The sequence below is a fragment of the Lissotriton vulgaris genome, chromosome 2_1 (assembly GCF_964263255.1).
Source record: "Lissotriton vulgaris chromosome 2_1, aLisVul1.2, whole genome shotgun sequence".
In the NCBI taxonomy this organism is placed as follows: Eukaryota; Metazoa; Chordata; class Amphibia; order Caudata; family Salamandridae; genus Lissotriton; species Lissotriton vulgaris.
The window spans coordinates 1,653,997,508-1,654,069,596 of record NC_141687.1 but is presented as its reverse complement, the minus strand read 5'-3'; positions in this window follow the sequence as shown (position 1 = coordinate 1,654,069,596).

Genomic DNA, 72,089 nt, shown 5'->3' with positions numbered 1-72,089 from the left:
TAGGAAAATGTGAAAATAAGCCACACCTGTGAGGTAATTTCGCACCAATTGTAATCTGAATTCCAGTTTAAACTCTGGTTTTTAATACGAGTGGGATTGTAGGCGTAATCAGAAGGAGATCCCTACTACGCCTCTCTGCCTCGCTATTGTCCGCCACATCTATCTATATGCATTGGGCATTAACCGAGGTATAATGCCCTGATTGACTGAAGACATACTTCCCTGTTCATACCCTTATATATTATCAGTGCGTTGAAGCAAAGGTCGCGCGTGATTAGCGCTTAAGTGACCCATAACTACAGGCTGAGCAACATTCATTATGTAACCAAATTATACAATTGAATGCATTTTCAGCACCTCCCTTGGGTGATTGTGAACGATTTGGCGTGATGGAGCAAACAGAAGCCATGGGGCAGCGCAGGGAGCAGTCTTACCCGGAGCTCCTGTGCACACGCGGCAGGCCCTTCTCCACACCGCTAGCCACAACCCTGATTTATGCGGCCTAAAAACATCTAAGTGCTGAAGAAGCACGTCACAAGTAATCATTCAGAGCTGCAGCGGCCGGAGGGGGAGGGTGGATAGTGTAGGGGCAACGTCCTCAGAAAAGCAAGCAGGGCACGTGCCAAGGAAGTGGAGCAATGAGGATAGGAAGCGTGCGTGAGTAGAGTCACGTGGGGATATGGAGGGGTGGAACAGGAGGTGGGGGAAGCATAACTAAGATAGCAGAAAGTGAGTGAGAGGTTATAAGGAGGAATTAAAAGGTTCTGTGTTTATCGGGTGGTTTCATGACACTGGGTAGAGGGTATCCCAGTCAGTAGGTTTCATCCATTATTCTAGTGTGTTCTGGGAGACCATGCCTCGGTTTATAGAACTAGGACTTGGAGAACCGAATTCTACTGGTCTATAAAAGGAAAGGCCTAGGCTGGAAGCGGAAGTTGGCCGGGGTGACATGGCATCTCGTTATCAAAGACAAGTGCACATGGGATGGGGTGAGAGAGGGACAGAACCATGGAGTCTGGAAAGCATGGAGATAGCAATTAAAGGATTGGGGGATAAAAAAAAGCAGGGCCAGAGGAGAGTGAACAAATTACTAAATAAATAGAGCAACTTTGTTTCCCAGTGGCCCCATGCCGTGGGTCAGATAAATTCCAACAAAAAAGAATGAAACAAAAACATTCTGTTGGCCTAAACAACGAGGCTCTCCAAGACTCCAAAATGACGCGGTGTCACCCAAGATACTGTGTACCATTCACTGGGTTTTCATTTAGCAAGCCTAAGTATTCTGGGCGTTGTAGTCCTGGTTCACCTCAATCGAGTCTGTTTACCTACATTTGCAGATTACAGTGGTTTGTAGAATGGAAAACTGGACTGGGAAAGGGTGCAGCAGAAGACTTAGAGCACAGGGTGTAAGGAAGGCCCCAGTAGCACCTGCAGCGTAGAGGGTGACCCAGAACCATTCAACGAGCCCCCATTCACCCAAAGGCCAAAATAATATGTGTGTTTTCTGGGAGCCACAGTGGCCCTTTTATCACATTCTGCAGGAGGACACTTTCATTTTCCCCTCACCTCTGATTGGAGCCATCAGGTAACCTAAGACATAAGACATAGAGGAACATATTGAGGGTACAGGAAGATAATATGGGGAACAAGTGAGTGTAGAATTGAGGGAAATAGAATCAATATTTCTTCTTTCAGTGCCACTACCTCTAGTTTGTCTCCCTTTAAGCAACCTCCATTCCTTTTATTCGCCCTCTGCTTTTTTCCCCTCCCTCAGCTGTTCTTTTTTTCTTCCCTGAGCTGAGGTCTTCATTCTTCATCACTCCCACTGTGCTGTGCTAACATCCAGTTTAGCCAGGAGTAACAGTCTCCTCCGACCAGATCACTCACACGTTCCTTGTATGTCGCTGTCCTGTGTTTGCCTCTTCAGGCATGACTGATAAGCAGGTCTGGGGTTAGCTTGCTACCCCGTAGCAGCTATTATCACAGCAGGTTTTAGGAGGGGCTTGCACAGCCATGTAAGAGAGGGATCCAGTGTGGATCCCAGATCTAGCAGCTATCATTGACCCGGATCTGGGACCCAGGTTGGTGCAGTGAATCGTACTGACTCAGTTGATTACTGATATAATCTCTTCACTACTCTGAGTTCTAAAATTTCTCATCATAGTCTTTACCAATTTTACCTACTCCAGTCATTCTCATAAACGTTAAAAAAAACGTATATTTAACAATCATGCTTCGAATTAGCTCTGTCCCAACACCGGAAGTAAAAGCATTGCACATCCAAACTTCTTCCTGACTTTTCCAAACTCCAATCACGAATCCTATGGCTCCTAAAGTAGGAGGCGGGGCAGGACAGAACTTGGCAGTGTGTTAGAGAGAGTAGGACTTGCAATAATTAGAAGCTTAGAGCACAAAGAACATTTGGTGCAGTCTATCACAAGGACTCCCTCCACCTGTGAGTGATAATGTGGCAAATGAATGTGCAGGCATATGACCCCATCGCTAATGTCTTTGATAAATGCCCCTTTAAAGATGCCCAAGTAGAAGAAATGCATTTGATGGGCCTTTTGTGAACTATCCACTCGACAAGATTCCACCCATAAATGCCTATAGGCCTTTATTGAAGATTCCAATGCCACTACAGCGGACGATAAGAGTCAACAATGAAGTCAGAGATAAATCTGACCTGCTGTTCCACAATGGATATGTAAAAGGTGGTCCCCACGGGGAAGTGTAAACCTTAACTTCCACGGCAATAGTATCAAAACAGAGATAGAGACAACCTCCTACAAGGGTAGATTTTCAATTATGCATTTATTATTATGTATCTACTCAGTCATGAATCTATATATCAATTTTTAGTGATTATTATGCTTTAGTTATATCTTTAAAAAGATAAGGTGCTCCTATAAAGTGATGGCACTGTGAGACTGACCAATAGTGAAAAAAGTGCATGCAAGCTATTTGCAAAAATATATACATGTGGCTGATAGGGATAATAGAGTGTTTGAAGTCCATACTCGTCAAGCGAGTATTGACATCCACCATCAAATTCTTAAAAACACAGTCCAAGTATGTTGTTTTGTTGACTTTCGACCCCAGGGCATAAGTTATTCAAAGAAGGGTCATCATCAGGGTGTCAAATATACAAGAAGCACCAATAATTGTGGCAGACATTTGCACACATGGAAATTGAAAATCCGGTCTGTGAAATAACTTCAGGAAGGGTATTTATCACAAAATCAAGAGGAAAAACGGGTGCATTGCTTGATGCCTAACTCATCTGTTATGTTATGTTATGTTAGTGCTATTTGTATTGCGCACGGCCGCTCCAGCGAAGGAGCGTCCCGGCGCACCGACAAGGTGGCGAACACAACACAACAGGAAAACAGAAAATATTATTAAAAAAGGGGGAGTTGATATTTTAACATAGCTCAGCAAATAGATGAGTTTTAGCGGCCTGGCGGAAAGAAAGCAAGTCGCCAAGGGTCCGGAGTTTCAAGGGGAGAGCGTTCCAAAGTGCGGCTGCCCGCACCCTAAAAGAGCGGCCCCCCGCAGGACTGAGTTTGAACCGAGGGGCTACCGCTAATTCTTGGTCCAGCGAGCGCAAAGTGCGGCCCGGGATATAAGGGCACAGAAGTTGGCGCAGTAAGGGAGGCGATAGGCCCTTCAGAATCTTGAAAGAAATGCACAGTACTTTAAAGTGGATCCGCTGAAAATAAGCTCCTTCTTTAAATGGTTTCTGTACATCGTGCTTAAATAAACACCTTCCAATGAACACAGTTGAATAACGGGTGCAATGCTAGATGCTTAATTAATCTAAATTCATGTTCATTTCTTTTAAAATATATTCAGTACATCGTGCTTGACTGAGCATTTTCCATTGTCTCCTTCAGCCAGCTTGCATTACAGAACATATAACTATGGCATAATAATCGCTTAAAATCGATGTACATATTCATGACTGAGAAGATACATAAAAATAAATGCACTAAACGCATAATTGAAAACCTACTCTTGAGAGAGGTCATCTCTATCTCAGTTTGGTACTACTGCCATGGACGTCAAGGGCTACACTTCCCCCATGGGGACCACATTTTACATATTTACTGTCAAGCCCAAGTCCCCTCGTTACTGGGTTGCCCCTTTTGTTCTAGAGAACTGTTCCATGATAGAGGCCATCAGAGTGCAGTCGGCAGGTTGATACACACCATTCACTACTGATTGGGAATCTTTCAGTAAAGACTGAACCACCCAGGTAGTGTAAACATTGAAGCAGATAGAGAAACTCAGTGGTAAATGGGCCTGTTCACAGCTACCTCTGCCTTTCTAAGCACCAGGTCTGAAGGAGAACCCTACTCTGACTTTATAGAGCCCCTGAGAGGACAATCCTTCATAAGGGAATCCTTTTTCACCACTGGCACAACTCCTCATGGAATCCCTTTTTTTTCTTACAGAGTTTTATATTGCGCGAACTTGACCTGCAGGTATCAGGTATTGAGTTTCAGAGCGCTTTACATTAGCACCAGTTGTGTTACACAAGGGCACATTAAATTTTGTTAGGCACGGGGAGATTAAGTGACTTGCCCAGAGTCACAAAATGCTGAGCATCGTTGCCGGGACTCGAATCCGGTTCCCCAGATTTGAGGTTGACTGCCCTAGCCCTTAGACCACATCCTCTCCTCAAATCCTTGAAAGGGATATCTCTTGAAAAGAAATCTGGAAACAGTCCAGCTTTTCCCCATCCTTTCCCTCTCTGGACAACAACTTTTGTGTGCCCTGGGAACAGGAAGATTCCCTGGTTCTTCACCAGGACTCCTAACACATATAAGAACCATTTTGGCATTTTCAGGGGACTACATCTAAGGATGTCTCCTATCCATACTGTCTCCTGGCTTCCTCCTCCGCTGGTTCATTAACATCCGGGTCTGGCAGTTCAATGGACTGTTCAATGGACATCTTTGGAGTGTAGGGCAGCACCCACTGCTTTGAGCCATTGGGGGGATTTCAGCAGGATTTTTATCAAGATTTCCTCCATCCTTCTGCTAAGGAGAGCTTAGGAAAGTGCTTCCTGTTAACATGTACCTATAGCAACTAAACTGCATGTTCTCCGAGACCACCACAGTCAGTGCTTAATTTGTACATGAGTGAACGCCGGTGCCCGCAGCTCCTTTCAGAAGTCAGTGGCCGGTGCAATTAAACATCAGCCTCTTTAATAAACTACCAGACACTCTGGGGCAGATTTACAAGCCCCTTGCGCTGCTTTTTCACCACAGTTGAGTCACTTTTGTGATGCAGCGGCGGCGCAAAAGATGTGCCATGGTTCGGGGTACTTACAACGTGATGCATCTGGGAGATGCGTCACGAAAACCCTGCGCCTGCTTGAAGCAGGCATAAGGATTGACGCAGCATTCTCACAATAGGGCCCCCCAGAGCATTGCTGAAGTGCGTCGCGCTTGTGACGCAACTCCAGCAATGCGCCGCTTTTACAGCACAGATGCGTGACGCATCTGTGCCGTTTTTGCCCCATGGTGAGCCGCATTGTAAATGCGGCACATCCATGGTGGTGGAGGCATAGCGCACAATAACTGGCGCATCCCTGCTGATATGCAGGGATGCGCCGGTTTTTGTAAATCTGCCCATCACTGCATCTTCATCTGACGCTTCCAATTCCCTGCTTTCTCCTCCGGTTGTGACAGTTTTTTTCTTTCTTTGTCGTCCTGCGTCTTTTCGATTAGTGTGTTTTTCTCTTTTTTACTCTCCGGGAATATCTCACGCAGAAAAATAAATGCCGGTCCCCAAACTGGTCGCGCCCAACGGTCAAATTAAGTACCGCCACCACTCTAGAAACATCAGAAATTCTGCGGAGACGCGTGCAGGTCAAGAACTTTGTTTGACCCGCAAAGCGAGAAAACGGGCAAAACGGCCATAAAGGCAGTGGTAGAAGTGGGCGGGAACGGCAGGGCATGGCGTGCCTCTACTTTGAAATATTTTAACAGTCCTTTCCCCTACTTCTTTATTTTTAAAAAGCGTCCCAGGACGGCAGGAATGTTCCGAATTAAAAATGATAACTTTAGCATTCAGCTGTGTCCTCTGTGTGGTGCACATCGAGCAAAGCCTCTGCAGTGCCCAAAGCCTCCTCCCCCTTCCCCTCTGTATCTGGGGGCAGGGACCTGCAAAGCAAGCTGAAAGGGCCATTAGTCTTGGGTTAGCACGCAAACACGGCTACCTCTGATGGCCCGGCTGTGCAGTGATTTACAGCTCATTACTACCGAGGCTACCTGCCTTCCCCTCACTCTGACCAATACAATGGTCACATCAGGATGCTTTGGTGGCCCCCCGCCCTTGAACACCTCTGCCCTTTATTTTCGGGCTCACGCAGACTGAGGGACGCCTACTGGAAAAGAAGACAAGCATTGAAAATGCAATAGTTCACGCCTTTGATTAAGTTAAAGCCATTTACCTTGCTAATGGTAATGTATAAGAAAGTAAATGGCTTTAACTTCATAAAAGGCGAACCTATTGCATTTTTAATGCTTGTTCAAGGATGCTGTGTAACCTTTTTTTTTTTTACAGGCAGCATATTGGTCTTGTGTAGTGCATAATTCGAACTGAGTTGCATCCAAGTGTTTATAACAGGCAAAATTGAATTATGGCTGAAGGTAGTGTGCATTTCTCTGAATTCCTATCAGGGGCAAAACAGTGTTCAGAAATTGTGGTTGTTCAATCTTCAGCGCTGCTGCAAGGCACACAGAGAAATGTTCTGGTATGCCGGTTGCCGTTGTGATTCAATGGAAATGTGTGGGATAGTGGTTCTGAGTACTGTAGAGGAATTTTAGTGCACATGTTTAAGCAAACCCCTTAATTAATTCAGGCTGTGACATTTCAGGGATCCCCCCCTAATTTTTTCATCCCACTTAAAGCCCTAGGTGAAGGTGTGTAGCAGACAGACTGCAGAGTAAAGTAATGTGACTGGAAGAAAGGGAATGTTTGAGACACTCTGAAGACTACCACCCCGTCCGCAGATCTTCAAAGGTTTAATTAACTCATATTTTCAAACCTGAACAATTTTTCAGTTCAATTATTCACAACAAAATATAATATCCAATACTGGTTACAAGCACTGGCAAAGCCAATAGGTTTGACTTGGTTTAGGGGCATGTCTGTTACTGCGTGATAGGCCCTTGACAAAAGCTTAAAGAGAAGCACCAAAAAACTGGTGTGGTGGTAGTATGCCGATCACAGGATTTTACTTTACTTGTTTTAGTACTGAGTACAGTAAAACCCAGACAGCTCCACTTGCCAAAAGACACAGATCCCCTTGCCAAAAGCAGGCATTTGACCAAGTAATGGTGGGAAAACAGCAGCAAGGGGTGCTGTATTTTCGCACTCAGTATGTTATTCCCCATTGTGAGCCAAAAACCGGTATCCGCACAGAAGTCACAGGTGATACAAGCTGTAACTGTAATTTCAGGAGGGGTTGCCCCCCCACCATAACAGTGAAAGTCATGATTAGGCCCCTATTTTTCTATATCTGTGCGCACAATAGCACTCACCCCATTATATACACATACTAACACCCATCAGAACACACCATAGACAACCCCCCACCCCGTCTTTGCAGCAGCAAACAGCAAAACACCCACAACAACCATAATACTGTTCAATAATATTGTCGGACTATTTATCCTCCAAATCATGTATCTTGTCTCAATCAATCTCATTTTGATAAAGTGACCTCACATCATCCCGAGCTCCGTATGAATGAACTAAAATAGCAAAAAAAGGAAAGAAAGCTTTGCGAAACAAGCCATGAATGCATACACAATCACTTTGGATCTGGTCAGATAGCTCAGCGAGTTAAACACTCGCCAACTAATACAAATGTATTTTCTATTAAGTTCTGTTTTTTCCTGCAGCGGAAAATTGAACAAACATTAAATTGCATAAAAAATGACACCTGTTATTTACAGTGCTTAGAAATGCGGAAGTGCGGTTTGAAGTGCTACCTAAAGACAAGTTATCTTTACTATAGGTCTTATCTGGATGTCCAGCAGTAATTACCTGTTCTGCATCAGTGTAATGCTAACATGAGAACTTTTCTGTAAATGCTTCCATAAGCTCCGATCCCTCCTAAGAGAGGCAACGCTTTCATTTGCATCAATAAACAAACCCTTGGATCCTGGCAGCAAACTGATGGCTGCCAATGGCTTCCATGCCACATTTCCCTCCGGTCCGCAGTGAATTTTGTTAACGAGAGAGAGCTCTGCTAATTGCCATTAGCTGTAAAAACTCTGGCTAAATGAAGGAGGTGGGGTGCAAAAGCTTAAAACATTGGTTCTCTTAAAGAGATGTACTTGAAACGTGGTCTGGTGGCTCAGTTGGTTAATGCATCCTCTCCATGGACCCTTATGGGGCCTCACAGTCACAAGTTCAAATCTCTGACACAGCCACTCACCCTTTCATCCTTGCTAGGATGATAAAACGAGCACCACAGAGTTGAGTAAAAAGTGTATTATATTTACAGGACTAGGTAAGGCATAATCTGACGGAAGAGCGCTCTGGAGGAATGCACCCCCCACCATGCTCTCTCCACGCTCTGTCCCCCTCCTCTGTTGGAGACAGGGGCCCGGAGGAGTGTAATGAATGATGTGCTCACATCACTGTAGAACAGAATATCAATCAATCATCTGTCTTCTATAATGTTCATAACATTGTGGGGCCTCCTGTCATAGAATTTAAACCCAAATTTTTTGTTCAGAAATTGTTAGAAGAAGGGAGTAGAAGTGCTGAAGAAAAAAACTGCATGGCTCAGAGACAAATGGCTTATGATTCCACTTATAAATGTAGTCTGCGATTGGAAACAAGTCCCACATTGCAAATGTATTTCAATGTAAATACCTTCTACATTAAACCTCAAATAAACATGTCTATCCATTGTTTGAAGTAAATAACGTTATAAGCTGTAACCTGTCAGTGAAATGCCAAACGTACAAAAAATTGGTATGTTTTGCTCTTTCTGGCCACACCTCTGACTCCGCCACTGATCCAATCCTCAGGTTATTCCCACCCCCTGATTCTCTGCCCACAGTTCTCCTACTTTATTTTTCCCCACTTCGACCACTGCATAAAGTTAATATCTTGATCGAAGAGACCTTCTTTGTAGCAAGAAAGTGGAGCGCGTTTACGCATAGAGCGCCTGCTGAGGCCTAATCTCATTAGCAGGCGCTTTGACTGTATTAAGAAAATGACCGCTAAAGTACACCAAAAGGTGTAAAAGTATAAAACACACCGCTGAGAATGTGTAATTACCTGCGTAGGCAAATTAACCTACAACAGAAGACAGCAGTGCACACGGTTCCCTTCCGATGTGGAGAGAGCAGCTAATTTTTGATATTGTTAAATATCAGACATTTGACATGTACTAGAGTAACCGAGGTAGGTATCAACACAACACGGCTTTAAGGGACAAGAAGGGCCGCGAGGAGGATGGACGAGGAGGCAATGGCTGTGTCCTGGGGCCGGTTGCAGACACCTGGAGCGGAGGGCCTGCCATATCTTCTTTGATCCCCTCCTGCACATGATCGGGTCTGCCAGACGAGGCATCCTTACTAACGGCTCCCGACACATGTCTCTTTCACCCCGGAAGCGATCCTGTCATCGCCATGACAGGCGCGGCAGGATCACGGCAGACATCTTTCACATCTGAGCCCACCACCGACAAGAAAGCCACGATTAAAGTGACAGGATAGTTTTGAGTTGGGGAGGTGGCGGGGGTCCCTAGAGGCGGACAGCCCACCAACATAGCCTCGTGGTACTGAACGATGCTGATCACGGAGACAGCGGGAGTGGGCAGGCACTGGTGGGGGCGCCTACCCTACCCGAGTGCTCAAAGTAGCGGGACATGAGCATGAACATATAGACAGCAGAAATAAACATTGCATTAAAAATACATCAACCGTGAAGACTGCAAACAAACATAAGGGATATACACCCAGGAGCATATCAGCATGGCACCAAATGCGACCATCAAATATTAATCTCCAACGTTGTCATATTTGACATGTTACTAGAGCGTTAGTTGTATTATAGCAAAAGATGGCAAGAGAGTGTTTGTGGATTTCGAGATTTTTTTACATGCACATTTTTTCTACTCAGATGTTCATGTACACTATTGTTGCGGGCTGCATCTTTTAGTTTATGTGTTTTTGCTTTTTTCAGTCTATATTTTCTCATTGAACCAAGGGCGAGAGAATTACTGACAAAATGGCCCCATATCAGGAAGGCACCTTGAGACAGCGGTGTCGGACTCGTTGTAAGTATGGGCATATAACTCCCCATGCACAGACTGTGCATAAAATACCCGTTTGGATCGCAGGTGAACTTGGTGACATTGGGCCAGTGGACCACTGTGAGACAGTGACAGAGAAGGTTTTGTCTAAGACCTTTGGACTGTGGGAGTTTGATAGGAGTCAGGGAGGGGTGGGAGTAGGGAAAGAAAAGCGAGATAAAAATGCATTATTACCAAGCCTATAATCAAAATTCGCTCCGGGACCACAGAGATGTCAGCTCCATTGAAAAGCGTCGGACTGCGGTCGCGTGGCAAAGTTGATAAATTAGTCCCACGGTGCCGGTAATTAATACTACATGATTCAGTGTGGCCTTTAACCTTACTGCCTTATTGAGATGCTTAGCAAACGCAACCAACTGTGATGGATGGCTTAAGAGGATGGGGCGTGATTAATATCGGCCCGATCCCACTTCTCTCCCAATTACAACATTATTGACTTTGCAAACTCAGGCTCAATCTATAACAGACACGATTAACGCCCTGTCTACAAGGAACATGGATGCCCGACCGCTCACAATGCACCTATCATCATGCGTCTCCTTTGAGGAAAGCGTAGTAATTACGCCATCGGAGTTAAAGAGGAAGTCTTACTGGTATTAGTCTGCTGGGCTACTGCCAGTACACTGGCACATGACAGACTGGGGAAAAGTATTGCCACTGGCAAATGAAATACCAGTGGCTTTCCCAATACAAACCAGACAAGAAACAGAAGCAGGACAAACACCTCTCTACGAAGATTCTTGAAACATCAACACATATGTCATTTGTGGGCAGGAGATCCATTGCCCCTGCCATAGGATACTATCATAAGTGAACCAGAACAGGTGGAGGGACGCAAGACCAAAACCACCCCTCCAGAGCACCCCTCAAGAATAACCCACAACTCTCACACTTGTAAGGTTGGAGGGTCTCATGATTCGCCCCTTGCATAACACTATTGTAAGATAAACACCCACTCTGCAAATCACATAACCCACACGTAATCGGCGAAGGTGGACTGTGACACCCCCAGGCATATATTCCAGGGCTGAAATTCAGAGGGAGACTTTAACCTGCCTATTACTAACTAAAGCACAAAGAAACAAAGGAACTTTCAAAGAATGGGTTACTCAAAACCATATAACATAAAATAACAAAATAAGATCAGTTGTGAACGTTCTAAAATAGTACTAAGGCCATAATCAGCTGCCACTACCTGAAACAAATGCTGCATACACTCAGGTGATGACAGAGCAATGATTTTTGCTGCCATTGCATCCTAACTGTACATTTTTAGGTCTCACCTAGGCAGCGCAAGCGCTGTCTCTCCAAGACATTGTGTGGCATATTTACAAGAGAGTGGCAGAGCGCGGTGTTACATCAAAAATGGTAACACCACGTCCAAAGCAGGGATACACTGTATTCACAAGAATGCGACACACCCCTGCGATACCCCTAGCGCTGGTGCTAAAAACGCTACCTAGTGCCTGCGCAAGAACCTAGCACCAGCGCAGGAACCTAGCGCATGCACAGGCACCCTAGCACCATTTTGCTAGGGTGCCTGCGCTGCTAGAGCAATTGCTTACGTACAGGAAGGGACGCCTTTCTGCCCATAAACAATCTTTACAGCCGATTAGCTCTATCTATGTGTGCTGTAGAATGGAGCACATGTAAAAAGAGCAAAATATGAGGAGAAATAAAACATTTCCCCTCATATTGCCTGCTTAAGACCAGGTATTCCCTGACAGTATTTTTGACACTTCCCCATACCTTTTACATATGGGGCAGTGTCAAAAAGCAATGGGCGTTACGGTGGAACGCCCACTGCAACACCCACTGCACGCCCCTTTCATAGTAAGTACTGCGTGAATAGGGCATTATTTACAAAGTGGTGCTTAACGCTGCCATGTAAATAAGGCAAAGGACTTAACACCACCAGAACGTCAGAAAAAGTTTCCAGTGGTGTTAATTCCTTGTCAATATGACCCTTTGTTGACTGTCAGTGGGCTTACATCCTGCCCATAATTTACCATTGGTTGGGTTCATTGTCACTCTCATATGGCTGCTTGTATTTGGTCAGCATGTGACGGCATGACCTGCTGAACCCTCACACTGGAGCATGGCCCAAATACTAGTGTCCTTCCACCGCTTTTTTTGTGGGATCTACTTTATACTTTAGCTTTAACCAGTCTTTGCAAGTGCACTACTGCCACATTCTGGGTTTCTTAAACATTTCTCATATGCCTGCTTTTATGTGGTCAATGTGTCACAGCTTTTTGATATACGAGGGGACCTCGGCCACATACTACGTTTTATTTATTGTTCTTTGTTTTGCTTTAAACAGTCTACATAGTCATGCTTCTATGTCGTCAGCATGTGATGACCCCTTCCTTTACCTTTAGTACATCAAGGGCACATCCTAGGCTTGTTGTCCTGTGTCTTGCTGCTTTTGGCCTCCTCCCTCATGTACGCCCCACCCGCTTCTCAATGGACAAACACAATGTGTTTTAGCCATGTTGTACACCAGTGTGGCTGCTGTTCAGCATGGCTAAAATTTAGTAATGTGGACTGGGGTGGGATGGGGTAGATTGTGGTAGATTGGAGTGGGGTAAATTAGAGTGAGGTAGATTGGGGTAAATCGGAATGGGGTATATTGGAGTAGAGTGGAGTGGGGTAGACTGGGGCAGAGTAGAGTGAGGTAGATTGGGCTAGAGTAGAGTGGGGTGAATTGGGGTAGATTGGGGTAGCTTGAAGCAGTGTAGATTATAGTGGGGTAGATTGGAGTGGAGTAGATTGAGATAGATTGTAGTCGAGGGGGGTAAATTGAAGTGGAGTGGTGTGACGTGGATTGGGTAGATTGTAGTAGGGTAGCTTGTGTAGGTTGGAGTGGGGTTGGAGTGAAATGGGGTAGATTGGGGAGGATTCAAGTGGGGTTGATAGGGGGGATGTTGGTGGAGTCGAGTGGGGTAGATTGGGAGAGTAGATTGGGGTAGGTTGGATGGGAGTGGAATAGATTATGGTGGCATGGAGTGGGATAGAGTAGATTGGGGTAGATTAGAGTGGGGTAGATTAAGCGGAATAGAATATGGTACATTTAAATGAAGTGGGTTAGATTGGAGTGGAGTGGGGTAGATTGTAGTGGAGATGATTGAGGTAGATTGTAGTGAAGTGGAGGGGTAGATTGAGGTGGAGTCAAGTGGATTGTGGTGGACTAGAATGGAGTGGGATAGACTGGGGTAGACTATAGTGAAGTGGGTAGATCAGGGTATATTACTTTGAAGTCAGATAGATTGAGGTAGATTGGAGTGAAGTTGGATAGACTGGGGTAAATTGAATTGTAGTGGAGTTGTCTGGGTAGATTGGAGAGGAGTGGTTTGGACTGGAGTTAGAGTCGAGTGCACTGGGGCAGAGTTGAGTGATTTGTGGTAGATTGGGGTAGATTGGAATGGTAATGGGTAGATTGAGGTGGGGTAGATTGGGGTGGGGTGTAGTTAGAAAGGAGTGGGGTGGGGTGGGGAATTTAGCTGGATTGGGTTAGATTGGGTTAAATTGGAATTGAGTGGAGTGGGGTAGAACTGAGGGGAGTAGATTAGAAAGGAATGGGATGGATTGTGGAAGATTGGAGTGGGGTAGATTGGGGTGGGTTGGAGTGGGGTATATTGGTTAGAGTGGAGTAGGTAAGCTTAGGGTAGATTGGATTAGGTTGATTGAGGTGGAGCGGGGTAGATTGGGGAAGTGGAGTGGGGTAGATTGGAGTGGAGTGGGGTACAAAAGGGTGGATTGGAGTGGGGTAGAGTGGATTTGGGTAGATCGGCGTGGGGTAGATTGGGAGGATTAGAGAATGGGAGATTGGAACAAAATGGGGGAGACTGGCGTAGATTAGAGTGGAGTGGAGTAGAATGGAGTGGAGATGATTGAGGTAGATTGTAGTGAAGTTGAGGGGGCAGATTGGAATGGATTAGAGTGGATTGGGTAGACTGGAATAGAGTGGGGTAGAATGAGGTAAATTGCAGTGGAATGGGGTAGATTGTAATAAAGTAGGGTAAAGTGGGATAGACTGGGGTAGATTGGATCACAGTGGGGTGAATTGGAGTAGATTGGAGAGGAGTGGGTTAGACTGGAGTTAGAGTAAAGTGGATTGGGGTAGATTGGAGTAGAGTTGAGTGGAGAGTGGTGCAGTCGGGTAGACTGAAATGGTGTGGAGTGGGGTAGATTAGAGTGGGATGGGATAGATTGGTGTTTGGTGTAGTATAGTGGGGTAGATTGGAGTGTGGTGGAGTAGAATGGAGTGGGTGGATTTAGCTGGATTGGAATATATTGGGTTAGATTGGATTGAAGTGGAGTTTGGTAGAGTGGAGTTGGGTATATTGGAGTGGAGTAGATTGGAGTGTTTCTGGGTAGATTAGGCGGAGTGCAGTGGGTTAGATTGGAGTGGAGTGGGGTTGATTATGAAAGTGGAGATGATTGAGGTAGGTTGTAGGGAAGTGGAGTGGGGTAGTTTGAAATTGAATGGATTGGAGAGTTAGACTCCAGTGGAGTGTGATAGATTGGATTGGTGTTGAGTAAGTGGCATAGAGTGGAGGAGGGGTGTATAGTAGAGTGGCATAGAGTAAAGTGTTGCGTCAGGGAGTGTGTGACATAGAGTCGAGTGGCTTGGAGTTGAGTGGCATGTCGTAGAGTGTCTTGTAGTGGAGTGGCGCAGCGTGGAGTGGTATGTTGTAGAGTGGAGTTGTGTAAAATGGAGTGGAATGGCCTAGAGTTGAAGGGCATTGAGTGAAGGCGAGTGTTGTATAGTGGAGAGTTGTTAAGTGAAGTGGCGTAGTGAGGATTTGCATGGTGTGGTGGGACACAGCAATTACAGGCAACATATTTTCAATTGAAAGGACCATTGAATTTGCACATACGTACCATTTTACTGCACACAGACGACAATGTGTTGAAAAGTCATCACCTATTATGTATGTATTATGCATTGATATATTTTGGGTGTATTCAAATATTTGTTTCCACCACATTACAGAATTACAAAAAAAGGTGCTTAATTTCTCCTTTCGTAATTTTGATATATTCTGAAGTATCAGCACTGTTCATTTTTGTTGTGTGCTAGAAAAAATAACATCTTACACCCTGCACTCTTACATAGCTACTTAGCAGGATTGTCAAATACATTCTCTAACTTTGAAGTCAGGAAAAGAAAAGTAAACACCAATCTGCCTCAGAAGACAGAACCTGACATTTTGACTTCTACCCTGAAAAGGAGCACTCGGATACAGTAAACAAGCATTGAAAATGCAATATGTCTTGCCTTTGATTAAGTTAAAGCCATTTGCTTTGCTAACGGTATTGTATAGCAAAGCAAATGGCTTTAACTTAATAAAAGGCGAGACCTATTGCATTTTTAATGCTTGTTCTTGACTGTTGCCACAACTTACTGGATTTTACCAGCCGGGTTTAGAAGACGGCCCAGTTAGTTCTTTTAACAAATCCTCTAACCAAACACCAGACAGTGGTCCTAAGCATGGGCAAATTTTGCGAATCTGGCGTTCGCGAATTTGCGTATTTGCGAACTCACAATCCGCAAAATCCGCGAATTCTCGCGAATTTGCAGATTTTTTTTTGTGTTCGCAAGGGTTTCTGCCAGTTCGCGAGGGTTTTGTACCAGTTCGCAATTGCGAACTTACTTGTCGGCTCGCAACGGTTGCGACTATGTTGTTTCTACGTCTGGTTCATCATCACAGGTTTACAGCACCCTCTGTTTCACCACTGCCACCCTGTTTCACCCATGCCACCCTCTGGTACTTCAATGCCACCTTCTGGTTCATCACTGTAGATTATGGGGGGGAAAAGCAAGCACACCTGCCCTGCTTCAACTGACATGAATTAATTTGGGGTTGATTTATTAATGTGTCACTGTTTTAAAATTCCAGTCTGGCACCTGCTTCCTTATCTGTAATTTGCTTTCTGTTGCAGTGCAATTTTTTTTCCAGGACCTTTGTGGCCTACTTGTAGCTATTCTATGAGCCTGCTGTGAGGGTCAGAGCAGGGTCATAGAATTGTTGCAACTAGCAACTGAACTCTGGAGGGGCCCCAGTCAGGAAGCACTACAGGGAATGGTTACTAATGATGAGTTTGAACTTTTGCACCTGCTGAGTGCTTTCAGTTTTGCAAAACTCGTTTTTCTGCAGAACAGCAACTGTAATGCCCCAAACAAACATAGGCAACTGAACTCTGGAGGGGCCCCAGTCAGGAAGCACTACAGGGAATGGTTACTAATGATGAGTGAACTTTTGCACCTGCTGAGTGCTTTCAGTTTTGCAAAACTCGTTTTTCTGCAGAATAGCAACTGTAATGCCCCAAACAAACTTACTTGTGAAAGTTGATTTCTAATCCAAAAGTGATCCAAAGAAAGTCAAAAGGCCTCAAATCCCAAAAAGTGCAGGCATATGTCAACCTGAGGAGTTATTATGATAAAAATCATCATTTTCAGAAGGTCTATACTGCTTGCTAGTGGATTTCTTGTGCAGAATTGCAAATTTTGTAATTTCGCGAGTGCGAGATTGTTGCTGCCCGCCGCACGCACCTACATATTCGCAATTGCGAACTCTCGCGATCCATCGCCAAACTCCCGCGGGATCCCGCAGCAAGATCCAAAATGGCGCAGCACTCGCAAAATATCGAGAAAAACAACTCGGCAAACTCTGAATGACGGTAAGTGAACGCCGCACGCCGCAATATTGTATCACCAAGAAAAAAAATCCGCTGCTGCGAATTTGCGGATTTTCGGTAAATTCGCGAGAGTTTACGGATTGCGAATTTACCGAAAATCCGCGAGCGGAACGGATTTTCCGCCCATGCTTAAGTGGTCCCCTGTTAAATTTACTTGTGCAGATAGGACTGCATTTCTTCTATGTGATTAACACCAAGACATTTGCAAGTAAATATGTGATTGACATGTTGCAATGTTTATGTCAGACTATTGTGTACAGAAATATCCCATGGCATACATATTGCCACCTAATGTTTCCGAAAATATCCTCCCATCGAGTGTAGATTTAACCAGTGGTGTAACACAACATGTCGGGGCCTCCTGCAGACTGTGATAATGGGCCCTGGTCATATCTCATTGATAATCATTGACTTTGGTCTGAATGCTCCCTACCCCATGAAGGGTTGGGGACCCCCTAGAGCCTGTGTTACACCCCTGGATTTAACTGCTCATTACGCGCTCATAGTTGGTGGATGACATAAGTTTAGTTGAGCATTCAATGCAGTGTCACGAGGGGTCCAGGCTGCAGAGGCGGTATGTTTAGGCGCACATGGTTCGTGTGCAATGCGGTCAGAAGATATACAACATGTGTTCCAGGTCTAACCTTTCCTTGTGGCACAGAAGTGATGCTAGTGTCCCTTTTACACTTGTTCTCCTGTTTCCTTGGTCAAAATGTAGACTTGCAATAAAATAAAGTCCTTCAGGCTAGCTGCACTTGAGGGAATAGGAAGAACGCACCTGTTCGTGATGCTCTGTGCACAGTTGATGCACAGGCATCCTGCACAGCACATATACAGAGCGGACGAGTGTTCCTCACACCACTAGTGCACGCTAATTCATAGCAGAAATATGACGTGTGAGGTGGGCATATATATGTTACATTCACAAAAATTGAATCAAGCCTTAGACTATGTGAAAACAGTGCACTTTGAAGTTATTTATTAATCAAATACAACAACACTTGTTCTTTCTTATGAAAATACATTTCTTTATTCTGATTGTTCTTTTTTTGTATACTTTATAATCTTTTTATATTTTAATCCCATATATCAGATATATATTTCTTTTTTCTATATGTACTTTTTAATATAGTTTTTTCCAATAGTTTTTTACATACATAAATATCAAGATGCACAATATTGGAAAAGAGTTATCATAAAAAATACATATAGAAAAAAGAAATATATATCCGATATATGGGATTAAAATATAACAAAATTATAAAGTATACAAAAAATGATCAATCAGAATAAAGGAATGTATTTTCATAAGAAAGAACAAGTGTTGTTGTAATTTGATTAATAAATAACTTCAAAGTGCACTGTTTTCACATAGACTAAGGCCTGATTCAATTTTTGTGAATGTAACATATATCTTGTAGTTAGCTTCGTGTTTTACCCCAAGTGATATTGTGCCCTACAGCTAGCAAGATCCATTGTTTTTTCGTAGCTTTAAGCCAGCTCCCTACACCTTTGGGGCGATGTTTTACATGTGCAAAAAACAATTCCTTTTGCAATACAACTGGTTTTTATATATAGTGCTATACAAGTTGGTTTCATGTCAAGCGCTGTAAAATCTTTAAATTACGTTTTTGCAATATAAAATTGACAACACAGTACCCTGGCGCATGCCTGCATGTTTATTTTTCAATGGTTTTCATTTGAAGCGCTGTAATATATTTAGGTTAAGTTTACGGTATATAAAATTAACACATAGCACAGCGGCGTGTCCAGAGCTTTGAAGTTAGGTCCCCAAACCTCGTGCAAAACAGATGTACTTTTGTAATATAACAGTTTGTTACATAAAGCGCTGTACATTTGGTTTTTATACGAAGCACTGTAAATATATTTAAGTTAAATTCACGATAACATGTCCTTTTGTAAAACAACTGGTTTTCATATGAAGCATTGTAAGTTAGCTCCCCACTCCTTTGGCGCAATGTTTCCCACATGCAAAAGTGCAAACAATGTTTTCACAACTGACTTTCATATAAAGCGCTATACAACTGGTTTTGATATGAAGCATTGTAATGTCTTTAGTTTAAGTTCATGCTATATAAAATTGACAAGCAGCACCACGGTGTGTGTGCAGAGCTTCAAAGCCAGCTCCTACACACAGGCCCTGCTTATAAACTGTAGCACCCTGTTGCTGCTGCTGCTGGTTATATTGTGTATTTGTGAATTGTCATGTGTGGGGCAAAACAATGTGTCCATATTATCTGGGTACATATGTAATATGTGTGCAATCAGTTGGAGCGTTGAATGTGTGTGTGTAGTCTGTATGCTTGTGTACCTTATTGTGTGTTTACAGCATTTTTCATGCCTATACAAATGTTTACAAAATGCAGTTGTTTCAGAAAGGTGATGCAGGAGGGTTCAGTTTATTGCTCTGTGAGAGGCAGCCTTTTGATATTCTTAAGCAGAGGTTACTGCAAGTGTTCACACTACTAACAAGGCGTTTTATGGTTGCTGCAGGAAGGTGACAACACAGATGAGATAAGGATCAGAATCAAAGGCTATGTCTGTTTTCATGAAACTTGTGCTGCTTTATTCTTGGCTAGAACATGTGCAGCTTTTTTGTTATGATAATATGGTACCGTGTGCCTCTGGGATTTGATCCTTTGATGGTGCTACAATGATATGGGGCTTTAATTCTTGCTGTAAAGCTAAACCTTTTGTGGTTCTAACAAACTCACTTAATCACCACGTGACTACAAAAAAATATGTCCTTCTGTAATTCATATAGTACAACTGGTTTTAATATGAAGCATTGTAATATCTTTAGGGTACGTTCATGCTTTATAAAATTGACACACCGCACCGTAGAGCGTGCAGAGCTTCTAAGCCAGCCCCCCACACTCAGGCCTTGCTTGGAAACTACAGTGCCCTGGGGCTGCTTCTCCTAGGTGCATTGTGTTTGTGTGTTTTTGTGTGTGTGTGGGAACATTATGTGCTTCTTATATGTGCATTCAGTTGGTGTACATTGTGTATCTGTGTGCATCTTGTATATCTGTAAATGTGTATGTGTCTTTGACGTTTTTGTGCCTACAAAAAAATGTCCTTTTTTAACACAACTGCTGCTCCTCCGAGGCACTCTAATACCTTTGGGTTAAGTTGCTAACCTTTGGCGCAATGTTTTCCACGTGTTTGTTTTTGGCCCACAAGCGTGGGGGTTCACAGCAAATAAATTAATCACATTTTTTGCAAGCTCCTTCCAAGTCAACAGCAATCTAAGGCCTACTGAGATCACTGGGAATATTGCCAACTGATGCAGACTGCGCTACGGTCTCATCTGTCTTATGATGACAACAAGCATTCAACTCCACATAATTAAATACACTGCCACACAATTAACTGCCCTGCAATTCTACAACACACAAATGCACACCACATAATTCCACTATGCAAACCATTTCTACATCCCATAATTCCACACCACACAATTGAACTCCACATCATTCCAATACATGCCACATAATTACAATACATCAAATTCAACTTCACAATTTTCCACTCCATTTCATGACACATAATTCTACTTCACATAATACCACTGCATGCAACATTACACCCCACTCAACACAATTCAACTCCAGATAATTCCACTACACATAATTACACTCCAACCTACATAATTACACTTCACGCCACATAATTACACTGCACATATATCCACAAAGCTACAAAACACTGAACTCAACAAAATTCAACTCCCCAGCGAGCCCCACATCTACACTCCACATAATTCCTCACCATGCCACACAATGTCACACCACACAATCCAATGCCATACAGTACCATACCACACAACATACATAAACTCCACTCCAGACCACATAATTACACTACACATAAACTTTCCCCATCCCACATATAAACACTACACATACATATAATCCACACCATGCAACAGAATTCCACTCTACATAATTTCACTCAAAGCCACACAATTGCATGTAACACAATTCAACTCCACACAATTCCATTCCACAACACACAATTTCTCTCCACAACACAAAATACCACTACACACCACATATATCCAAACCACACCACTAAATCCCACATAATTCAACTCCACGCCACATAATTCCATTCAATACATACCACTCCATGACACACAATATCACTATACCTAAGTTCACTACACTCAATACCACATAATTACGATCCACATAATTCGAATGCAATACGACTGTACTCATCCAGTATTTCTCATATTGGTTCACTTCACGTCTTTCAGCACAGGTGCTTTACCATAACTTTTCAAAAATCCAAACCTAAAACACACCCTCTCCTCCACTTCTTTTGGTATCTTCTACCTACACAAGCTCTACCTCTTTATGCGTCTTTAACCTTCTCTGCCCTTCATTCTCTCTTTCTCACACACTCTATCTAGATTTCATTGTGGCATGTCAGTACCAGACAACACCTGCCTAAATAACGTGGTCCAAACAACTAATGTATGTTTACAACACATTCCATTTTACCACATAATTTGTTACAACGACGTGCCTTAGGGAAAGTGCTGGAGTTGTAATAGTATAATTTACTATTCCAACTCCAGTCTGTGCAACTGTAGGGAAAGTGTTGGACTGAAAGTCCAACATCAATCCAACAACCCTTTTGGCAAGGCAAGTGGTTGACATCTTGTGTGATAAAGAAATGCATTGTAAAGACGCATCCGTGGCTCAGAACGCGCAGTTAAGGCACAGCGTGGGTCGAGCTGAGATATAAAGGCTGTTTCCCAGATTTAATTCACCACTTCATACATGAACTGCCTATCACTCTCAATCTTACTTTCTATTGTATACAGCTCTCAGCTCTATCTATTCACAATACCACATATTTCCAAAACACAAATACACTACACACCACACACAATTCCACAACTAACAATTTCAATTTAACCCACATAATTTTACAACAAACAACATACATCCACTCCACTGAAAACAAAAAACATAAGTAAAACAACAATATGATTTGCAACGCCAATAGCTCTAACTTTCCCAAATGCGAGACTGATTGCTTTGGAAATGCTTGTTTTGAGTGTCTCTGCATACTGTCATTTGTAATCAGCAAACCAATAGCTGTGCATATTGGTAACAGTGAAGTAAACAAAAACAGCTTTTATATGAAGCTTGGACAACTGCCATAAGTTCGAGTCAACATACTATAAAAGTATTCTTGTGATTGTATTGTTTTGTTGTGCACGAGCACTTAGTGCAGTAAACCCTACATACCTAGAATTGTGAGTCTTCATTTATCCATCAAGTAGAAGTGGCAACATACTATGTCCAATTTCGTTTTTTTGTTAAGCAAAAAATAAGTCTGGATAAATGTAAAAAAAAACACAGAAAAAAATATTATATCTATTACAGACAAAATTGTAAATATAAAGGAAAATATTTTAAAACCGTGAGCTCAAATCTATCTCAATTATGCTTTCGCGAAATTGGATACAAATTTGAGAAAGATCAATTGGAGTCCAGACCTTAACCAGCAAACTACGCAAATATCTGGATGGCGAGTGATCCAACACAGATTTAATATACCTGACTCTTCCCTCTTCACGTTATTGAGTTTTCCAGCCGGAGAAAAAAGAACCACCGCCCCCTTTCAGTAACATATTAAATCGCGCCCCTGTGAAGGAAAACTTCATATACAATTCATAAACAGGCCCCCTCGGAATACATCGACCAATCTCAAGGATAACACAGAAAAGATTAATCTGCCCCTGTCGAAACTGAGTTAGTTGGAATAAAGATTTCACCTTGTCGCAGAATAAACAGCGTGCAATAATATTATCTTGTGGAAATAAAATGAAAAAATTGAAATTTTCTGGGGGCATCCTCGTGCTAAAGCAGAGAGAGTTTACTTTACTGTGATGTAAGGCAGAGAGAGTTTACTTTACTGTGATGTGGGGAAGGAGGCGGAGGCCTAATAAGCAGTGTTCATGATGAAGGGAAGGGTAACGCTAAGGTGTATACGGGGGTTCAGACTATAGTAGTATTAAGAGGTAGTATGCATTTTTTTAGGGTTGAGGGGAGGGTAGCATTAAGTGGTGATTCAGGCTTCTAGGGGTTGGAGATGGATAGTGCAAAAGGGTAGTAAGGGGTTTTTAAGGTACAGGAAAGGGTAGTGTTAAGAGGTAATGTGTTTAGGGTTCAGGGAATGGTGGCTATATTGGGAAGTAAGGGGGTTTAAGGTTCAGGGAAGGGAAGGGAGGCATTAATGAGTAGTTAGGGTTTTATGGGTTCATTGAAGGGCAGAATTAAGGTGTAGTTCGGGATTGTTAGATTTAAGAGATGAGTAGCATAAAGGAGTAGCGAGGGATTTTAGTGTTCAGGGAAGGGTAGCATAAAGGGGATGGTAGGATTAAAGGATTGGTCGCAGTAAGTGTTAGTTAGAGGGTTCAGGGAATAAAAGTGTGAAGGAATAGTACGGGTTTTGTAGGGTAAAGGGAAGGATAGCATTACGGGGTGATTTTGCAGTTTTAAGAGTTCAGGAATAGGAGGTGTTAGGGGCTACTATGCGGTTATTTGTAGGCCCTGGTGTACTTTTATTTACTCAGGTGTGATTTGGTTTTGGTCTCTGAAATTTCGCATTGTGTAACTTACGTGTAATTACTGAGAATATTCCATTTCACCATCTTACAAGAACGAGATGTCCGTTCGTCAGAAAACTATTGCTGGAGCATTGGAACAATTGGCCGGCGCATTGCAGCAACACAATCAATCCGAACGTGCACAGCATTTCTTTTACGTGGACACCAATGAAATAATGAAACAAATTAAATAAGCTATAAACGTTATTCAGCATTAGCTATTTTATTCGTGTGGACTGTACAAGTGCATTTTGAGCATCTTTTCTTTTTGTTTACACAGAGGAGGTACCATAGAGGCTACTATAAATACAGAAGCAAATATCTCTCTATCCTTTGTCCAGCTCTTGGTCATTTTGTATTTGGATTTTGGAGGGAAAGCCTTATTCTTCTTTTGTCTGCAATCCCTGCTACATCATGTTGCACAGTGAATGTAACAAGAAGCAGGTACTCCCCTGGTGGGGGGAGAAATTGGACTTAAATGGATGCTGGCACACTCTGCTCTGTGGGGGTCATATTAATGGGCGCAAGATGTTCTCAGAAGGGGAAGCTTCTTCCTGCGGATGGATAATGCCAGCGGTATGGGCCAGGGGTGTTCCGGTCAAAACAAAAAATACATTCTTAAATAGCTGAACAAATGACAACTCACTATAAGGAATTTACCAAATTCCACAAGGAGCATAATTGGAGCAATTGGTTCCACTCAGGATTTAGGCGTTATTCGGTAGGTTTAAGGTACATCCGTAGGCAAAGGGCAGGAGTTCTATACAGGTAATGTTGGGACCTATTGCAGAGCCAAATCAGCGCCAGGGATGGCGAGGGCTTATTTGCCGGGGAGCTTCTTACCCTGTGGTGGAGCGCTGACAGTTAACAATAGAGGTGCAGCTATTCGATGGACCCCAGGAGGGGGTAGATTCCATGTGTGCATTGGGTGGGTAGGCAGGGAGGAGGGATTGACCTGCTGGTAGTCCTTGATTCTACTGCCCTAACCCACAATGTATGGACTGAGTACAATCTAGGGGATGCTGCATGTGTTCAGGTATCCCAGTGGGCCGGTGCGGTATGCGGTGCCCTGGATGTCAAGTAATGCAACTGTTATTGTTATTGTTGTTGTAGCACATTGAGGCCTCAGGCGCGCTCTCCTCTCATCAGGGACCGCAACAAAGACATTGCAGCTTGTCAGAATTGAAACCCATACTGCAACGCCATGCCCCCTACACTCGCGCACTCTCCACCCGTAGGTACAGCAACAAAGATATAAATAACAGCCTCACCTACCTACCTCGATGCAACAATCTCGGTGGAAGGACGATGCTGTCCCAGGCCACACTAACCACTCTCCGCTACCCGAGCGGTCCCTTAACAAGTATATTTTGTACCTTAAGGGCATATCTGTAGTCCCTGCACAGCAAACTCCGTGCGGTCCACATCTATGATTGAAACGCCCATTATGCAGTCAATACAAAGCATCAAAGCGCGACACGTGATCACAATCCTCTTTACGGACGGACTCATCCACTCCCAGCAGGAACAGGGAGACCACGCGACCCGCCCAGAGCCACAGGATGGCGAGCGTTGCGACCGAGACCCGAAGTCGGTTCCCATCCGACCAAGCACCGACATGAACTCATTCCCAAATGGACAGAACCCGGTTTCCTCCAAGGCTATATCCATTGGATGTGTAGAGTGTGGCTTCCTCTAGAGCGGCGCCCCAATTTTACATAAACGTTCCATTACTAAAGAAGCCCTTTAAGAGGGCAACACACTACGCCACGGCCCCCTCAAACCCAGCTTGCCACACAACGCCGGCCGCCAACCGGACACTTCTCTCTCCATCGACGATGCATCTGTAGCCCTGCTGTGGTCTGAAGGGACAAAGAGGATGAAACACCCCGGGCACAGCCTTAAATACCTGCTATGTTGTATTTTCATGTGCCTCCTCCTGATGACATCACCACAACCAGCCTTTCCATAACCAACCCTCCCTTTTCAGGGTCCTGGAGGCTCAGCCCAGTGGCGCTACTAAGGGCGCCCCTCCCCTAGGCGTGGGGTGCGCCTGCTCAATCTTGACTATTTTTTGGAACTCAAGTAAGTTCAATGCAGTTATTTGCAAATTGTTTGTGTTGACAGGCACCACTATTTCTGATGCATTTCTGGCTTTTTAATTTTGTTTATTGATGCTGATGGCCTAAAATCTAGGTTAGAGAGGGTGCAGGAAGCCTTATGAGATTAAGGGATTATGAAAATGTTTGGATGGTGGAAGCCTGGGGTTAAGAACAGTTCCCAATTTTCCTGGTGTTTTTTCTAATTTTGCCCAGATTTGTCTTAGTGCTGTTGTGTATTTACATTTTTGTGGTATAGTTTGCTGTAGCCTTGGTAGTATTTTCTAATATATTTTTCACATTCTCCCTCCGCGTGTTCTTGTTTAAAAAAATTACTTTAGGGGCTGGTGAATGGCGTTACCTTCATGTCGAATTTAGGTTGTTTTTTGTGTGTATGTCACTACTGGAGGGTAGGGTCGGGTGGCTCCAGGAGTCAAGACACAAATATAATTTTTTGTTGTTCTTCCCCATGTTCTTGCCTACCAGTTTTGCTTGCGTGTGTTTATGTGAGTTGGTTAATTTGAGAGTTTTTCTTCAATTTTTAAACGTATTTGCCGTCAGTAATTGTTGCCTTGTGCTATTTTTGCTTGTGGTATTGTTTAAGTGTTCTCAATATTTCCATTTTGCTGTGCAGTTGACATTATTGATGTTGCTCTTTTAGTGAAGTATTAGGCCCTCAGATAGGCCCAGTCAGATTCTGGGTGTATATTTGTATAATACTTGCAAGGTTTTATTGATGGAGAGTGAGGAAGTGGCTCCACAAGAGTAGTGAAGCCACGTTCTTTTGGCTTTCCATGCCTCCTTCTTTGCTGTCCAAATAATAATAGCCATGTTCTGAACCCACTGTGTGTTTTGTCATAGGTGGCCATTTTGTCTTTGTTCTGGAAGCCTCTGTTTTTGGTGGCAATACAGTGATGTTGGGCAGTTTGTCGAACCAGTGTGTGTGTCAAGAGTGTCGTAGGCAGTCATTCTGTCTTTGTTATCCATTCCTACTTCTTTGCTGGCCATGCAGCAACTGCCATTTTGTGGAGTCAGTGTGTTTGTGTCTTCAGCAGACTTTTTGTTTTTGTTCTCCTTGCCTCCTTCCTTGCTGGCCAAAGCCATATAGTGAGTGCCTGTATGTTTATGGAGGCAGTGTTGTTTCTGAATTGCTAAGCCTAGTTCTCTTACCTCTCTATTGCCTGCACGTGCGCAAGAGGATATTACTGACTGAGAAGGAGAGAAATCTTTCAATTAGCCGACACCGGAGTCCAAATGTTATCCAACTAATTGCTTCTCCCTGTGCTGATGACCCAAACATGAAGTAAAGAAGATGCCCCAAAAGAAGGAGGTTCCTACCAAGACATTGGCCAATGAGGAGAAAAAGTCTGTTGCCAGTGCCACCACTTGCATCAGGCCTTCATCCATTTTCTGGCAATGTGGCATAACTGCTGCACCCTCCATTGGGTAGAAAGAAGCTGAGAAGAGGATCACCCCTGGATCAACAATGACACTACCACCATGACCACCACCACAAAAAATCAAAGCAGATGTCTCTCAGAGCTGTTGTGTCTGCAATAATGACTGAGCAGCAAATTGGAAATCAAATTGCCCCAGCAGCATCCTGAATCTCCTCAGTAAACTCAACAGAAACTACATTCTGATACACCTGATCTTCTGGAGGAAGGTTCAGAGGTGGAAGTTAAGCTTGCTGCTGAGGGAGCTGTTGTTGTGACTGTTCTTGCATCGGACAAGACATTGGCCAATGAGGAGAAAAAGTCTGTTGCCAGTGCCACCACTTGCATCGGGCCCTCATTCATTTTCTGGCAATGTGGCATAACTGCTGCACCCTCCATTGGGTAGAAAGAAGCTGAGAAGAGGATCACCCCTGGATCAACAATGACACCACCACCATGACCATCACCACAAAAATCAAAGCAGATGTCTCTCAGAGCTGTTGTGTCTGCAATAATGACTGAGCAGCAAATTGGAAATCAAATTGCCCCAGCAGCATCCTGAATCTTCTCAGTAAACTCAACAGAAACTACATTCTGATACACCTGATCTTCTGGAGGAAGGTGCAGAGGTGGAAGTTAAGCTTGCTGCTGAGGGAGCTGTTGTTGTGACTGTTCTTGCATTGGACAAGACATTGGCCAATGAGGAGAAAAAGTCTGTTGCCAGTGCCACCACTTGCATCGGGCCCTCATTCATTTTCTGGCAATGTGGCATAACTGCTGCACCCTCCATTGGGTAGAAAGAAGCTGAGAAGAGGATCACCCCTGGATCAACAATGACACTACCACCATGACCACCACCACAAAAATCAAAGTAGATGTCTCTCAGAGCTGTTGTGTCTGCAATAATGACAGAGCAGCAAATTGGAAATCAAATAGCCCCAGCAGCATCCTGAATCTTCTCAGTAAACTCAACAGAACTACATTCTGATACACCTGATCCTCTGGAGGAAGGCGCAGAGGAGGAAGTTAAGCCTGCTGCTGTGCAAGCTGTTGTTGTGACTGCTTTTGCATTGGACACATCAGCTTCACAATCTTTTCCAAAGAAAAGAAAGAGCACTCCTCCATCTTCTTCAAGCCCTCCTTCTGACGATCTTGATGTGGATTGGACTCCGACTGAGCTCTGCCATGAAAGACAAGGGAAAAGAAAGTTTCCCAAAAACCTTAGAAGTGAGGAAGGTGATGAACTGGGAATTATTCATATTGAGACTGACACAGCAGAAGTACAGGTCACCTCTATTCAACCTGCTCTGAGTCATGTAGTACCACCAAAACTTTTTAACCCCTTTGCTGCTAGGCCTTCTCCCAACCCCCATTCCTTTGGCTATTTGGGGTAATTCGCGCTTAGGACCCATAACCTTTTGTCCACATAAGGTATCGATGCCAAATGAGCATCCTTTTCTTCCATTAACTGGCAGACTTCTGTCAGAAAACCAACATTTTCTACACAGTTTTGGCACTTTAGTTGGACATTGCCTATTTTTCCTATTGTTTGTGTTTTCAAGTTCCTTCCAGTTAGTGGTGGAAATGGGTGTAAAACCAATATTGGATCCTGGAAAGGTATACATTTCTGAAAAGTAGACAACATTCTAAATTCAGCAACAGATCATTTGTGTGGATCTTTCAAGGTTTTCTTATAGAAAGTAACAGTTGAAATAAAAATATATTGAAATTGAGTTGAAAAAAACCCAACCATTTGTGCCTAAGTTTTCACCTGTAACTTCTTCTAAGTATGGTAGGTTTTTGAAAGCAATATACTACCACTGCTGGCTTTTGGCAGTAGGACGTCTAAGTTTACCAAGAATACCAGGTACTCAGAGCCAATAACTAAGCTGCACCTTGTAATGGTTTTTCATTGTGTACCTGGTATACCACAATGTATTTGGTAAAATATAAAGAGTGAAAAAAGGTATCAAGGAAACCTATATATTTCAGAAAAAGAAACAACAGATGGAGGTCAGAATCACATCTCCACATTTGTGGGTTCCCATACTAGCATGTGAATTAGAGGACATTTTTCAACAGACTTATTTTTTACAAACTGTCTTACATTTGGAAGGCTGAACTGCATAGAAAATTAATTGGTTATAACACTTGTTCTACTATCCTGTGGTCTCCTAAGTCTCCCAGTAATTCACTTGTGTGGGTAGGCCCAGTTCCCGGAACAGGAAACAGCCCAAAAAGCAAGGTAGACAGATCCCATTTTTCCAGTGAAAATTGAACCTTTTTGGAATGTGCCTAGCTGTGGAGTTTGGTCCCTAGCTCAGCCGGCACCTATGAAAATTTAGCAAATCGCAAAAATGTTTAAAAGTAGACATGTAGGGAAATACAGGATAGGGTGACTTGTGTGGCTCCCACCAGGTTCTGTTCCCCAGAATACCTTGCAAACCTCAAACCTTGTAAAAAAAACACATTTTCCTCACATTTCTGTGATGGAATGTTCTGGATTCTGCAGGGAGCCACAAAAGGTCCACCCACCCAGCATTCCCCCAAGGCTTCCGATAAAAATGGTACCTCACTTGTGTGGGCAGGCCTAGTGTGTATGACGAGAAATGGCTCAAAACATATCTGACCCTTTTTAGGTCTCGGAACTGCGAACAGATTGCGAAGCAATCTGTCGTTCCGAGACTCTTGCAATCATTCTTGCTTTCAAGGAGTCAAGGGAGACAGGAGACAAGTGAGGTGCACGCGCAACCTTGGAACTGGGATCAGGTCGCGTGCGCTTCCTGTCTCCCATGGCTCCTTGGAAGCAGACTCACATGCACGCACACACATACAGACCCCCCCTCCTCGCCGCACATACACACACTCAACACGCACACATACAGAACATTTCACACAGAGACCCCCCCCCTTCCCCTTCCTACCTCGTCTCGGCGTGTCTATGCGCTCCATGGTGACGTCACCGGCTTGCCCCAGTCGCGTGCCGTCCCTGCCTCTCAGATTGCGTGCCAGTGCTCGCGCGCAGCCGCCGTTCACGGCTGCGCGCGCCCCCCGCAGCTAAGGTCGCCGGTACGTAGGAAGAAGCGGGTTGCTTTGCCAATTGTGCCGGTGCTTTCTGGTGCTTAGCACCGGCACTGCTCCACGGGGGCCCCGCGCTCCAGGGGCCCCCTTCACTTCATCATGAATTATCCCTGTCGTGAATTAAATGGTGCGCAGTGCGCACGGCATGCACGCCCCTGGGCCCCGGCCGGGCATCAGAGGCTCATCATTAATTAGGTGCGGGTCGGGCGGGCCTCACAGGCTCGCTCTTCATTAATCAAATGTGCGCAACTGCTGCGCACGCGCGCGGGCCCCAGCCGGGCCTCCGAGCCGTCTTTTTATTAATTACATAGTGCGCGTCATTTGGCATGAGCATTCAGCGCGCGCAATTTAAAGTGCGAGTTGGACGTGAGGTGTGGCATCCTAAGACCCAGCCACGCTCCAACGACAGAGAGAAGGACCTCCGTCACCGCCGGCCGGCGGCCATAATTTAAACTATTACTAGCCCCTGCCCCTGCCTTCTACTGCCTGCCCGCCATGCCCGGCCCGCTCCCGCCTATGGCCTACCTCGGAAGCTGCAGTCCAGGCCCAGCCCTCAGGTCAGTACCTCACCTACTCAAATGTTTGAGGCAATTGTAGTTTCCATGCCCATTCAAATATTGGTATCCTTGCAGAGACTGCCAACAAGTGTCAGTACTGCACTGCTGAAGGTACAGCCGCCGTCATATACAAAGTTATTGGGCCATTAAAAAAAACAACGGGCCTGCTATACATTTCTGCCTATGTCTCCATTTAAATATGGCAGTGCTGCTGAGCTGTTCTGGTACTATCCGATTAATAGCGCACTCTCCTCCCAGTACTTGCCCCTGGAAGTGTTATGTATGTCCGTTTTGTTAACAACCACGGCGGCTCCTTTCACTTCCGACCGAGCAAGTAGTAAGGGGGGTGAAAAAGACTCGGAGCCCCGTCCCCCGTCCCAATCCTGTACCTTCCGTTTCTGTGTCGACTACCAGCTGTTCAACAAGGGCACGCGTGGATTTTTAGACTATTTTAGCGCGCACAGGCTGTTCACTGTATCACTGCATTCTCTTTTATGCCCTTATTGTGGGAAAGTGTCACCATTTTTACACAGACTGTGCATTTATCGGAGGTGCCCATAAGCTGAACAGAAGTGTCTCAACATTAAAGCAATAATAATGTAGTTTTATATAGAGCTTCATACTGCGCTTAAGGAGCTGTCAACAACAAGTTTTGCTATTACTAATTGATTCAATTCACCTTCCTCTAAACAGTGAACACAAGCAACAAAATGAAAAAAAAATATTTGCGTTTCAATCTCAATTTGTAGTGTTATAATGAAATACAAAGAAATTAAAATTTGTGTTGTGAACTTGTGAGTGCAGAGTAGTGAGTGCAGAGTAGTGAGTGCAGAGTAGTGAGTGCAGAGTAGTGAGTAGTGAGTAGTGAGTGCAGAGTAGTGAGTAGTGAGTGCAGATGAGTGCAGAGTAGTGAGTAGTGAGTGTAGAGTAGTGAGTGCAGAGTAGTGAGTGCAGAATAGTGAGTGCAGAGTAGTGAGTAGTGAGTGCAGAGTAGTGAGTGCAGAGTAGTGAGTGCAGAGTAGTGAGTGCAGAGTAGTGAGTGCAGAGTAGTGAGTAGTGAGTAGTGAGTGCAGAGTAGTGAGTAGTGAGTGCAGAGTAGTGAGTAGTGAGTGCAGAGTAGTGAGTAGTGAGTGCAGAGTAGTGAGTGCAGAGTAGTGAGTGCAGAATAGTGAGTGCAGAGTAGTGAGTATTGAGTGCAGAGTAGTGAGTAGTGAGTGCAGAGTAGTGAGTGCAGAGTAGTGAGTGCAGAGTAGTGAGTGCAGAGTAGTGAGTGCAGAGTAGTGAGTAGTGAGTGCAGAGTAGTGAGTAGTGAGTGCAGAGTAGGGAGTAGTGAGTGCAGAGTAGTGAGTGCAGAGTAGTGAGTGCAGAGTAGTGAGTGCAGAGTAGTGAGTGCAGAGTAGTGAGTAGTGAGTGCAGAGTAGTGAGTAGTGAGTGCAGAGTAGGGAGTGCAGAGTAGTGAGTGCAGAGTAGTGAGTAGTGAGTGCAGAGTAGTGAGTGCAGTGAGTAGTGAGTGCAGAGTAGTGAGTGCAGAGTAGTGAGTGCAGAGTAGTGAGTGCAGAGTAGTGAGTAGTGAGTGCGGAGTAGTGAGTAGTGAGTGCACAGTAGTGAGTAGTGAGTGCAGAGTAGTGAGTAGTGAGTGCAGAGTAGTGAGTGCAGAGTAGTGAGTGCAGAGTAGTGAGTAGTGAGTGCACAGTAGTGAGTGAGTGCACAGTAGTGAGTGAGTGCACAGTAGTGAGTGCACAGTAGTGAGTGCACAGTAGTGAGTGAGTGCACAGTATTGAGTGCACAGTAGTGAGTATTGAGTGCACAGTAGTGAGTGCAGAGTAGTGAGTAGTGAGTGCAGAGTAGTGAGTAGTGAGTGCACAGTAGTGAGTAGTGAGTGCACAGTAGTGAGTAGTGAGTGCAGAGCAGTGAGTGCAGAGCAGTGAGTGCAGAGTAGTGAGTGCAGAGTAGTGAGTAGTGAGTGCAGAGTAGTGAGTAGTGAGTGCAGAATAGTGAGTAGTGAGTGCAGAGTAGTGAGTGCAGAGTAGTGAGTAGTGAGTGCAGAGTAGTGAGTAGTGAGTGCAGAATAGTGAGTAGTGAGTGCAGAGTAGTGAGTAGTGAGTGCAGAATAGTGAGTGCAGAATAGTGAGTAGTGAGTGCAGAGTAGTGAGTAGTGAGTGCAGAGTAGTGAGTGCAGAATAGTGAGTAGTGAGTGCAGAGTAGTGAGTGCAGAGTAGTGAGTAGTGAGTGCAGAGTAGTGAGTGCAGAGTAGTGAGTAGTGAGTGCAGAGTAGTGAGTAGTGAGTGCAGAGTAGTGAGTGCAGAGTAGTGAGTAGTGAGTGCAGAGTAGTGAGTAGTGAGTGCAGAGTAGTGAGTAGTGAGTGCAGAGTAGTGAGTGCAGAGTAGTGAGTGCAGAGTAGTGAGTGCAGAGAAGTGAGTGCAGAGTAGTGAGTAGTGAGTGCAGAGTAGTGAGTAGTGAGTGCAGAGTAGTGAGTGCAGAGTAGTGAGTGCAGAGTAGTGAGTGCAGAGTAGTGAGTAGTGAGAGCAGAGTAGTGAGTAGTGAGTGCAGAGTAGTGAGTGCAGAGTAGTGAGTGCAGAGTAGTGAGTGCAGAGTAGTGAGTGCTGAGTAGTGAGTGCAGAGTAGTGAGTAGTGAGTGCAGAGTAGTGAGTGCAGAGTAGTGAGTGCAGAGTAGTGAGTAGTGAGTGCAGAGTAGTGAGTGCAGAGTAGTGAGTGCAGAGTAGTGAGTGCAGAGTAGTGAGTGCAGAGTAGTGAGTGCAGAGTAGTGAGTAGTGAGTGCAGAGTAGTGAGTGCAGAGTAGTAAGTGCAGAGTAGTGAGTAGTGAGTGCACAGTAGTGAGTAGTGAGTGCAGAGTAGTGAGTAGTGAGTGCACAGTAGTGAGTAGTGAGTGCAGAGTAGTGAGTGCAGAGTAGTGAGTAGTGAGTAGTGAGTGCACAGTAGTGAGTAGTGAGTGCAGAGTAGTGAGTAGTGAGTGCAGAGTAGTGAGTGCAGAGTAGTGAGTGCAGAGTAGTGAGTGCAGAGTAGTGAGTGCAGAGTTGTGAGTGCAGAGTAGTGAGTGCAGAGTAGTGAGTAGTGAGTGCAGAGTAGTGAGTGCAGAGTAGTGAGTAGTGAGTGCAGAGTAGTGAGTAGTGAGTGCACAGTAGTGAGTAGTGAGTGCAGAGTAGTGAGTAGTGAGTGCACAGTAGTGAGTAGTGAGTGCAGAGTAGTGAGTGCAGAGTAGTGAGTGCAGAGTAGTGAGTAGTGAGTGCACAGTAGTGAGTAGTGAGTGCAGAGTAGTGAGTAGTGAGTGCAGAGTAGTGAGTGCAGAGTAGTGAGTGCAGAGTAGTGAGTGCAGAGTAGTGAGTGCAGAGTAGTGAGTAGTGAGTGCACAGTAGTGAGTGAGTGCACAGTAGTGAGTGCACAGTAGTGAGTGCACAGTAGTGAGTGAGTGCACAGTATTGAGTGCACAGTAGTGAGTATTGAGTGCAGGGTAGTGAGTAGTGAGTGCAGAGTAGTGAGTAGTGAGTGCACAGTAGTGAGTGCACAGTAGTGAGTGCACAGTAGTGAGTGCAGAGCAGTGAGTGCAGAGCAGTGAGTGCAGAGCAGTGAGTGTACAGGGTGAACAATTCCAATCCATACCACATAATTCCATTACACACCATATGCATACACTCCATAACACATGGCTAAAAGACATTGCCATCTACAATGCCATTGGCTCTAACTCAAATAAATCCGAGACCTATTGCATTTCCAATGCTTGTTCTGCAAAGTGCCTTGCTGTGGAATTTGGACCCTAGCTCAGCGGCACCTAGGGAAACCTAGCACACCTGTATATTTATGGAAAGTTCTGGAATATGCAGGAAGCCACAAACTTCCATCGATCCTGCATTCTCCCCAGTCTTCCGATAAAAATGGTACCTCACTTGTGTGGGTAGGCTTAGTGCCTGCAACAGGAAACGGCCCAAAATGCAATAGGGACACATCACATTTTTTCAGTGAAATCTGACCCTTTTTTTGCAATGTGCCTTGCTGTGGATTTCGGACCCTAGCTCAGCAAGCACCTAGGAGAACCTAGCAGACCTGTACATTTCAGAGAACTAGACACCCAGGGGGTTAAAGAATGGGCTGACTTTTGTAGCTCTCAGCACATTCTATTTCCCAGAATCCCTTGTAAACCCTAAACTTTGTAAACAAAAAACACATTTTCCTCATATTTCTGTGATGGAAAGTTCTGGAATCTGCGGGGAGACACAAACTTCCACTTAACCAGCATTGTGTGGGTAGTCTTAGTGCCAGTGACAGGGAACTGTATCATTTTACTCGGTAGACCGAGGGGAACGCTGGGTGGTAGGAAATTTGTGCCGGGGCTGTAAACCCACACAGAAAGGTAAGGAAAATGTTAGATTTTAGCTAAATTTGACATCTGCATGGGATTCTGGGAAGGAAAACGTTGGGGATCCAAGCAAACAGCACCTCCCATACCCCCACGGGTTTCTAGTTTACAGAACTGTCCAGGTTGTTTTGTGAAGGTTCATTTTGATGTCTCAACTATATGTTTTGGCGCCTTCCCTGTCACAGGTACTAGCCCCGCCCACACAAGTGAGATAGCATTTTTAATGGTAGACCTGGGAGAATGCTGTGTGTTAGGAAATTTGTTTCAGCCTGGTGATCCTACAACTTTCCCTCACGGAAATTTGAGGAACATGTGATTTGTTTAGCTGAAGTTGAGGTTTGCAGGGTATTCTGGGTAGGAAAGCATTTCGGGGGGGGCACACAAGCCGCTCCTCACTGGACTTCCCCAGCTGTCTAGTTTTCTGAGCTGTCTAGGTTTGGTAGGTTTTTCTGTATGGGCACTGAGCCCGGAACCAAAACCTCAGGTGACCCATTTGCAAAACAAGGTCTTTATTTGATAGATAATTTTGATATCTCCACAATATATTGTGGGCCCATACCTGTCACAGGTACTTGGCTTACCCAGACAAGTGAGGCAGCATTTTTATCGGGAGACCTAGGGTAAATCTGGGTCGTAGGATATTTGTGGTTTCTTTCTGATTCTTGAAGATTATGGCACTGTAATGCAAGGGAAATATATGACTTTAGACACATTTTGAGGTTTGCAGGGCATTGTGGGTAAGAAAACTTGTTGGGATCCACGAAAGAGACACCACTGTGTACTCCCCTGGGTGTTAGATTTACAAAAATCTCTAGAGTAGGTAGATTATCTCTAGAGACAATTTACACCTGGGCAGAGAAAGAAAGAAAAGACAAATACTACTGCACAACCATCTATTCCTCAAGTACACACACATACTGGTTGGATTTGTTACGAGGGTGAGTGATGGTTCAATATATAAAATTTTACTAACAAGAGAATTCACAAAAATTAAATGCACTGTTAATAATTGAAAGGTAAAAAAAAATGAACCAGTGACTTACAGCTCTTGAGCTGTAAAGCCGGGTCAAGGCCCCAACTGCTGTACAGGCCATTAACACATCTTTTGTATATGATATACACAAGACCATTCACACCGCCAGCCATGGAACGCAACACATTACAACATTCACAAAAAGCAGCAATGTACACCCTGGCAGAGAAAGACAGAAAAGACAAATATTACTGCACAACCATCTATTCCTCAGGTACACACATACTGGTTGGATTAGGCATGAGGGCGAGGATGGTTCAATATATAACATTTTATTAACAAGAGATTTCACAAAAATGAAATGCACTGTTAATAATTGAAAGGTCAAAAAACTAAACCAGTGACTCACAGCTCGTTAGCTGTAAAACTGTGTCAAGGCATCAACCGCTTTACAGGACATTCAAACACCACTCATACGTGACACACACAAAACCATTCATGCCAAGGGCTCAGAATATTACAACCCTCACATCAATTGATAGCACGAATCAAAGGCCCATCACTTTCATACGCCCACATGGCTGACACAGTAACCATACCCACTGATGGAGCATGTGGACTGGCGTTTGGCTAGTAGCGGGTGTAGTGACCAGCAGCAAGTCACTACTCACACACGCCAGCCAAGTCCCAGTCCACGCACACCCCAGCCAAGCGCTAGTCCACACATTCCACCAGCCAAGCCCCAGTCCCTGTACACCGCCAGCCAAGCCCCAGTACAGTGAGTATACACACACCACTGGCCAGGCACAAGTCTACACACACCGCCAGCCAAGCACCAGTCCACACACACTTCCAGCCAAGCGATAGTCTACACACAATGCCATCCAAGCTACATTCCACGCACACTGCCAGCCAAGTGCCAGTCCACACACACTGCCAGCCAAGCACCAGTCCATGCACACAGCCAGCCAAGCACCAGTCCATGCACACAGCCTGCCAAGCACCCGTCCACTCACACCGTCATCACATTTTGCTTTTTTCAATAAAGTAAGTAGATATAAAATTACAAAAGCTCTAACTAAATTCATCGCACTAATGCCAACTTTGAAACTGAACAAAAAATATAAAACAATACAGACAAGGCAGTTCACTTTTACACTCACGGATGCTCTTAAAACCTCTTTTGCGTGCGGTACATTCTAAAACAATCAGGAAAACACAGCGCCGATTTAGAAGGACATTCGGGGCAGTACATGCAAGTCTCCTTCCACACGCCTCTCTGCATGCACACTGCTGAGAAAATCTATTTTGGACATGGAAGGAATGTGATGAGCAAAGTGGTGAACTTTCAATTTAGCCACATCCTCCACCACTCCAACTCTAGGAACCTGTTCCACTACAACACGGCTGCCTATCACAGACTCCTGAAACTTACCAAATGTCATCTTTGACTCTGGAGAATAATCTTTAAATACAACAAAAGCATTAAAGGTTGCTTAGTGGAAAAGATGGATTGCCAACTTCTTATACCAAATGTAAGCCTTACAAAGAGCAGTTTAAGGTTCAAAACTCTGATGTACATTATCAACACCACACAAGTGCCTATTATAGTCTAAAATGAACACAGGTTTGCGCACTTCAGCAACCTTACTCAACACAGTCACAGGTGAAGTACTACCATCATGGATGGTAGTCAGCATGTAGACATCTATCCTGCCTGCAAACTTCACAGCTGGAAGTTCATCACAATTGAAAAGCACTGCACATTCCCCTCTCAAGTTTTGACAAACAAGTTATTTTGGATAACCTTTAACGTTAGAGCAGATTGTGCCACAAAAAACAGTTTCAGCTTTGACCAATTCCCTGAACAATTGCATACCAGTGTCAAAGTTAACTACATATAAATAGTGACCTTTGTTAAAAGTCCTCTACCAAGTTCCCATACAATTTTCTCACTAACTTCACAAGTGGATGGATGGGCATGGGGGGGGGGTTAATCCTGAAATCCATACTGGTGTACACCCTGAAATTATAGACATATCCAGTCCTACTGTCTGACAGCATATACATCTTAATACCATAATGAGACCACTTACTAGGAATGTACTGTCTAAAAATCAAACGGCCCTTGAGCAAGACCAAAGACTCATCCACAGCTATTTCTTTCCCTGGAGCATAGATCTCTGAGCACTGGTCTACAAAGTGATTAAGAACAGGCCGAATTTTAAAAAGATGGTCACAATTAGGATCATATTGTGGCAAAGCTAAACCATTGTCAACAAAATGCAGCATCAGAAGCAAATACCGAACACGACTCATGATTGCATGAGTGGGGCTTAGGTCTGGCATAGTACCGAAAATTGGACAGAAAACTTGCTGCCAGAATCTTCCACTCCCTCCTCTGCCTCCGATGCAGAGTCAGTCTTTTAACCATGGTCAGAGGAAGACTCAAAAAGCATACCAACAACCTGATGAGCAGTCATTGTGTGACTAGTTGTAATCCTTACTAACGAAGGTAACTTCAGAAATTTGTCAACAAAAACCAACACTGTGTAAAATAAGTAATAATCAAAGTGTGGCTTTATCACAAAGCTCTATATACTCAAAAATAATACCACACTCTTCCCAGAAACAGCTAGACTCACACACGCCTACTCTGCACAAACACAGCAAAACCAACGATTTCCCACTAGGAAGCTAAAACTACAAACCAATTACTCATGAGTCAACACAATACACATCATACACAAATGCAAAAATATTTTCACACACAATAAAACAGAACCTCAGCATGCTGCTATTATTACACCTTTTAGAAAAACACATTCATGCAGGGAAATGATACTCATTTAGAGTAAATAGTATAAAAAACACTTTCTTACCAAACACATGCATCTACACAAACTGCATAACAGCCAGTGACGAAACCGCAAGTGGGAATAACAACAAAGAAAGCAGAGGCTTTGAACTAGAATAAAAAGGAGAAATAAACAATACAATAAAACATGACAGCGAATAAAACAATTAACATTATAAAAATGCTACGTCAGTATCCAAATACCAGTCCACACACACTGCCAGCCAATCTCCAGACACACAAAAATTTTCCCCAGTGTCTAGGGGTGTTCAGCCCCCCTTGGGGGCTGATGGAGCTAAAAATATGGCAATTTCTCTGCCTCCAAGTGGGACAGAAAAATGCTCTAAAAAATAACAACTGATGCCTCATCCCACTGGGGCCACCCCCAAACATAAATACATACACATCCCTGGTGATAGTTGGTTTTCTGCCCCCCCCCCCCCCTGGGGCGCATGGGCCTCCAAAGATGGACGATCTGCCCTGGGAGGCGACAGAAAATGATCAAAAGTAAATTTAAAAAATGTCATCCCCAATTGGAGGCCACCCTAGTTCATGGGACCGCCCCCAATGAATAATATATACACATCCCTGGTGCTAGTGGGGTTTTCGCCCCCCCTGGGGGCAGATGGGCCTCCAAACAGGCCAAAAGTAACTTTGAAAAATTATTATCCCCAATAGGGGTGATCATTGCTAAAGAGACCACCCCCAAACATATTATAAAAAATCCCTGGTGCTAGTGGGGTTTCTGCCACCCCTGGAGGCAGATGGGCCACAGAATTGGGCCAATCTGCACCCGGGGTGCAGAAAGTGGTCAAAAGTAATACAAAAAATGTATTAGCCCCAATAGGGGCGATCCTTGCACATGGGATCAACGAAAAAATAAAACAATGATATCCCTGGTGCTAGTAGGTTTTCTGCCCCCCCCCCCCCCCCCCAGGGCAGATGCGCGTCTGAATAGCGCTGATCCAAAAACAGCAAAAGTGATTAAAAAAATTATATCCCCAATGGGGGCGATCCTTGCCCAATGGACCGCCTCAATGCATAATATTACCATAAAAATATCCAGGGTGCTAGTGGGTTTTCTGCCTCGCCCAATAAAAAATGTTTTAGCTCCAATAGGGAAGATACTTTCCCAAGGGACCCCCCAAAACATAAACAATATCCTTGGTGCTAGTGGGTGTTCACTCCCCCCCCCCCCAGGGGCAGATGGGCCTCAAATGGGGCTAACCCACCCCCCTGGGGAGCAGAAAATGCCCCAAAGTGATTAAACATATTATATCCCAAAAGGAGGTGATCCTTGCACAAAGGACCACCCCTTTGCATTATGTAACAATATGCCTGATTCAAGTGGGTTTTCTGCCCTCTCGGGGGCAGATTAACCTCCAAATATGGTCGATCTGCTTTCGGGGGGGGGGGGGGCGAAAACAGCCAAATCATTATGTCCCCATTTGGCAGCAGAAGCACTTCCACTGCCATCCATGTTTGGGGGCAGTTACATGGTGGCTCAGCGCTTCTCCCATGAGCGGGTGTGAGGATGGAATGGTTCTGTCCTCAGCACATGCCCACCACCACTGAGGACAGAACTATTCCATCCTGAGAATGCGAGGGATCAAAAATGCAAAAATCTGCAGAAACCATCACCACCCCTACTATAGTCATAGCTATAGCCCACCATAGAACGAGTCAAGCATAACCACCTAACTCTACCTCAAGAAAGTTTTCAGGTTTAGGCTTGATAACATGATAACTTTTTATGCATTTAGTGTAATTTTGTCGACGACGTTTCGAACCATACTTAATAAAGGTTCATCCTCAGGACAGAGGATCATTGCCTTGAAGTTACACATTCGCAAAAATATCGCAATTGTGTAGCACTCAGTTGAGAAAGGTCTTTTAAATTTGCTTGGAAGCAAAAACCATAATGAATCTTTAAGAGTGCCCTCAGTAGTAAGGTCCGAAGGACGATGCTATCGGTATCCTGGTCTGGTAATACAGTCTGCAAGACCTCAATGGGGATTCTTGCTGGCACCGGGAATCTGCGCAGATTGGTTCGAAACGTCGTCGACAAAATTACACTAAATGCATAAATTGTTACTTTTCTCTTGCATATGTGTATATTTTAGATTGTCTGGTTTATGTTTTATTCTACTCAGATGTCCTGTTATTGCCTGTGTATTTGTATGTTGTATGTCTTCTTAGTGTGTTAGCCAGACACCGGCCGGTGTCCCGCTTCTATCACACTCAGTGTTCTATTGGTTTATAATTACCTTTATATCAGGGAAATAAAACTGTCCGGCTGGACATTTCCCCTAACAATATATTTCCATTTGGTATATATTTATTGTTTCTTTTCATCTGTTGTTTGCTCTAAGGACCCTTGTTTTTTACAATATAGTACCTACCCATGGTCCTTAGCTTATTGCGCCTTGGGTGCCCTTGTCCCTCCTAAATAGCTAGTCAGAGAGGAGCATAAGTTGACTGTTGCTCAAAGGAGGAAGTCATCATCCACAGTAAGCTTGGCATGGCACGAGGAAAAGATGGATACAGTTACCACAAAGCATCCAAGCTGCGTTCCTGTTACTGGTAGGTCACTTGTGGAGTTGTCCTCACAAAGCAGTCGCAGCAACAATGCACTATCAAATCTATGTTCAGCAAGGAATTGCGATACCCCAAACCCATGATCTAGTCTTTTTATATAATAGGAAATTGGCTACAATATTAGCAGTCTTGCGTTTTTCTTTGGTGGAACAAGAGTGGTTTCTGGAAATTGTGAAGACCCTCTATTAAAATGTTCCAACAATTGCTGTGCAAGTGATTCACCATCAAGTGCTATAATTGGTGGGTGAAGCATTTAAGGTGAGCTCTGTTCTGTCCTTCAACCTCAAGGCAGGCATTTGGACTAGTTGTCAGCAAAAGACTACATGTGAATCATTGAACACTGGATCTCCTTCAAAGAGGTTAAATATAGGCCAGCCACTGGCCTCGCTGTTGAGGATGGTTTTGAGACATTTAGCAGCATGCAACAGTTGAAATGTTCTCCAGGGAGAAATCACATCCAGCTGCTAACATTTTTTAATAATTTATTACTAACGTTTCTGAATTGTTTCAATCCAGATATTACAGCATTGGATTTGTTGTCACTGACAATGGCAGTAATATGGCTGACTGAGGACATCTCAGAGTCCTATGCTTAGCGCATTACATTAACTTATTTGTGTAGGATTTCCTCACAAAAGACGCAGTAGCCAACAAAATACTGGTCATCTCTTACCTGATTTACACTCATTTAAGGCATTTTTTTCAAAATCAGAACCCAGTTGAGATCATTCAGCAAGCTCGCATACAGGAGTTGCCAACTGGTTGGACCTCCACCTTCTAATTGCAGCAATACCTGTCTGAGCAGTACGCGCCTATCAGTGACTACGTACTGTTAGTAATGGGATTTCTGGTTTGCTAGGGCTTGCGCCTAAGCCAGGCAGAAACCACCACTGTAGTCACAGCAAGGGAGTTACACACTGAAGATAACCCCTGCTCACCCCCTTGGTAGCTTGGCACGAGCAGTCAGGCTTATCCCAGAAGCAATGTGTAAAGCGTTTCCACATCACACACACACAGCAAAAACACACTAGGCATACCACAAAAGGAACTCCACACAAGGTTATATGATAAATAGCCTTTGTATTATCCAAAACACATTTGAATCATAATTATACATATATACTTTGACAACTGGCACCTGGTAATAATTTACAGGGGCTTATTTACATGACTGGCCAATCGGGCCACGGTCAGAACCATCAGAAAGCACAAGTAGTAAAAATAACACAACCAGTAACTACTGGTAAAATACTGCACTCAGCATTATCACATTAGGCATAGACACAGTATGCACAATCATTACAGGCATAAACACTTCATGCAATCTCGTTTGGGCATAAATACATTATGCATTAGGCATCCCATTAGGGCGTTGCATCCTACTAACACAAAAATGGCCCCAGGCCAACTGGCCTTCTCTGGGGCTCCAATGCCCTCTGTCCCAAGCGTCAGGGCACAATTATAGGACCTTCCACGGCCCTCTGGCTGCCTTGGCAGCAAAAGCAATGTGCGTCATGCACTGGGGGCCAAGGGGTGCATCTCACCCCTTCCTTCTACTGAAAAGAACTGTTCCCCACATTGCAGCTGCCCGCGCTCTTGCGGTGCAGCTGAGGCAAAAATAGCCCTGACACCAACTGTGCCTGAGAAGCACCAACAATGCTCCAACAGCTTCAGCCCCTAATAGGCACCCGTAGTGCCCAGCACAAACAGTACCCCAGGAGCTCCCCTTCACCAGGGCTCTTCTGGGGCCACTACCTAGACAAAGGCTCACTTTCTGCCGATCCTCGTCCTCTTCACCGCCGCAGGCGTGACTCCTCCCATCTTCAGGCTGACTCGGGCCTAACGTCCGGCCGGCAACTTTGCCTTCATGGCTCCCCCTACAACCAGGCAACTTGCATGGCTTCATGGTTGCCGCTCGTGGTGCGGCAGCCCTTTTCAGAAATACGAGATATGGGGTGAGCTCCCGCTCTTGCTCCAAGTACCCACAATGCGAGGCAAGCTCCCGCTTCATTTCAAAAGCACCCAAAATGCGGGGCGAACTCCCACTCATTTGTAGAAACACCCAAAATGCGGGGTAGGTTCCCGCTTCACTCCTCAGCAGCATGGGGGGAGTCCTCACACCGGGATTCCTTCTGCGTAAGTTGAAGCCCAGCACTTTCCCTGTCCTGGAGCACAGGAAAAACGGTGCAGCGCTCACGAGGTGCTTGATTTCCAAAGTTCCATGGCAAAGGCTGGGCCCAGGCAGGCAAGCTCACTGTGCCCTTCAGCAGGGAGGCAGTCCCTCGTGGTGGTTCCTCCCTGGGCCCTGCAGGCACCAATAGTCCCCCAAACAGCACAAGGAAGCACTTCCTACATGGGGTAACAGCCCCAGTATATATACATCATGTTCCTTTGTTCTGCCCTGGCACAAGGCTTGGGGGAACCAATCTCAACTGGTTCTGGGGGGTATTGGAGCACTCTGTTTACATTCCTCTACACCCCTTTGTCAGGTGGGGGCTCGGTCATCAGACACACTACAGGGAGGATGGAGCCCGCATTCACCCATGCAGGCACAGACCTATTTAGCGGACTACTCTTCCAACTACTCCAAATGCAGATCTCCTATTCAGCCTAGCCTAGCACTGACTCACCTTGCCCTTCTGGAGCCACACACCTCACCAACCCCTGTCACTCCAGAGCCAGACATGCAATACACATCAGGCAGACAGACACATAGGACACAGAAATTCCAACTTCTAAAAGTGGCACTTCTAAAATAGTGATAATAAATCTGCGCACACCATTTCTCAGCATTTATTATTACTATTTCAAATATACCAAACCTGACCACGCTGCTCCTCTTATATCAGGAATTACCTCTGAAACACTTGTCAGGGAATCCCCAATGCGATCCTGTGAGAGGGCAGCCTCACACCAGTGAGAAACAAAATGGTTGTTTGTCACTACCAGTCACACACTTAAGGTACATGTCCTCCCTTTTACCTACAATTCACCCTGCCCATAGGGCTAGCCAGGGCCTACCTTAAGGGTGACTGAGATTCAGTAAAAGGGGGTCACAGACATGGCACACACATTAGGTTTCACGTCACAGCGGCAGTAACACTGTGCGCACAGGCCCTGTAATAGCAGGGGCCTGAGATAGGTTTGGAAGGCTACTTTGGTGGGTGGCGCAAGCAACGCTGCAAGCCCACCAGTAGCATTTAATTTACTGGCCCTGGATATCTGAGATACCACATTACTGGGGACTAACAGGTAAATTAAATATGCCAAAGAGGTGTAGACCAATCTTACCATTTTTACCACAGAGAGCACACACACTTTACACTGGACAGCAGTGCTAAAGTGCCTAGAGTCCTAAAACCACCAACACCATGTCAGAAAAAAGGCTAGGAGGCAAAAAGTTCAGGGATCATCCTGCAAAAAGGGCCAAGTCCAACAAGTACTTCATAGGAAAGGATTGCAATTGCCAAAGCCATGATGATGGAGGATAAAAAATGTGCAGTGCCTGACCCTAGTACTAGTGTCTTTTCAGATTTTGACACTGGATGTCAGCAAGGAGGACACTACCATGAGCCAAGTGAACCTGTTGTTGCACCTGTTACAGGAGCAGTTGCAAAAGCTGGAAGAAACATTTGCCAATTTTAAAAAGCAGGTGCATTGGTCTACTGCTTAATCCTTTATCTGAACTCAAATGAAAGGTGTCAAATAGAGATTGTGTTCCCTACAGAGTACTTCTGTCAACATTACAAAACAGCACTGGTCACTTTCATTTCTTTTTCAAAAGCAGGTGCCTCAGTTTACAAGAATTGGATCACCAGGAAAGCGGGTGACCTAGTTGATGGACGATTGCAAGTTTGAGGCTATAGCATAACTGAAGTGCTGTCTTCCACTTCCAGAGAGCACAGTTTTAGCCCAGAATCAAGAAGCATGTTGCACCAGCTTCTCCAACAGCAGCACTCACTAGTGGGAACACCATTGGGTTGCTACTAAACCTACAGTACCACCAGCCTCACTTCCAACATCTGCAGCGGGTTGGTTTATGGACACTTCATGGCTTACATCACGTGTGCAAGCACAGACATTGTAGACAGAGCAAGTGTCAACAACAATGACACTAGAGAATATAGTAGAGGACTATTTGTATGACCCAACAGAGGTCTACCTAGATCAAGAAAGATTGACCTATTGGAACCAACAATGGTGAGAAGTTAGCAGGTTGGCAATAAAGGCCTGGCATGTCCTGTAGCTAGTGTGTCTTCAGAGGAGGGGTTCAAACACTGCTGGAACAATTGTCAAAATCAGCAGGACCAATTTCTGCCTTAAAACATGAAGAGATTTACGATGAATAAACACTTCATGCACAATTACAAGGGTCCAGAAGACACCCTTGGATGAGAGAAGCTTTTCAGAGATCTCAAGTGCGGTGAGCGATCATTCCCCAAATGACCTCCCTGAATTTGGGGCTGAACTCTACTTTCTAGATTTAAACAAATAAACAACAACATAACAGAAATGTCTGCTATTAAAAAATAACAATAGCAGGAAATAAAGTTATATTTTTAAGTTTGGTCTGCAGCCAAAATAACTTAAATACACCAGTGTGAAGGGCATGTTTAACCATGAAAGACACAGCCATTTGTCCTGCGGACTATGTGGTGAGTGATGTTAAATAAGGAAACTTAGTTCAAGCTTTGATTCAACATTAGGCTTTTTAGTGAGAAATGAATGGTATCAAGGACAGCAATGGATGCCTCCAGATGATTTCCTGAAAACACAAGACATGGGAAAAAAGAGAAGCATAGATAAACAGATGGACAGAGCACTTTGAAAATGTAACTTGCATCAACAAGTTCCTAATGAGGATTCATGTGATGGATGTAATGGGCTTAGCATAGGTAAACTTGGAATTTCATGTATAGGTGATCATTTGATTTGGGATGACTGCAGACAGTGTTACTTGGTTAGCACTTTGCTAATTGCATGGCTGCTTCTCTTGGTCATTCTGAAACTTCAATTTATACCTAGACTAGACTAAGACTAAAATTCTTTTCATTTTCTTGTCCAACAGGTCTGTCTCTTTGTGAAAGAAGAAATGCAATTGGTACGTCTGGAACTCTCTATAACAACATGCAGATGAAGGACCATGGCTTATCCGCTTCCATGAGAAAAAAGGATTCAAGGAGGACTGCCCCAGTGAATGAGAGATGGAAACAATTGAGTTATAATAATGCAGACTAGTGGCTTGAGTGGCAGATCCTAAGTGGCTGTCAACTTGTCGAGGATATGATGATGATGGACATAAAACATATTTTTATTATTTGAGGTATCAATCATTCAGTGTACTTGCAGGTAATTGTCTGGGATCAATGGTACTAAACAGGCCCTTAGGTAAATGTATGCTAGCCTATACCCCACACTCTGGCTCCCCCTAATGCACCATCTGAACCTTAACTCTCAAATATTGTTATTTTCTTTTCTCATTCTTCAGACCTTCTCTCCTGTAAAGAAGTAGAACCTCCACAGTGCTTGTGCTCTGCTTTTCACAACTGCTCCCATGTCAGAGGAATGCAACTGCACCACTGGCATACAGTGCACATTTTTCTTAACTTTTATTGTAAATATTTTCAAATGTGTGTATTCTTGACATAACCTGGGGATCTGTTGATTGCTGAAGACTGAGTAGTTTAACATAACTGTCATTGTGCCACATTCATGAACTTGCTGAATGAGGTCTTAGTCTATCTCAGCGTTTCCAAATTCCTCCTACACATCCAATCATTTATGGCATAAACCTCTTACCCCAAGTTGTGAGATATATTGTGCTGTTACCTAATTTCATCATCAACAGATCGCACACTTGGAGGGGCAGATGTAGTGCACGCATCACTAAACTGTTACAGAGGGAGGTTACAAAAATTGCTAATTTTTCCACACAAAACCCCTCTAACTACGCCAAAAAGGAACATCAAATGCAGAGGAAATATTTGTAACAGAGGAAAACCAAGGCTAGATTGTGTACATGTTTTTCCATAAGCTAGGTCCCACAATGAATCAATCTACCTGATGATTCTACAGAAGCTAACCTCCTTCTGTGACTTGAATTTTCATTATGCTTACTTAAGTAAGTTAATCCTACTTACCACTGCGTTGATTTATGCTGTTCTCTGTATTGGATTTCCTCTCTTTATGATTTTTCTTTTTGTTTCATGTGTAAAATGAGAATCGATCTTTAGTGGTCCACGTCCTCCAATCTCAATTGGAAGAACCTTGGGGCACATTACCTAGGAAGGCGAAATGAAATTATCGCCCCTTTTGCGGCCGATTTGGTCTGCAAAGCGGCGATAATTTCATCGCCCAATTAGCAAGCTGTTGCTAACATCAGTTAGCAACAGTTTTTAGGTAATAGCGAGCCGTTTGGGGCTCACTTTGCATGTCAGCGATATTTATCGCTAATGACATGCAAAGTGGGCGTACCCAACCTGTTAGCGCCTATTATCAACGTGGGCGTAGCGATTGAAAATATTCACGCTAAGCGTGAATATTCCCAAATCCTAACACCTGCTCAGACCACTTCTTAGGCTGTATATCCAATGGGAGGTGGATATTCAGGTTAATTCCCTATTAGAAATAATGCCTGAATATCGCTGAATTTTCAGCGATATTCACACATTTCGCCGCTATCGCCGGATATTTTATCGCATTGGAGAGAAACGTTGCTAATAGCACGTTATCTCTGCGATAACATCCTGCAATGCGCGGCGATAAAAAAAAGTCGCTAAGCATATTTAGCGATAAATATCGCTAGTTGTTGATAATATGCCCCTTAATTTTCCTATGATATCTTCCATCTTTGCGCCTATTAGGCCACCAGCAGTTAGTATTTGTTTTGCAAAGATGCCTACATCAACAGCATAGCTTGAGGAAAGTGGCAGACAATGCATTTCTGCTCAGGAAAGAACTGTAAAGAGGGGCTGATGGGTTCATGGTTGAACAGGAAGATATTGCAGTATGCGTAAAGTAAACACAACCCCAGTATTACATTGGTTGTTGTTACATTGGTTGTTGTAATTTCTCCTTAGTGATGAGTTTTAATTTGCTTGGGAGGATACTCCGGTACACAGAAATTACTGCTAGCGATTGATCGGAGGGATGTGACTCTTGTCAAGTCATGAAAGGGAGAGGCAATGAAAGAGACTAGAAAGAGGATGTAAGCGTGGAAAATTCCATAAGTTCTTTGTTAAGGGTGACGTTCGGGGCTCAGCATCTACTTTGCCAGCAGGTAGTTGGGGCATCCTTGTTTATGGATGCTACAGTACAAAGTACAACTAACAATACAACTAATAATAATCACACTAATAATAGGCATAATATTACATTAAAACTCTATAACTAGGAAAAATAAACAATTTATTTTTACACAAAAAATAATGCAGCTCACTCCACACGCCACAATCCCACTCCTCTTACCAAACCCACAAACTAAACTATACTCAATCTAATCTCTAATCGATTCCATTCCCCAAGGGATCACCCCTTCTCCACAAGTCCTCCAAAAACAAATACAGCAAAACTATACAAAATATTTGCTACACCTTCAGCTACTGTTCTTACCCTCAGCAGGACCACCCCTCTACCAAATGAAAACACCCCTCCAAATATTTCAGTCTTTTTTTAAATCTCCCTCTGGCCCCTCCTTAAGTTCATTAATTGAAAAATTGAAACGTTTAAACAAATTATTTTATGCTTTGAGACTTTAATTCACCTGACACATAACATGTCTTAAAAAATTATTAGACTGTAAAGTGTTATACATTGCTATTGAAAATATTGGTACTTGATGCTGCTCAATTCATTTTACTATATCATGCAACATTAATCGAGGTAACCTGGTGGGGAAGCATGATTTTACCCACTATTGGCACATGACAATAATTCCAGAGGCCCACTATGTCTGTACCCCTGTGTCACATCCTGAGTCCCACTTCCCTCCCCACACCTTCACCCTTGATTACCAGTAAAGCAAATATTATTCCTGTTTTAGACTGCAAGTGAGTGTTAGCAAAGGTTGACGTTTAAGGCAAGGGATTGGACCACGTTTAGGATGGGCTATCGACAGGTCGGCTGTTAATGGAAGGTAAAAGACAGACCAGTGTAAGAAATGTTGAATGAGGAAAAAACTTAGGAAAAAGTTTATGGAGAATTTGACGCACCTGTCTGGAAAGGGACAGGGTGGGAAGTGGTAGGTTAAGTTAGGCAAAATATATAAAAATGAAAAATGTAGTTTGACAGAAGACCTATAGGTGAGATTGTTAATTGAAATCTAATAAAAGTAAATAAATAAGTTTACATAAATTACCATCATCAGAAGGCATGCCTTCTGGTGTGGTGAAGGAGGCAGAGGATACTAGCTTCTCTTTCCAGGACTTCCTCTATTTAGGTGTTCCTAAAAGTTTGAAAAAAAGACAAGATAATACCTATATATCTATAATGATATTAAACAACATGTAATAAGAAATTATAGGCAAACAAATGCACCACTTGAGTAACCAACACAATTTCTCCTCTAACATTCATCCGAAAAAAGTGCACTGTAGTACAAACTGGTTATCATTAAAAATGATGCTGCTCCTTTACCTTCGTAAGTGATTGCTAGTGTCACACTAAAGCAATCTGCAATTAAAGTTGATAATATTATGCTGCATCTCAAGGAGGAGGAGACTATGTAGCAACAGGAAAGTCATGGGGGACCTCGTCCTCACTGAGATCTTTTCTCTGCACTTCCAGCCCACCAAATTAAGCCTAAGCGTACCTAGCTCCTATGTTGACTGCTGACATCCCACGTGGCCTCCAATGACTCAGCATAGATTCATGAAACTGATTTTTTTATTCCCAATGCCTGGCACTATGACCTGTCATTCATTCCACTCTCAGCCCTCCTGACACCCTCCGTGACATCCCACCGTGGTCTCAGTCTGGGTCAAGCAGCCCTACTCCCCCCTACAAACTACGTCAAAAGAAAACTTACTGTATAATATATCTTGGAGAGTGCATGCTAATTTCTGTACTCATGAAGACATATTTGCATATAAATGTATAGGCTGGAGTCAGAGTTCCACTTTCTTCATCGTGTGTCATCACATTTTGCATGACTTTTTTACACAAAATGTGTGTTTGCGTAATCCTTTGAGTGTGTGGCAGGGAGATGTATTTTGCATAATTAATTGTAACCTTTTGCGCATTTCATGTAATTACACTATCAGGAATTATGTGAATTTGGCACACTCCAGTTATTAGGATACAGTTAGATACATTAAAAAATGCATGTAGTACACACAACTATTACAATTTGGTATATCTGAAATGTAATAGGTAATATTGAAGAGCATGACATTATGACACCAACAGTTTAAACTCAACGGTAATGTAGTCGACATTTAAAAAGTCTCCTTTATTCTATACAATAAAAATACACATGCTCTCTAGGAGGAAAGTTTGATATGCAAAGCCCCTGGAAAGGAATAAACTGACTGTGGCCACTTCTGTGGTACTCAGGGTGTACTACACCTTTAAGAACGTCTTATAAATGCTCCATTACATACTCCCTGCAGTCAGAAGTACTCGGATTCACCCTCCTGCTATTCAGTCAGTCAATAGCATTTATTTCTATACTCCAGACAGATGACCTCTACCCTTGTAGTTGTAGTTCGCACCCCATCCTCCTTCAATGTGGACTCTCCCTGGATGTGGTAATCCTCACCTGTATCCTTTTTTTTCTCAGTACTGCCGCTTGCAATAGGAAATTCTCTTTTTCTTCTTTCCTTACAGCCAGACTCTCTCTGGAGCTGTTAGTACTTATCTCTGTTCGTCTGTCTGGACTCACCATGGAGCTGGTAGTACCCATTCTGGTCCTTCTACCTGAACTGTTCATTGTCTGGTAGTCCTTCCCCATCCTCCTTCTATCTGGACCCTTCTTGAGATGGTAGTCCTCGCCTACATCCTTGGTTATCCATTCTTCTGTTCTCTGTCATTAGAGCGGGTCTGTTTAGAGTTGGTAGTAATTATCTCTGTCCTTTATCTGTCAAGACACTTCATGAAGCTTAAAGTAGTCCCCACTATCTGCCTTTTTGGACACTCTCTGGAGCTGGTAGTACTCACCATAGTCCTTCTATCTGTGCGGACCTTCGAGTTTGTAGTAATCTTTTCACTCCTCCTCCTCTCGTTACCCTCCTCCATGTCAGTTGTCCATACCTCTTATCTTTTGTCTGAACTTTCCTGAAGTCATTTTCTCGCTTCTGTACTATCTGGACATTCCTAGAGCTAATAGTAATTCATTGGACTCCCCAAAGAAAGAGTGCTCATAACCTGTGTCATTTTGCCCTCTAGATGTACATGGAGTTAGTTGCAATACAAAACATCTTACAACATCTCATTTACTTTTTACATGAAATGCACATTTGTAGTGCTTCTGTAGACTCCCCTTATCATTGGTTCTATTCATCACTCTCTTCTGCTTTCTGGGTCTTCCTTTATAGGAGTTGTTGATAATATTAATGTTTGTACTTCTGTTATGTAAACATTCTTGGAATTGGTAGTACTTCTTTAGAGACCCAGTGGATTTCGCAATGCACACCTTTGTGAACCTTCCTGGAATGTGCAATAATGCATATCTAGACTGACTCTGGAGTTAGTGCAAGTTTGTGCTTCCAGATACTAGTATCAAAGAGGAACACCAGAGGCCCTAGTACACATAGGACACACTTTTCCTGTGAGTGCCATGCCACACCAACAAATAGGTGTGATTCACATCAACAGGGAAGGTGCGCTCTATTACAGTGAAAGCCACAAACTCGAGCTGCCCTCAGGCCAGCGCATTCAAGTGAAATATATACAAGCTGCTTCAAAGCAACTCTGTGATTCACTGTGCAGGCGGTATCTCGCCTGCACTTCAAAGATGGGAGAGATATCCCCTTGCAGGCCGGTGCATTGAGTGACTCCATCTGCCAGCATTGGGATGCATGGGGGTCCATAGGACATCTTTTCTCCCCTCGAGACGGCTTCCCTCAGGGGCACACTGACAGTGCAACACGTTTTTGTGGCACACTTTCAGTATGCCTCCTGAGAACTTCTTTGCCTTGGCGCCTGTGTCCATAATATGGTGCAGGCACAAAGGTAAAGAGACTCTCTCATTTACATGGGGTCACACCGCCATGCAAATAAGGGAACACCCTCTCGAGATGGAGCTTGCGCTGCATGTGCGTCAGCACTATCTGTATACAGAAGTGTCCACACATGCATCTGCGGTCCTTTTTGTAATACCAAAGTGCCCTGGTTGCCCACAATGTGGGCGCACATGCGTATTGCACCCCCAGGACACTTTCTGTAATGTGGCACCTGGATGGTTCCCATGGTCTTCTTAAACCTATCTCCACTGCCTAGTTTATTTGTTAGAGTGAATGGAGATGTTAGCCTAAAGTCCCATGGCTTAGCTTGTAGTAGTAAGGTATGGAAGTGCAAGACAAAAGAAGGGATTATAACTGGGACCAATGAATATCAGTAAACAGCTGGACACCAATGCAGAAAAGGTAACAGAGATTCGGACTTTGCAGAGGTTATTGGAAAGATTCCTACTGGCACAATACAATGAATAACCATAAAACTGCACTGTAAGGTAAGCTTTGCCAACATTTTGACAAATACCCTTTAGGCTACAATACAGTGTATTGCATCTCTGGCAGAATTGTACTCTATATTGACATGTGATTTTGTTCTTTTAGCTGATGAGACATTGTGACTAGTAGGGTTGCTAATAAGCACACAGAAAAATCCTATCAAAACAGAAAACATCAGCATATCCAAAAACTAAGAACGAGATTTCACACTGAATCTAACAGAACAAGTGCTTTGTTCAATGGATAAATAAATAAATAATGGATGAATGAGAAGAAAATGAAAGAACAGTAGATAGAGGTATATGTATTTTTGGGAGTGGTATCAAGATACCCTTCTTGTTACTAAATCAAAATAGGGGGAGAAAGTGTAAAGGAAGAACTACAGAGTCTAAATAGATATGTTTTATTGCAATGTTCCTAGTCCTCCAGAGTCCAGAAAGAATGAATGCCTGGTTGTATTCCTAAAATGAGTAAAGTGGCCTGTGGCATCCTGGTACATATTTGGTTACATGTGGTGGATACAAGTGGATATTTTTTCAGAGGAGATGAATGCTTGTTCTAGATGTATGCAGTTAACTATAAACAAATCTTGGAAAAATAATTGGCACCACAAAAATACTATTTAAAAAAATGATTTCAACCTAAAAATATTGTGAGACAGAATAGAGAAGATGAGATTATCATTTTTTCGGTATATACTGTAAGTTTTCCAAATATAAGTATATATAATATTGTTTTATTCAAACGGTTGTTAAAATATAATTTTTAAATTAAAGTCAGATATATGAGATATTGTATCATTACAAGATATTAATATTATAATAATATTTGTATTTATTATTTTTGGAATAGCTTGGAATTTATTTATGTGCATTTTTTAAATTTAATTCGAAAGTTTAATTAAGTGACAGGTTGTTTGGTAAGTAGGGCATATATGAGGATGTAACATTGTTTACCATGAAAATATTTTTAATTCTGTAAATTAATGTAACCTATTAATTGATAACAAATTAGTAAATTATTGAATTGACTAATTATTATTTTTAATATTTGTTGTTTTAATAACTTGTTAATTGGTTGATCAATTTATTTAATCATAACTTTTGTATATTCATTAATTCTTTTAATTGTAACTTTCCCTTCTTTTCCTTGGGCAGGAGTGGGAATAGTACATTTAACTCCTTAATCCAACACTTTCCCTACTGTTACTCAGATTAGAGTGGGAATAGTATATCTAAAGCCTAAAAAAGCGTTTTCCCTACTGTTGCTCGGAATGAAGTGGGAAGACTACATCTAACCCATCCATATGCAACACTTTTCCTCCTTTTGCATAAATTGGAGTGGCGATAGTAAATTTGACCCATCCAAAGTCCATCACACTCCCTAGTGTTGCTCCGAATTGAATGGAAACAGTACATCTAACCAGTCCAAAGTCCAGCACCTCCCCTGATTCGCTTACTTTAGAATGTAAACAGTAAATTTGAACCCTCCAAAGTCCAACACTTTCGCTATTTTTGCTAAAGTTGTAATGGTAGTTGAAAATGTAAACCCTTCATAGTACAACATTTTCCTGTTTTTGTTTATGATGAAGTGGGAATGGTAAATTTGACCCTCTCGAATGTACAACCCTTTCCCTCCTGTTATCAGATTTAAGTAGGAGTAGTATATCTTACACTTCTAATGTCCAACACTTTCCCTACTGTTGGTTCGATTAGAGTAAGAATAGTAAATATAACACCTTGAAAGTCCAACAACTCCCCTGTTTTTTCCCTCACAATTGAGTAAGAATACTACATTTTGAATCCTCCAAAGTCCAAAACATTCCATACTGTTGCTTAGTTTGGAGTAGGAGTAGGAATAGAATAACTAACCCCCTGCCCCCATATTCCAACACATCCTGGATTGTGATCACTTTGGAGAGGGAATAATAGATTTGACCCCTCCGAAATCCAACACTTTCCCTTCTGCTGCTTAAATTGGAGGGAGAATAATATTTCTTACCCTTGTAAAGCCCAACAATTCTCTTACTGCTGCTCAGATTGTAGTGGGAATAGTACACCTAAGCCCAAAAGCCCAACACTTTCACAGCTTTCACTTACATTAGAGAGGGAAGAGAAAATCTGAACCCTTCATAGTCCAACACTTCTCTGCTTTTGTTTATGTTGGGGTGAGAATAGTACATTTGACCCCACCAAAGTTCAACTATTTCTCTGCTTTTGCTTACATTGGAGGTGTGATAGTAAATAGACACCTCCAAAGCCCATTTATTTGCCTAATGTTCCTCTGATTGCCATAGAAATTGTTAAGTCTAAGCCCTCCAAAGTCCAACACATCCCAACTTTTGCTTACCTTGAAGTGGGACTAGTAAATTTGACCCCTCCAAAGTCACCACTTTTCCTACTGTTGCTCAAATTGGAGGGGGAATAGTAAATCTGTTACGTGACCTGAGTTTGCTTAAATTGGAGTGCAAATAGTCAAGTTTACCCTCCAAAGGTTAACCCTTTCCTCACTTTTTTTATGTTGTAGTGGGAATAGTAAATTTGACACCTTCAAAGTCCCACACTTTCCCTTCTGTTGCTAATGTAGGAGTGGGAATAGTAAATCTCACTCCTTTAAAGTCCAAGACTTTAGCTACTATTTTAATTAGTATTGTTAATCTGTGTTATTTTTTCTTAAATAATTCTTAAATTATTAATGAAAATAAAATAATTTTCACTTTATTATTCATATTTCAATTTTGTCGTTTTTTAAATTGTTTTTGTAATATCATTTGATATATGTTCTTGGTACATTTATACATTTACACACACACACAGATATATATATAACTGGAGGCAACTCTGTTTGGACTGTGTTTAGCGGCCTGGCCTGGTCGCGGAAAAAGCCCCGCTGTCAGCACAGCGTTTCCCGTAGACACACCACTGGGAGTCACCATTACGGGAGGTAGTCCTTTCACGAAGGAATGAATATGCAGCAAGTGCACGCAGACAATGGGCTTCATCCCACTGGGGATTTAAATGAAATGTACTGATATGCATCTCTGGCCGGACTCACTTGAGGGGTATTTTATGCAACTACAAAGACCAAAAGGCTTTGAACAGACCACGCCTACCTGAGCGGGTAATTGAATTATTTAAGTTGCATCTTCCGGTTCTGCGCTGCATATTTCCTGAGGTCACTGAAGACGAATCGAAGGATTTGAATCGCGTCTGACAAGGGAGCCACGATTGCGAGGACATTTTCTGCCCGCCTTGTATGCAGCCAACGCGATTAAAGAAATGGATTAAAAACTAGCTGTGTGTGGCTTTTTCCACTGGGGGCAACTCTGTTTGGACTATATATATATATATATATATATATATATATATATATATATATATATATATATATATATATATATATATATATATATATATATATATATATATATATATATTACCTACTGGCAGTCGCCAGTAGGTAGTCATAATTAGGATTTTTTTCAATGCAAAATCTCAAAATTCTATTGTGAATAACTTTGGCGCCGGTTGACGAATCTGCCTGAAAATTCCCTCAAATTTGCCTCGCGGAGCTCCGGTCCTTCCTTGAAAGTTTGGGGGGGAATCGTCAAGCGGGGGCCGAGATAAAAGGGGGGTCCCAAAACGTCTTTTCCCCATGTTAATTTCCATAGGGCGGTCAACCTCACTTTTAGCCCAAACGGCTGAATGGATTTCTACCAAACTTGGCAAAATTGTAGGGACTGGTAGCCCGATGTGCCTTTGCTATGTCTCAAGATATGTGCTCCAGTGGATTTTGAGTAATTTAGGTTAAAAAAAATATATATATCTATAGACGCGCTCCGGTACGCGCACCGGGGAGCGCTCCGGGCGCGCTACGCGACTTGCACGCGGAAAGCTGATTGGCTCTCGGCTGTCTGTAAACATTCCAAACAGTCCGGAGCGGCCGCTATCTTGTGTCTCGGTAGGATCGAGACACAATATGTGTCCAAAACAAAGGGGGAAAAGACCATAAGGGGGCAGAGTAGACCCCCCCTGACCCCCTAGGTTTGATGTGGGGGTTATAAAAGGGCCCGCGGGAAAAAAATAAAAACATTTTTTGATTTGTGCGGGGTGAGCGCCCGGTACGTGCACCGGGGAGCGCACCGGGGAGCGTTCCAGGAGGAAAAAAGAATGACAGAGCTTTAAAAAAATGTAGCCTTTATTTATAAATTGGAGGTAGTTCTAAAAAGAACTGTTTTTTTTCTTCTTTTTGTTGTTTTATATTTTTTTGTGTATTTTGAACATTTTGTACTTTTTTTGGCTTTTATGAACAATTTTTTATTTTTTTTGTTATTTTTATGGGGAGAAACAAAAAACAGGGAATTGAAATTGGCTCAACTGGAGCAAAAAACAAAAAAAGGAAAAAATTAGGGTTTTTTTGGGGAAATTGTGATTGTCTGCAGCAAGGACGATGAGCTTTATGCTCTTTTTCCCATAGGAGATCAGCTTTCCACAATGAATGCATGTTATTCTAAAATCTGCAAATCGTTGTTGAATACAAGGCATCGTCTCCGTTGTTTCTGGTCCCGATGGAGTGGGTTGCTTTCTTTTGGAGGTGGTCCTTGAAGACTGGGGGAGGTTACTGGCCAGTTCCCTGAACTCTGCAGCAGAATAGTTGTTTGGTTGCTTGCGGGTCATATGCCTAATCATGGTATTGCTACCAAATGAATATTTTTTGTTTGGGTTGCCCCTTGAGAGTTCCATGCCACAGATTAGGCAAGTTACCGTGGCCGCATTGACTTTTTTCTTGCCCTCTGGGATCGAAAAAAACTCCCATTCAATGTGTGGTTTGGGCTGGTATGGGGTATTCTGTTCAGGCAGCCATCTTCTCCCCTCCTCCTCTTCCTCTTCCTCCTCCTCCTCTTCTTCACCACCAATGTACTGTTGTGGTGGTCCTCTTGGTGGTGGTGGTGGTGGTGGTGGTGCAGATGCTCCAGCTGTTGCTGCTACAGTAGTACAAAATAGTTCTCTGTATTGCTGAAACAGGTCTTCCTCAGTCAAAGGACAAAGCAGAATAAGGAAAAAAGGTGGGTTCTTTCATCATTTGGAAAACAGAACTTTTCTGGACCATTGAAAAGTGTTATTTTCAAGTCACATGATCTGGGCTTCCATCATTTGGAAACCAAAACTGATCTGCACCAATGAAAAGTGTTTTTTTCAGATAACATGACCCGACGCGCTTACGCTACGCGCCCCGGGGCGCGCCCGTAGTCGCGCTCCGGTGCGCGCCCGGGGGTGCGTAGAGTAAGCGCGCCAGGACGTTGTGCGATCGTATGTGCTCGCGTCCTTCTGGGTGCACTTACGCTGTGCATCATATGACGCATCACGCGTCTACGCGATACGTCACGATGTTGTTTTCGTTCGCGGTAATAGCGCTGCCGGGAAGCTCACCGGTACACGCCCTGGGGCGCGCCGTAATATTGCGCTTACCCGTGCTTTCACCGGTACGCGCCCCGAGAACGCCCCGGGGTTAAAAAAGAGAAAAAAAAAAGAAAAAAATGTAACATAATGATACAATATAAAATTTGTTTTAAAAATTTTTACTTTCTATACCTATAAAGATTTGCTATTAAAAAACATTGAAATTCACTGAAAAAACCACAGGTTTAACACCAGTTATAGTTAGGAATTAGCATTTAAAAAACCTATTAAATTCACTGAAAAAACCATAGGTTTCACACAAGTTATAGTTAGCTGCAAATTTTACTGACATAAAACTATTGAAATTCCCACGTTATAGTTAGTTGGACTCACTATAACTTGCGCGCCTGCAATGCACTGCTGATGACGTCACATATTACATCACTCATGACATCACTGATGACACCATCCTTGTGACAGAGTGAAAGACCTCCTTTCAGTGTAATGTAACCCTTGAAACACATATTCAAAAATAGAAACTATCAATGTCAAAATTATGTTTATTATGACCATAGTCTTTTAAACAATAGCAAGAGGCAATATCACAAGTTTAAAATATTCCCATAAAACCCATAAAACAATGTAAAATTAATCCAATGTCAGATAAAACTCTTACATGCCTTTTTTACGTATATCAATTTCACTAAAATTTACATCTTGCGATAAAAACTTATTCTTACATTTAAAACTCATTTCTTTCCTTTAGTTCTTGTATCATTTCCTTCATGTTAAAGTTCATGCAGTACTACAGAAAATTCTTGGTCTCTTAATGCACTTAACATCGCCTTTATATATTTCCCCAGGGCAATTGCAATGTCAATAGTTGGGATTTCAAATAGTAAATTTGTTGCCTGCGCCCTTGTTCTTACATCGTATTTTATAAATACAGGACGCAGCCACTTTTTCAGTTGTTCTAAAAATGACAGACAATCAAGTAGGATATGTACCAGGTCTCCTTTGCATCCTAAGCTACACCTGCAACACCCTGCCTGATCTAGCATTTTTACTTTCCAATTTTTGTTCATTAGCCATGGGTGGGTCCCTATCCACAGCCTTAGTATCTCCTGCTAACATTTTTAAAAAAAAGAAGATACCCATACCAGTTACAACAACCAATTCAGTAATTTCACCATCTATATACACATCCACTCATTCACCAACAGTTCTATATAGTCTCTCATACATATACTCACTCATCATATGTAGTGATACACCTATACATCCTGTTACACACCGACAGTCATCCAAAGGTTACTCACACACATACTCACACATGCAAATAAACTATTGAACATCCATTTAATTGCATATACAGCTATACACACACTACCACCTTACTTCTAAGGAAACTTACACATACTTACTCTCTTAAACAATCACTTATAGAAACACATACTTAGTTAAACTGGAACTCTTACAATCTCTCACTGTCACATATACTCACTTATATACATCAATACTCACATATACTAGATTAAAACATATGTAGTTACTGATAAAGACACTAGTGAGACAGTCATTCACTCACTAACACACACATATACACACTCATCCACCCATACAGTCCTGCACATATGCTGTCTTCAAAACACATACAAACAGTGAGTCAGTCATTGATGCATCTATGTGCTAAGTAATACCCCCACCAAACCATACAGACACTCATACTGATACTAAAAAAACATCTAATAACCCATATACACACACATGTAGCTACTCACCAACCCATGCAGCCACTTATACACAAAGTGAAACACTGATACATATATTTAAATATTTAAACTTTACTCGCTAATATATGTATTCACTAAGATACACTTAATAAGCCAGTACCAATCATTTTTTTTAAAAAAACATCCATTTAGACACTTACTTAAACATTATTCTTCCATCGTCCTTTTTCATATACATATATAAAACATATTTATTTTTCAGAAAGATACACATTCACTGGATGGTGTCAGTTTGGTATGCCACAGAAATTTCTACAAGTTAGACAAAGACCTTGGTTAAACCCACCTCTCTGGTATGGAACTTGGTAACCAAGGAGCCTTTATTTTATCATAGAGTACTTAAATCCGTAGATATGGGATCTACAAGGGAAATGGTAGAGCTTGCTTAGAGAAATATGAACTTTTGAGACAGTGTAAAATAAACTAAGCGCACCGTAGTTTTTTAAAATATTTAGATTGCTTAAGCTTCCTCCATTGTTTGAGCCCTTCACCATCTACCGTGGTATCCGTGGCGCTCTCATCTACGGGACGACTCTGTTTTCTTATAATAGGTAAATTGTTCTAAACCTTGTGTTAGGTTAGTTTTGTATATCTTTTTACCACGACATGTGCATTAAAACACGTGGTTCTTCATGTAGGACTCTCGTCCAGTTTTCCAACGCGCAACTTTGCCTCAAGACCAACAGTGTGGTACTTCATTTAATTTGGGTATGTTTGTGAAACATCCACATGATTTTGAGAATAACTACTTGATAATAACTACATGTAACGGCAGTGCCTTCGCTTGTACAATTTTACCTTCATAAGCTTGTTGCAGTCAAAAGTTGACACATGTGTGTTGTAAATTTCAATATTTGATTTCTTGATATGCCATCAAAAGACTCGGCTACTTTGTCTCTTGAATCCACAATGTTATCTACATTTTCTCTACTATGGGTTAGCCGTTAAGCAAAAAAATAGGTTCCTTAAAGATGTGCATAACCAGTTCGAAAAAATGTGAGCTTGTTAATAGCTAAGAACTCTGCTTAAAATGGATATGTTTCTCTGCAAATGTTATAAAGCAGCAAGATATTGTCTATATGCACTTAGTGTCTGTCTATTTTTAGTTAGTCATGTATTTGTGTATTTGAATTTTTCGTATTATATGTTCATGTTCAGTCTTTATAAGTCACGTATTTCTTGTAGTGAGGTTTTGTCACATGGGTGTATGGAGTAATGGTTTTTAACTAAATGGATTTGTAACTGTTAATATTTATGTTACAGATTTCAGCACAGCTTATAGCAGTGTTTTAATGACAACAGTCCTGAAGATGGTCTCGATAATTGTTTTGTAGAGAGACCGAAACGTCGACCTGCATCTTATCTCTACAGTGTTTGATTCACTTTGTGTCCTGAGATAGATGTTTTTTCTAGGTTTTGCTGTATTATTGATTATTTGCTACTAGGCTTTTCATATCAGCATTGCCTTACCTGCTTCTTTGATTTACTGCTGACCTAATGTATTTTTTGATAAAGTCTTTTTTCTGATACACCTTTGTGTTTTGTTGTTTATATGTTTATATGTGTTTATGTGTTCTATAAATTGATTGTGTGTATTTAATTACATGATTTACACATTAGGCTATTTTACTTTAGCCTTGTAGCAAATTGAACAACTAATCGCTGTTTTGAATCAAATCCCTTGAAGGCCTCCCTACCCTTTCACTTAACTACCCAGGCCCTCAAGGGTATAATTGGGTTTCTCACTTTCTGTGAACTGTTAAGATTCATCAAGCAGCGCCAAAGTTGTTGGCAAAACCAAAAATGTTCCTATGGAAACTTTGGTCCTAAATATTACTACCTACTGGCGACCACTAGTAGGTATATATTACCTACTGGCGGTCGCCAATCTCCTACTCCACTACTCTCAAATACTCACTCTCTACTACTCATTCTCTACTACTCTCTACTACTCTCTCTCTCTACTACTCACTCCCTACTACTCACTATCTACTACTCTCTACTACTCTCTCTCTACTACTCACTCTTTACTACTCACTCTCTACTACTCTCTACTACTCACTCTCTACTTCTCACTCTCTACTACTCCCTACTACTCACTCTCTACTACTCTCTCTCTACTACTCACTCTCTACTACTCACTCTACTACTCACTCTCTACTACTCTCTACTACTCACTCTCTACTACTCTCTCTCTACTAGTCTCTACTAATCACTCTACTACTCACTCTCTACTACTCTCTACTATTCTCTCTCTCTGCTACTCACTCTCTACTACTCTCTACTACTCACTCTCTACTACTCACTCTCTACTACTCTCTACTACTCACTCTTTACTACTCTCTACTACTCACTCTCTACTGCTCTCTACTACTCACTCTACTACTTACTCTCTACTACTCTCTACTACTCACTCTCTACTACTCTACTACTCACTCTACTATTCACTCTACTACTCTCTACTACTCACTCTCTGCTACTCTCTCTACTGCTTTCTACTACTCAGTCTCTACTCTCTATTACTCACTCTCTACTCTCGACCTCTCTACCTCTCTCTACTTCTCTCTCTACTAGTCTCTACCTCTCTACCGCTACCTCTCTACCTCTACCTCTCTACCTCTACACCTCTACCTCTCTACCTCTCTCTACACGCACACATATACACATATATATATGCATATATAGATTACGGAAACACCCTCTACGCCGGAATTACAGCCAAATTACAGAAAAAACTCCAACGCATCCAAAACGCATCAGCGAGACTCATTCTGGACATCCCTCGCCCAGATCACATTACCGGCCACCTGAAAGACCTCCACTGGCTTCCCGTCAACAAGAGAATAACATTCCGTCTCCTCACCCACGCACACAAGGCCCTCTACAAACTAGGGCCCGAATGCCTCAACACTCGACTATCCTTCTACACACCCACCCGCCAACTAAGATCCTCCAATCAAGGCCTCGCCGCAGTTCCGCGTATCCAAAGATCCACCATGGGAGGTAGATCCTTCTCCTACTTGGCGGCCAAGACCTGGAACTCACTCCCCACTCACCTCCGCCTTACACAGAACCACATCCCCTTCAGAAAAGAACTCAAAACCTGGCTATTCGATAAATAATAATCCCCCTCCCCAAGTGCCTTGAGACCCTCTGGGTGAGTAGTGCGCTAGATAAATCCTTGAACTTGAACTTGAACTTCTTTACATGAAAGTTTAAAAAACACTAATAAAAGCAAAGCTAAAAAGCCACCTCATTACAAACAGAATGGCTTTAACTTAAACGAGGGCGAGATTTATTGCATTTTCGATGCTTGTTTACTTTGGTTCCATCAAGAAGGCATTCAGATGTGTCACACATTTGCCTTACATTCTGAATGTTAGCACTTCAGTTGCTCATTAGATCACTGTAGTAAAGCTACTGCTCACCAGGGAAGTCTGCTGCTGGTATTCAAAGTGTATGTTTCAGTCTGCATGTCAGAATTTTTTTAATGAAATAGAAGAGGATATGAGAAGTCACTCAAAATGATCCCTAATTATTCTTTCTGAAGCACTAATCATACTTTCTATGGCAAAATGAACCCCCTCATTTTGTTCCTTTATAAATTAAATGTTTTCAGACTTACCACTTCATTCCAATCAAGGCGGCTTCTGGTGTGCCATACTTTTGTCATAAGTAAGACTGTTAGCGCTCTAGTTGTTCTTTAGAACACTCTGGGACATTCTGCCATTGGGCTATACTTGGGCTACATCTGGGTGATATTTGGGCTACATTTAGGCTCTTTTGTCTCTGGTGGCCATCTTGGGAGACTGCATGTCAGAATTTTTTAATGAAATAGAAGAGGATTTGAGAAGTCACTCAAAATGTGCCCTAATTTTTCTTTCGGCAGCACTAATCATACTTTCTATGGCAAAATATACCTCCTCATTTTGTTCCTTTTAAAATTTAATGTTTTAAGAGTTACCACTTTATTCCCATCACGATGGCTTCAGGTGTGCTATACCTTTGTTATAAGTAGGACTGTTAGCTCTCTAGTTGTTCTTTAGAACACTCTAGGAGGCTGCAGTAGAACACAAAAGAATCAACTGACAGTCTCTGTCCTTGTTGGATGCACATGTTTTACTGAGAATGTCAGACTTCATTCTCACATGACTGAGAAAGATAATGTGAATTTAGAGAAAATATGCTTTCAGTTTAGCTTATAGATCCCCTTCCAAACCACTGTGGGAAAATCATGAGATATTAGTTTTCTTTCAAACATGATTCATGATATCACAGCAGAAGGCTTTTTCACATGGTAAAATCACCTTAGAACACACCACAATTCCTATAATGAGTATGGTACCATCAACAAACGATTTATAATGTAACTAAAGTTCTAAAACCCTCTATTAACTACAATGCTTTTTAATGAGGTGCTATCATGTATATTGGTCCCAAGATTGCTGCCAACACTTCTTGGATGAAGTGCTGACAGCCAATCAGATCACATCTTGATGGTGCCCACGCAGACTCACTTGAGACCTTCCACACCTGTATGTTGGAAATTACATCCTAGTTAAATCAGAACTCATTACAGTTTAATAGTGACAAAACCGAAATAATGCATTGCAAAGTAGGTAGAATCACTAGGAGTCTGCGAGGACTTCGAAAGCTGCTGCCCCTTTTACCAACACAGGTTAGAGCCACCATAGTTAGGAGTACCATTCTTAGCCGCCTGGATTACTGTAATGCTCTGCTACTGGAATCCCTTGCCTACCTGATTTCCAGACTTCAGACCATCCAGGCGGCTGCAGCAAAATTGGCACTTTCCCGAGGGCGAAGATCCTTTACTACCCTCGCATTGGCTGAATTACACTGGCTACCTGTACACCAGAGGATCCTCTTTAAATCCCTATGCACTGTCTTTAAGACAGTGCATGGGATGGGCCCCCGACCACTTCAAAACAAATTCAAATGGTATGAACCCACTCGGCCCCTTCGATCTTCCTCTTCTAATCTCATCAGTATACCCAGGATCAGGAAAGCCACCTATGGTGGCAGAGCCTTCAGCATAGCGGCAGCTCATCTGTGGAATAGACTACCTACTGACATCAGGAAAACAGATGAACTGATGGCCTTCCGAAAAAAGGTGAAAACATGGCTTTTCCCTAAAATCTACCTACCCAGAATCAAACGATATCCCTTCTACCCCTGATGCACAGCGTTTCAGCTATATGCACACAGCGCCAGGATGCCCGTAGGGTTGCAGAGCGCTTTATAAATACAATAAATAAATGTGTGGTTAGGCTCCGCCCAGATATATATATTTTTTTTAACCTAAATTACTCAAAATCCACTGGAGCACATATCTTGAGACATAGCAAAGGCACATCGGGCTACCAGTCCCTACAATTTTGCCAAGTTTTGTGGAAATCCATTCAGCCGTTCGGGCAAAAAGTGAGTCCAACCGCCCTATGGAAATTAACATGGGGAAAACACATTTTGGGACCCCACTTTTATCTCGGCCCCCGCTTGACGAATCCCCCCCAAACGTTCAGGGAAGAAGCAGAGCGCAGCGAGGCAAATTTAAGGAAAATTACAGGCAGATTCCTCAACCGGTGCCAAATTTATTCCCAATAGAATGTTGCGGATTTCTATAGAAAACAATCCTAACTATAACTACCTACTGGCGACCGCCAGTACGTAATATATATATATATATATATATATATATATATATATATATATATATATATATATATATATATATATATATATATATATATATATATATATATATTACTCTCCAACTGGTAATACAGCAGCGCCTCTGCCTCTTTTCCCAGCGCACAAACTATATATATATATATATATATATATATTCACAGAAAAAACCATAGGTTATAGACCATATATAGTTAGGAATTAGCATTTACAAAACCTTAATTTACTCGCACAAAACCATTGAAATTCGCATATATAGTTAGTTGTGCTAACTATATATCGCGCACCCGCAATCCACTGCTGATGATGTCACATATTACATCATTCATGACATGGTCAGTGACATCACTGATGACATCACTGATGACATCTCATTTGACATTACTTATCACATCACTGATGACATCATTCATGTGATTATACGATGAACCTCTTCAGACTCTGATATAACCTTAGATACACTCAGTGTAAACAGACACTCACAGACTGTCACTCATCCATGGAGTTACTCACACACCTAGTCAGTCATGCAAAGAATCAATCACACCTCCATTTCCTCAACTATACAGTTATACACATCTTACTTATTCGAACATATACTAACACATATTTACTCTTTTATACAATCCCTGATACAAGTTCACAATGATCCATACAGCCACTCACACATTCACTGGCTCTTATGCACAGTAATTTATATATGTGAACTCTCACATGTACTGTGTTTTACATATGTACTTACTTTGACATGTAGCACTGAGATATCCATTCACTCACCAATACACTCGTACACAGTCAACCACCCATACAGCTGTTTCAACATGCAGTTTTGAACCCATAGATCTAGTGAATAAACTGTTCACACATGTATGCACAGAGTCACACACCTCCCAGCCACCCCCACACACACACTCACTCTCCCATACAAATACTTGGACAACCAATCAATTACCCATACAGTTACTCATATAGCTACTGATCAACACAGGCAGCAGTTTGTAGAACAACAGATATAATGATGCACAAATTAAGACAGTTTAGTCACTAACCCATGCACTCAGTGAGACACATTTAATCACTCTCTCATACAGTCAGTCATGCACCTACTAAATCCTTCATCCAGACACTTATACATCCACTCATTCTTCAATATGTAAGACATATTTTAACTTTACAGAAACATACAGTCACTGGATGTTGTCATCAGTGATGTCATCAGTAATGTCATTTGAGATGTCATCAGTGATGTCATCAGTGATGTCACTGACCATGTCATGAATGATGTAATATGTGACATCATCAGCAGTGGATTGCGGGTGCGCGATATATAGTTAGCGCAACTAACTATATATGCGAATTTCAATGGTTTTCTGCGAGTAAATTAAGGTTTTGTAAATGCTAATTCCTAACTATATATGGTCTATAACCTCTGGTTTTTTCAGTGAATTTTCAAGGTTTTGTAAATGCTAATTCCTAACTATATATGGTCTATAACCTATGGTTTTTTCAGTGAATTTGATTGTTTTTTTAAAAGCTAACATCTGAAGCTGTAAAATGTATTCTTCTTTAAATCCAAAAATATATTTTAGATGTTTATTAATAATTTTTTGTAAAATATTTTTTTGTTTCGCTTTCGATTCGCGAACTGGGAAGCTTTCCGTTAGCTCATCTTGATGCCGCGACCTAGTCCGCGAACCGGTAAACGTTTCGTTTGCGCAACTGTGACGTTTTGCGGAAGCGCGACGTATCGCTTTGTCGCGTAATGCGTCTTATGACGCGCCGCGTTAGCGCTCCCAGAAGTGCTCCGGACCGCGAACCGGAAACGATCCGGGACGCGGCGCGCACCGCGTAACGTGAGCGGAACAGGTCATATGACTTGTTAATAAAACTTTTCATTGGTTCATTTCACTTTTGGTTTCCTAATGATGTAATACTAGGTCATGTGATCTAAAATTAACACTTTTCATTGGTTTATAACTTTTGCTTTTCCCAAATGATGAAAACCCCTCCTTCTTTCCTCACTCTGACTTTCATCTTGGTGAGAGAAAGACCATTTACATATAATTGAGCAATGGCTTCTGTACTTGCTTCAGCTGGTGCACCCCCACCACCACCTTCACCTCCTCATGAGAAGAGAGGACCATCATCTCGGTTCATTGCCAACACAGAGGAGGAGGAAGAGGATGAACTTGAAGAAGAGGAGAGAGAAGAACAAGAGTTCTTACAGGAGTTGCCCCGTGTTTCCCGTTGGAAAACTAGTTTTATCTGGCAGTTTTTTTCAATCCCTCGAGGGGAGAAGAAAGTCAATGCCAAATATGCCACCTGCCTTATCTGTAAAAAAAGGCTATCAAGAGGCACTGAAAAAAAGTATAGCATGGGAAACTATACCATGCATCGCCATATGACCAGGTGGCATCCACTCAACTACAGCCGTGCAGAGTTGCGTGACCTGCAGGATAATCCCCCAACAACTCCTGTGGCCAGGTCAACTTTGCATATCTCTCTGACTGGAGGAGAGGCACAGGAAACCGTGCCAAACATTCAAAAGAACTTCAAACAAATGAAGCTAACCGGCTTGTATTGTGGGGCATTGCTTTCATGTGGGAACATGAGTGTAAACTTAATGAACATTGCTTACGAGAATCACAATTGCCCTAACCCACCCAAACAGTAATTTTTTTTTGCTCCTGTTGAGCCTTTTTCAATGCCTGTTTTTTGTTCTTTCCCCTCCATCAAAAACAAAAAAATATATAAAACTGTGCAAAAATACAAAAAAATCAAAAAATGTTTAGAAAAAAAACAAAACAATAAAACAACAAAAACATAAAAAAAAGTTCTTTTCAGAACTACCTCCCCTTTCAAATAAAATTGCTAGAATGTTTAGCACTCTGGCAAGCTCTATTTCTTTTGGTTTGCTTTCCAGTTAGCTGCCCGGTTCGCGAACTAGAAGCGAACCAAAAAATTTTTTTTTTCAAAAAAGAAGAGTTAGTATAAGGGAAGTAAACAGAGAGTAATGTTAAAAGAAAGACAGCTATAGGGAGTAAACCAGAGATACTATTTAACGAAGAAAAGATGGAAGAGGGTATAATTGCGAAAAACAAAATGGATAAGGAAGTGAAAGAAAAAAAAGAGAGTAGAACAATAACAAAGAAGAGTTTCTTGGAGAATGTGAGTGAATGTTCAAAATAAAATTAAAACATGTGGAATAACAGAGAGAAAAAATAGAAAACAGAAAAGAAGAAATAACTGAAAAAGATTAATTGAAACAGCAAAGAAATATAAATAACATAGAGCCATATCATCAACATAGGCAATAAAAGTTTTGCTTTTTTTATCAGCAGAAATATGTCGCCAAAGTATTCTAATTAGCTTGATACATATGACTCCTTGTGAGGCCTGTCTTGCAACATGGTGCATCTTTTTCATCAGTGCTGCATCGGTTTCATGTGGCACGATTTTAAAACAGCATGACACATTTGCCTAAATGCATCAATTTGTAATTTCGACGCCTCATAACATATCTTTTGCACCGCTACTGTGTCACAAAACTGACGCACAGTGGCGCAAAACATACATACATATATCATAAATCTGTCCCTAACATTTTAAATAATTAATTCAAGATGACAATAAGGTGTGGTGTCTCCTGAGGTTTGTTTAAGGTGAGGCCTACTCAGGGTTGCATATCAATTTTACGCTTGTTGAAGAATACAGAGGAGATAATACATGTGAAGGCCTACCAATGAAGTAAGTCATGTCCTCTTATTACATCATTCATGACATGGTCAGTGACATCATCAGCAGTGCATTGCGGGTAAAAAGAGTAGAAAACATTTACCTTATAATTCTTGTTAACTTTTAAAAATATTTGTTCATACTTTCAATCTGTAAAAGAGAGAACAAACATTTCCAAAAATATTAAAACATGTATTTAAAAATTAGAAAAAAGAAGGGAAAAGGTTCAAGAAGAAACAGTTTTTCAACAACTTTGACATTTACAGAAGCCTCTGCTTCTCTACGTCCCCTACACAATCCTAAAGATATTTATTTTAAACAAACAGTATCTTCATGCTGATGAAGTGAGGCCTATTTTGGAATATGGTGCTTCTTTTGCATTGCTGATGTCTCACAATAGTGATGCAATAGCAGCGCAAAAGAGATGTAAAGCCATCATAAAATTGTATCTAACATTGTAAATGATTGTTTCAGGATGCAAATAAGATGTGTCCTTTCAAGAGGTTTCTTTGAGGTGAGGCATATTCAGTTTTTTTAAAGAAAACAGTACCCAGAAGTACTGCACTGTAAGCATTTACTTTGACACTTACAGAAGACTCAGTTTCTCCATATCTACCTCACATTTCTAAATGTATATCATAAGTACAAAAAGCAGAACATTAATTATACATGTTAAATGGTTTATTTTTGCTGTTATCAGAATGTATCAAATTTCACTTAAATCAGTGACTTGAAGGTATTCATCATGTAACAGCGGGGAAAAAAAACACAATCAAAATGATTGTGTTTAAAAAACCCATTCAACCTAAGAAATCTGAATTCAAAACCCCTTAAAATTAACTTACTTTCAATGACGTCGAAGGATGTCCTATGAACAGCGTCCACTCTGTTGTGCTATAAATATTTTCAGCCCGCCACTTTCTGAAAGAAAACCTCCATCGTTTTGAAAAATATGTTACATACAAGAAAAGACTTCTCACATTCTACCACATGTTTCCACTTGGCCAAATCATGTTGCAGCGATTCACAACTCTTGTAATTCTTCCAATCAAATCCCGTCATTTTCTATTTTCGCAACTTTCAAAAAGAAAACATTTAAGATTATTTTCACAATCCTGGACTACTAATATCTTACCCTTCTTTCTCACTCATGTTCTCCTTTTCCTATGACACTGATACTGCTTACTATGAAGCAGACTTACTTGCATCAGGTTTATATAGTTGGATTTTTAAATCGACATTATAATTAAAAGTTTTGGACCAATAATCTAGACAGCATTGCAGATTTACATTCCCTCTACTTGATGAACCTTTTGCAATTCATCAGAGGAAATCCCGAGATTCTTTCATTAAAATTTTGGTTTTAAAAACACCAGGTAAGAATTTTTAAGGTCAAACAGCAATTTTTTTTGAAAGTTACAACAGAATCGTTGCAGAATGACCAGCCGTTTTTAGACTTTAAATAAGCTGTGTAATGTCCTGATGTTGTTGAAGGACCATCGTGATAGATAATTGCTACAGTTACAAAAGTCCTTCCTGATATTGACAGCTGAGAAGCAACACATTTTTTTATTAAAGTTGACAATTTTGATCCATCAGGCCTACATCGTTGGATCATTAAAATGACATACTGGCCATAACTTCGAATAAATAATGTTGACAGCATTTCAGATTTACATTGGCTACACTCCATGTTGTGATCCGCTGCATTTACTAGCTTATTAAAGGAGACTGATTTACTGTCTGGCAAAGTTAAATATATAAATCTTTCTGAGTCTACACTAGTAGTACTTGATACCCTACAGTTCTCGCAGTAATGCTGCCATTGATAAGAAAGCCCAAACAGGTGATCTACATCTACACCCTCATCTTGCAATACATCAAACATATACATTAAAAACTCCTGACAATCCTGCTGATTATTTTCAGAGAAGTCTGTTTGACCTGAACATTCATCTAACAGATAACGAACTTCAGACACACTTTCTACTTTTGTTCGATCAGTGCTACATTTCTCTAACACAGAATTCAACAAACAGCATAAACTTTGTTCCGAATTGAACACAATCTGTTCTTTTAAAGTCTCTAGTGAAAAGAGAACATTAA